This window comes from Piliocolobus tephrosceles, chromosome 8 (assembly GCF_002776525.5).
Source record: "Piliocolobus tephrosceles isolate RC106 chromosome 8, ASM277652v3, whole genome shotgun sequence".
In the NCBI taxonomy this organism is placed as follows: domain Eukaryota; kingdom Metazoa; phylum Chordata; class Mammalia; order Primates; family Cercopithecidae; genus Piliocolobus; species Piliocolobus tephrosceles.
Genome location: NC_045441.1, coordinates 57,669,880 through 57,741,968, shown reverse-complemented (window position 1 = coordinate 57,741,968; position 72,089 = coordinate 57,669,880). Strand labels below are relative to the sequence as shown.

Sequence of the window (72,089 nt, the reverse complement as noted above, 5' to 3'; positions counted from 1 at the left end):
AGCTGCTCAGGAGAAGGCTAAGCATTCTATGTGCTGAGATCAGAGAGAAATTTCTCACGTACATGTAATGCCTTCAAAAGGGTCCTCAGTGAATGCCTTTGGATGGACCACAGTGACTTTTCAGGGCTGTTTCATATGGTGTCCTCTTGCAGAGCAGGGTGCTTCAGGCCATAGTGAGCATGGGAAATCAGTTCTACAGGGAGCCAAGATGATACCCTTTGGGGACACATCTAGATGATACCCTTTGGGAACACATCTCAGCTTGTTAGCTGAGTGGGTTTTGGAGGGTCCGATGGGTGGTCAGACCTAGTATCGCTGAGCAAGCTCTGCAAACTCTTCAGCATCAGTGAGTTCAGGAAAGCATATGAATAACTGTTCTGGGCTTCAGTGCTGTGTGCTTAAAGGTGCTGAGCGAGAGGCAGAGTCAGGACTAGCTGCATGAGTTGTGAGATCCAGGGTAAAATGAAAATACAGGGTTCCTTGTTCAAAAGTTAGGAATATCAAGATGGTGACAATAGAGCATTAAACCAACCGAAGCTCCTTTCTACGAGTGGGGCCCTGTGAGACTGCACAAGTCACACCTCTGTGAAGCTGGCCCTAGACAGGAGAAATGACCTCATGAAAAGTCCAAGAACCTGGTGAGACTTCAGCCTGAAGAGAAGGCCAAGCCAAGCTTCATTCTGCTGAGCCCCAGACTGCACACAGGTAATTCCCCAAGCTCCTAAAGACAATGTCTCTCAAATCCCAAACTCGGGTGTATAAGGAATAGTACTTTCTTTCTCATAACAAGTTAATTTTTGGCTCCACGCCTCACATTACAATGCTGACAGAAAAGTAAATGGGTAAACAAACCCCCACCACCAATCACATCCTAAAACCCAGTCCCCCCTGCAGTTTTTGCATAGAAAGCTTTATTATTTGAGTTACTCAGGGTGTTTCCCCATAATGAACTCCTGTAAGAAATATTGAGGAGAACAGGGACAGTGGCATGTAGCCCCACTTGGTCTAACAGAGTGTTTTAATGAGACCTGGAGGAGGAAGGTCAGTCTCTGGGTGACAGGCAGCCGCTAGTGGGAGGATCCTGCCCCATTAGATGCTTCTCTGCCACTTCAGACCCGGGTGGGCCCATCTCCGCCTCCCAGGCTAGATGTAGCCAGGCCCCAAAGCTCAGGACGTTTACAGGAGGTCTAGAGCAGGAACCACCAAAGAATCAGAACTGTTCGTTCATTCAGTGCATGTTTATTGAATACCAGCTAGGTTAGGCACTGCTCTTGGGGCTAGGGAGACAGTCAAGAATAAAACAGACCCAAATCCCTGCTCTTGTGGAGCTTGTGTACTACTTATGGAAGACAATCTGTTTTTAAATGAGTCAACCATATCGTATCTAGGAAAATAATAAGTGCTATGTTAAAAAAATAAACGTGAAAGGAAATAGGTTATACTAGGTGTGGATATTGCTGTTACCAATAAGGGTATCAGTGACGATCTCACTGAAAATGGGCGTTTGGGCAAAATATGAAGAAGTCAGAAAGCGAACCAAGCAAATTCCTGGGGGAATGGTGTGTAGTGCACAGGCCCTGAGGTCAGAGGGCCTGGTGGGCTTGAAGCACAGCAGGAGACCGTGGGGACCTTGAGCAGAGTGGGGTTGGTACTAGGAGGTGAGGTCAGGGAGGGAGCAGTGGCTGCAGCAGGACTTGTGGAAGGATTAAGTGGCTTATTAGAGATAGAGAGGAATGAAAATTGGAGTTTAATTTTGGACATTTGATATTTGAGATGTTTATTATATATCCACATAAGTTAGGGTTAGCTTACCCATATGGAAAAAAATGTACATCAATCAGAAGTTAACTCTAATTGAATCACAGACCTGCATGGAACTAAATACAAAAGTTAAAATTATTATTAAAATTCTTGGAAGAAAACAGATGAAAGTCTTTGTGACTTGGTAGAAGGCAAGGATCTCCTATATAGAATAAATAAAAGCACGGAATTTTTGTACTAACTAGATAAATTGGACTTTATTAACATTTAAAACTCTTCCTCATTGAAAGACACCATTACAAAAACAAAGAGACAGGCCAGATGCGGTGGCTCACACCTGTAATCTTTTTCACTTTGAGAGGCTGAGGTGGTTGGATCGCCTGAGGTTGGGAGTTCAAGACCAGCTTGGCCAACATGGTGAAACTAAAAATACAGAATTAGCTGGGCATGCTGGTGCATGCCTGTAATCCCAGCTTCTCAGGAGACTGAGGTAGGAGAATTGCTCGAACTTGGATGACAGAGGTTGCAATAAGCCGAGATCGCGCCACTGCACTCAAGCCTGGGCGGCAGAGCAAGACTCTGTCTCAAAACAAAAAACAAAAAATGAAAACAAAAAAAAACAAGAAAACAGACAAACCAGAAAATGGGAGAAAATATTCACAATATAGAAAACTGTTACATCTTCATAATAAGACAAATAACCCTTTGTTTTTAAATGGGCCATCTATTTGAACAGACACTCACACAAGGATGTATAAAAATGGCCAATAAGCACATGAAAAGATGCCAATATTATTTGTCGTCAGGTATCTGTAACTTAAAACCACCATGTGATACCATTACCCATTGATTAAAATGGCTAAAATTTTAAAATTTACCAGTACCAAGTGTTGATGAGGATGTGGAGTAATTAGACATCCAACCATTGCTTGTGGAAATGGTACAGCTGCTTTGTAAAAGTTTGGTGGTTTTGTAAAAAGTTAACCATGCACCTACCTCCAGTAAGACCTGGACATTCCACTAGGTATTTATCAAAGAGAAATGAAAAGATATATCCACACAAAGACTTGTACACAAATGTTTATAGCAGATTTATTTGTAATAGCCAAAATCAGGGCGAGGGTGTGGACCCATCAACAGGTGAATAGATTAATAATTAGATATACCCACACAATGCAATACTGTTCAGCAATATGAAAGGGCAAACTTCTAATACACACAACAACATGGATCAATCTCAAAATGATGCTGAGTGGAAGAAGCCAGGCACACAAGCATACATATGGCATGACTTCATTTGTGTGAATGAAAACCAATCTACAGTGACAAAAACATCGTTGGTCCCTGGGGCTGGGAGACCCGGTGCAAAGTGACACAAAGAATCTTTTGGGGGTAATAGAGATGTTTTCTATTTTGATTGTGGTTGTGGTTTCATAGGTGTGCACAATTATCAAAATGGATTGAATGTGTGTTTACTGTATGTAAAATAATCCACAATGGAGTCAATGAGAAAAATAGCCAATTCTATAGGCCCCTTCTTGACCTCTCCCAGACAAGCTTTTACCCTTTTCACTCCAGACCTTTTGCTAATAGGCTAATGGGACCATAGACAAAGGTCTCCCTTTGGATCCGAAAAGGAGTATAGTAAACTGGACAGTGGCTCTCAAGTTGCTGGAGTTTTTTGTGTTGTTTTAAGTACATCTAGGAACATTCTACTACGAGATCTGAGAAGTTTGTATCCTAGCCTAGAACACAGCCTGAGGCAAAAGCTTGCACGCTAATAATGTCTTACTGAAATATACAATCCAAGAGAAGCAGGAGTGATAGAAAAGGAGAGATGAGTCAGGAAAAGAGGGAGAACAGAGAGCAGGGGAAGAACTGCTGAGCTTGTCACAGCTTGCAAAAAACACAGCAGGTTGCTCATTCTCACAGGACATCTCAAGAGAGGCCAGAGAAACCTACTGCATTTGAAACAGTCTGTTGTTGGGGAGGAAAGGCGAGTCACTTATCTGCTGGCTTCTTTTCATCTTCTCTCAAAATCCCCATGGGGCGTCAGCTCCCCAATACTGCTCCATGTTGTGGAAGCCGAAGCCTCTGTCAGTGGGCTGTGCACATAGGCACTCCTTGGTCTGTGGTGGCCGAGTCTGTGGCCAGGGCTTTGGCACAGTGGGAGGAGTATGAGCTTTCACTGAGACCACTTAGGCTCAGAGGGAAGGTCACTAGGGTCAGCAGGTCTGGGAGGATGCCGGACTGGTCTGGTAGAGTTGGGTGCCTGCAGTCTGGGCACAGAAAGCTCCCTATATCTGGTATCTGGAGTTTCCAAAAAGGGTGATGGAACCAGAGGGACACTGTTGTGGTGGCGTTTCCAGACCCAGTGAGACTGACAAGAGTAGGTGCACTAATTGGAAACAACTTTACCCTCTTTTGAGTGTTACCAATTCTACTGGGTTGAATAGTGGCCCCCCAAAATTCATCTTCACCCAGAAGCCTGTGAATGGGACCTTATTTGGAAATATGCCCTTTGCAGAGGTAATCAAGTCAAAATGAGGTCAAACTGGATTAGGGTGGCCCCTAAATTCAATGACTGGCGGTGTTTTGGCCAGGCACGGTGGCTCACACCTGTAATCCAGCACTTTGGGAGTCTGAGGTGGGCAGATCACCTGAGCTCAGGAGTTCAAGACCAGGCTGGCCAACATAGTGAAACCCCCTCTCTACTAAAAATACAAAAATTAGCTGGGTGAGATGGTATATACTTGTAGTCCCAGCTACTTGAGAGGCTGAGGCACGAGAATCACTTGAACCCGGGAGGTGGAGAGAAATTTGGACAGTGAGACACAGACACCCAGGGGAGAAGGCCATGCAAAGCCAGAGGCAGAGATTGCAGGGGTACATATATAAGCCAAGGAACACTGCAGATTTCCAGGAGCCACCAGAAGCTAGAAGAGGCAAGGAATAATTCTTCACTAGGGCCTTCAGAAGGAGTATGGCCCCGCCAGTACCTTGATTTCAGACTTCAAGTCTCCTTGAACTAGGAGAGAATAAATTCCTGTTGTTTTAAGTCACCAATTTGTGGTACTTTGTTATAGCAGCCCTAGAAAAACAACACATCTCCCACTACCATTAGTGTCACATCCCCAGTGTGCTGGCTTACATCATCAGACAGAAGCCGGAGGACATCCCACAGGCTTCAGCCTGCAGACCCTAGGAGGAGGTGTAAAAAACTAAGGATGGATCATGTTTACTTTGGGGATTCTTGCTACCCGAGGAAAGAGGTCTAAGGCGAAGCAGAGCTAGGTAGAAATGATCTTCCTTCCTAAGGGTTCTGGATCTGGGCTAGAGAGGAGAGCAAAGGAGAGACAGTGGAGAGATGGAACCCTGGATGCCAGGGGGGCCCCTGTCCGAAGTCAAAGACTCAAGGGGAGTCCTTGACTTAGGAACGCCTCAACACCTTACCAGAAACCTGCAGCTCAGAGAATGCACTCTGTAAGAAATCAGGAAACGCTGGGATGTGTGGATTACTGGACTCTGAGCAAATGACTAAAATCGAGCATTGCACCCTGGCCAGAGAATGTGGACACCCAGTAGGGCCAGGAATGTACAGACTCAGAGCATCAGAGTGACTGCACACCACCAGGTGGCTTAGCAGAGAGGGAGAGGGAGAAAACAGCCCACCTCACTCCCCCACCTCGCCTCCACCCACACTCCTACCCTGAGAGCTTTGCCAGGCCAAGAGGCTGCTTCAGGAGTGGACAGAGAAGATTGCCTGGGGTGAAGATTATTCAAGAGTAATTTGGATAATGGAAGTGTTCAGGCCGGGTGCAGTGTTACATGCCTGTAATCCTAGCACTTTGGGATGCCAAGGCAGGTGGATCACGTGAAGACAGGAGTTTGAGACCAGCCTGGCCAACATGGTGAAACCCCATCTCTACTAAAAATACAAAAATTAACTGGGAGTGGTGGTGCACCCCTGTAGTCCCAGCTACTCAGGAGGCTGAGGCAGAAGAATCACTTGAATCTGGGAGACAGGTTGCAGTGAGCCAAGATCTTGCCACTGCACTCCAACCTGGGTAATAAGAGTGAAACTCCATCTCAAAAGAAATGTTCGGGGAAACCTTGGATGTGCCCAGGAAGTGCACTTCTTAAAGGGTGCTTTCCCTTGAAGAGGGAAGCATAAATTCTGCTCGCGTCAGGCAAATATGTGGGGAATATTTTCTTCCTGTGAACATGAGTGCAAAGCTAGAAAAGATTCCCACACTTGCCCACTGGGCCCATCCTGCCCACTTCTGAGAACACAAGCTATTTCCAGAGCTCAGTAATACTACAAAGATGTTGTCAACAAGTAAACCAGAAACTCTAAACCTCTCAGCAACTTGTCAAAAGCATCAGCCAACACTGAACACTGCCCCCCGCCCCGCTGCCACCCCCCATCCTGCAGAGGGCAGCTGGGAACAGTCAGGGACAGGGAGGACCAGGAGAGCCCCTAACTGTGTTGCGTTATAGGCTCCGAGCTTAGGGCCCATGGCTTTGTCAAGGGTCTTCAAAAATATTAATATTAGAACCCTGGAAAAGTATAGAGAGGCTCCAAATACAGAGAGACAACTGGGTAGAGGCAATTAATAAATGTTTGGGGAATATATTCCAACTTCATCACTGTTATATTTAGTATTTACAAAAATTTCCTTCCATTTGAGGTGAGTGGTAGGTGGGATGGAAGGAGCCCTAACTGGGGGTGGGGGTAGACATCTCCAGAGGCCCAGGTCCTTCCCAGGAAGAGTGGCCAATCGATCTAACTGATGGACAATGGACCTGTGCACAGAGTCCTACAGGGACCCTCACTAGGCAGTGATAGGAGGTGATACTGGCTCAGGAACCATGCCCTGTGGCACTGTGGGCATTGAGTGCTAACTGGAGAGGGAAGAAACGGCAGTGCTAAGCATAGCTGTTTTTTCTGGTCCAGGATGGCCCCAAGTGAAAGAGATATTGCTGATATATTTAGCCAAAAACATTGTTCACTAAAACTACCTATTCAGAAATTACTCAGACAGGCATTCCCTCTGATTTAGAGTCCATTAATTATTTTGTCTTCTGGAATGAGCCATCCAGCCTAGGGCAGTGTTATGACTGAATTGTGCCTCCCCAGAATTCACATATTGAAGTCCTGCCCTGCAGTGCCGCAGAATGTGACTGGGTTTGAAGATAAGATCTTTAAAGAAGTGATTAAGGTGAAATGAGGGCATATGGGTGGGCCCTAACCCAGGTGTCCTTATAAGAAGAGACTAGGACACAGGCGTGTGTGTACATAGCAAAAAGGCGGCCATCTGAAAGCTAACAAAAGAAGTCTCAGAACAAACAAACCCGCCAACACCTTGATCTCAGACATCAGCCTCCAGAACTGTGAGAAGAAAATTTCTGTGATTCAGGGTTCCCAGTCTGTGCTACTTTGTTATGGCAGCCCTAGCAAACTAGTACAGGCACCATCCTGGTGGCAAGAGATCACTTCGTTGGGAGCATCAGACATGCCTCAGGCAGGATCAGAAGTTGCACAGAGGCTTAGAGCTTGGAAGTAAATGAGTTTTAGTTTTCAGCTTCCCTGCTCAGGTCTACTAGCGGAAATGAAAACATCTAGGATCACTCCTTAGGGCTCCCAAGGACCCTCTCCTGGAGGGATTTAACAGAACAGAACCCAGGAGAGAAGAGGCAAGGGACAGCCAGGGGTCATATTATTCCACACTCGTGGAGCTCAGGAACAGTGCTACCTATGGCACTTCCTATTGGTTGATATTTGAGAAGAAGCCCAGGCAAAATGGATGCAGCTAGGAAGCCTTGCTCAGTGTGCAGCTAAATTGAGGACACATTCCAATATGCTTATTGGCCAGTGGCCAAGGCCCCTCAGCCAGACCCCAGATGCCAAAAAAGGAGACCATGACCCAGGTAGTGTGCCCAGAGCAACAGCTGGGCAATTGTGTCTGGCTGTGAAATTCCAGTCCCAGGTCAGCACTGGCCAACAGGCTGCTGCACTTAGATGTTATAGCCGGGGAGGAACCTAGTCAGAGTACTGTTACTTGGTGAGGGAAGCAGGAGCCAGAGCCTGAGTTGCTCTGAGAACATGTCCCCACAGCCTCTTACCAGTGGGGGAACTGGAGAATTGGTGGAATCCAGCCAGCCTCCAGACAGCAACAGCCTCATCAGAGTGCTGACAGTGTTCCGAGTGTACCCCCACCCACTCACCCCTAACCTCTGCAAAGAGAAGGTTTGGGACAGTTAGTGGGTAGAGAGCCCAGTGACCCCCAGTTTTGGCTAGGAGTGGATCCCCTTCCCATAGAGTATCAGGGGCAACCAACCTCCTCCCCAGAATCCTCAGAGGGCTGACTTCAAGAGGAAGGCAGCAGGGCTGGGTCAGTGATGAGGCTAATGTTGTCATGGAAGGAGAGGGAAGTTTTCTGAGCAGAGAGGACTCCACTGTGCAAAGTATAGGAGCCAGGGACAGCTTCTCACAATGTGTATCAGGAAACCATCTCATTGCAACTGACCTACGACTGGCTCAGTGCATTCCAGGAGACCACCTCTCACGTGGCCCAGCAGGACCACCAGCTCTAATCTCACTAAACATGGGGCAGGGGCAGCCCCACCCTTTAAGAGTGGGGAGCTTGTGGCTAAAAGGAACTGTCTGTCCCTTTGCCCATTTTGTCCCTCCACCTCCTCCCCTGTCTGCTGGTGGAATGAGCATATCTTTCAGGATAATAATCTATAGGAGGTAACCAGTATTAGAAAGAGAGAGTTTTGTTGATGTTGAAGCTACTCCAGTCTGAAGAATGGAAATATCTGCGTGGTCACCAGTCTTGGACACAAGGGCACAGCATGAAGCCGGCACGGGATGAGACAGAGAATGGGGGTTAGAGGAGGACCGAAGGGAAGGAATTACAAGCGCAGACTCTCTATGGATTTGTCTCTTCTGGACAGTTCATATAAAGGGAGTCATACAGTGTGGGTCAAGATATGTGTCTAGCTTCTTTCATCCAGGGTAATGTGTCCTTTTTGTTTTTTGTTTTTTTGTGGTTTTTTTGTGGTTTTTTTGTTTGTTTGTTTTTTTGAGATGGAGGCTCGCTTTATCACTCAGGTTAATCTTGGCTTACTGCAACCTCCACCTCCCAGGTTCAAGTGATTCTTCTGCCTCAGCCTCCCAAGTAGCTGGGGCTACAGGTGCCCACCACAACACTCAGCTAATTTTTGTATTTTTGGTAGAGATGGAGTTTCTACTAAAAACCCATGTTGGCCAGGCTAGTCTCGAACTCCTGACCTCAGGTGATCCACCCACCTTGGCCTCCCAAAGTGTTGGGATTACAGATGTGAGCCACCACGTCTGGTGGCCTCACCCAGGGTAATGTTTTCAAGGTCCACCCATGCTGTAGCCTGTGTAAGCTCTTCATTCCTTTCTATGACTGGAAAATAGTCCATGGTGTAGATATGCCACATTTTGTTTATCTGTTCATCTGTTGATAGACATTTGGGTTATTTCTACCTTTTGGCTATTGTGTATAGTGCTGCTATGAACATTCATGTACAAGATTTTGTTTAAACTCCTGTTTTCAATTTATGGGGGTATAGGAGTGGAACTGCTGGGGCATGTGGTAATTTTATGTTTCACTTCTTTTTTTCTTTTTTTTTTTTTGAGACAGAATCTTGCTGTGTCACCCATTCTAGAGTGCAGTGGCACAATCCTGGCTCAGGGCAACCTCTGCCTCCCAGGTTCAAGCAATTCTCCTACCTCAGCCCCCTGAGTAGCTGGGATTACAGGCATGCACCACCATGCCCAGCTAATTTTTGTATTTTTGGTAGAGATGAGATTTTGCCACATCGGCCAGGCTGGTCTCAAACTCCTGACCTCAGGTGATCCGCCCACCTCGGCCTCACAAAGCGCTGGGATTACAAGCATGAGCCACCACACCTAGCCATGTTTCACTTCTTTAGGAACCACCAAACTGTTTTCTACGGCAGCGGCACCATTTTACATTCCTGCCAGCAATATATGAGGCTTCCAATTTCTCTACATCCTCGGCAACACTTGTTATTTTCCATTTTAAAAAATTGTAGCCATCCTAGTGGCATGGAGTGGTATCTCAGTATCTCATGGTGGTTTTCATTTACATTTCCCGATGAATAGTGACGTTAAGCACCTTTTGTGTGCTCTTTGGCCATTTGTATATCTTCTTTAGAAACACGTATTCCAGTCACAGGTAACGTTTGAAGAGAGCATTTTGATTATATACCCTCAGACTAAAGACAAAAAAGAACTGTAGCAGATATTAAACTCTATTAGCAAGTTGGTTTTTCATACAGGGTTGAAAATTCTAAAACTACTTTCTTTATATTCCAGGGTTAAGCAAACAAATGTTTTGTTGTTGTTGTTGTTGTTGTTGTTGTTGTTGTTGTTGTTTTTGAGATAGTGTCTCACTCTGTTGCCCAGGCTAGAGTACAGTGTTGCGATATCAGCTCACTGCAACCTCTGCATCCTGGGTTCAAGCAATTCTCATGCCTCAGCCTTGCAAGTAGCTGGGACTACAGACACATGCCACCATGCCCAGCTAATTTTTGTATTTTTAGTAGAGGGCTTTGCCATGTTGGCCAGGCTGGTCTCGAACTCCTGGCCTCAAGCAATCCTCCTGACTCGGCCTCCCAAAGTGCTGGCATTACAGGCATGAGCCACTGCACCCAGCCACAAGCAAGTATTATATTGAGGATAATGAGAGTCACGTTTCTCACTTTTGAACAGTGGATTTACAAGGATGAAAAGGGGTAAGATTTGAATGAGTCCTGTGATATTAGATTGGAATTGAAGGTATTGGTGTGAATGCAAAGTTTTTAATATAGAGAGAAAAATAGAATTACATGTGGTGCAGATACACAGAGACACACACAAAGGACCTACAAGCAACGACACCCAGTAGCCATTAGTACACCTAGCACCAAGATCACAATTTCTAAATATCACACTGCACTGAGAATTAGGGCTCTTTGGGGAAATATTTGACTCCTTGGCTGGGCCAGGGAAAATATAAGATAAGCCTGGATCATGACAAAAAAGTAAGGGCTCAGTAAATCTTGGGGCCATTTCAAAAGAATGCAGGAGCTAGCTCAAAGAGACCCCACTGGCCAAATATAGAACAATTAAAATAAATAATTACAGTAATAAATTTTAACTCATCAAATAAAATAAGAATCTTATCAGTCTAAAGAACAACAAAGTTGGAGGACTAACACTATCTGATTTGAAGTTGTATTATAGGCAGGGCCCAGTGGCTCATGTCTGTAATCCCAGCATTTTGGGAGTCTGAGGCAGGAGGATCAATTGTGGCTAGGAGTTTCAGAACAGCCAGGGCAACATAGCAAGACCCCATCTCTACAAAAAATATAATAAAATAAATTTTAAAATAAAGATGTATTATAAACCTACAGTAATCAAGACAGTGTAGTGTTGGCAAAAAGACAAATAGATCAATGGAACAGAATAGACTCCAGAAATAGATCTATACGTTTATGGACAACTGATTTTTATTTTTATTTTTTATTTTTGGAGACAGGGTATGGCTCTGTTGCCCAGGCTAGAGTGCAGTGGTGCAATCTTGGCTCATTCAACCTTCACCTCCTGGGTTCAAGCCAACCTCAGCCTCCCAAGTAGCTGGGACTACAGACTCATATCACCAAACCCAGCTAATTTTTGTATTTTTGCTAGAGACAGGGTTTCTCCCTGTTGCCCAGGTTGGTCTCAAACTCCTGAGCTCAAGTGATCTGCCTACCTCAGCCTCCCAAAGTGCTGGGATTACAGGTGTGAGCCACCATGCCTGGCCTGACAACTGATTTTTTTACTAAGGTGTGAAGACAGTTTAGTGAAGAAAGGATGGTCTTTCCAATAAATTGTGCTAGAACAACTGGGTATTTATATGTATAAACTGAACTTTCAGCTATACCTCACATTATATATAAAATGAACTCAAAATCAATTATTTTTTAAACAGCTCTGTTGAGGTATAAGGGACAATAAGCCACACACATTTAAAGTGTACAGGTTATATCCACACCTATGAAGAATGGCGTTGTCACTCAGATAAGGAAGACTGCAAGTACCAGTCAAGTTTCAGTTGCAGAGAACAGAGTCCAATCGAGCTACGCTAAGCAGTAGGAGACACTTTTGAGTATAAAATGAATTACAAGATCATTAAGAGGGCCAACAATATAGCTGCTAGACTCAGTATCCAGGAACAACTCTTGGAGACACATCACAAAGCTTGTCGCCAAGGGAACTGCTGTTCCTGCCACAATCAGCAAGCTGCCTCTGCTAAATTGGGAAGCCACCGCTCCCTCCACCAGCCTCAGAGTTGTCCGCTTCTGGTGGGGTCTTCACTAACAAAACAGACGCGTATGTCTTGCCTCTCCTCCTCAGTAAATCAGTTCCAAATTCAAGTCTCACGTCTGATTGTCAAAAGCTAAATGACAGGCCAGGCGTGGTGGCTCACACCTGTAATCCCAGCACTTTGGGAGGCTAAGGCAGGTGGATCACCAGGGGTCAGGAGTTCGAGACCGGCCTGGCCAACATGGTGAAACCCCCATCTCTACTAAAAATACAAAAATTAGCCGGGCATGGTGGTGGGCGCCTGTAATCCCAGCTAGTCGGGAGACTGAGGCAGGAGAATCACTTGAACCCAGGAGGCAGAGGTTGCAGTGAGCCGAGATTGTGCCAGTGCACTCCAGCCTGGGCCACAAAAGAGAAAAAAAAAAAAAAAAAAAGAAAGAAAGAAAAAGGAAAAAGAAAAAACGCTAAATGACATCTGGAACCCTGGCAACAAGGAAGTCTGGAAAATGTGTTTTTTTAGCTTTCTGGCCTCTGCAATATTGAAAGGCTTTTTTTTTTTTTTTTGGAGACGGAGTCTGACTCTGTTGCCCAGGGCGGTGGTACAATCTTGGCTCACTGCAACCTCCACCTGCCAGGTTCAAGCGATTCTCCTGCTTCAGCCTCCCAAATAGTTGGGATTACAGGCACCATCAGGCTTGGATAATTTTTGTATTTTTAGTAGAGACGGGGTTTCACTGTGTTGGCCAGGCTGGTCTTGAACTCCTGACCTCAGGTGATCTGCCCACCTCAGCCTCCAAAAGTGCTGGGATTACAGGCATGAGCCACCACGCTCAGCCATGGAAAGCACTCTTAGAGGGTGGTTGGGATAGATGTTGAGAGAGTCAGTCCACAATATCCGTCATGCTGCGGATGGAGTCAGTTTGGGAAAGAATATCTGGAGTTCAGTTTTGAACACTATAAATGTAAGGTGTCATTTCGATATATGACTAGAGCTGAGCAGTCAGCAGGGAAGTAAAATGCAGTGTAATGTAGTAGTAAGAGCACAGATTCTGAAACCAGTCTGCTTGGTTTCATATCATAGCTACATCATTTATTAGCTGTGTGACATTGAGCAAGTATCTTAACCTCCCTGTGCCTGTTTTACCAGCTGTAAAATGACAGTAATAATGTTATTTAATAACCATTTATTTCAGTATCTTCTCGAGTAGTGTTGTTATGAGAAATTAAATGAGTTAATGTTTGTAAAGTGTTTAAAACAGTGCCTGGAACAAAATAATCAATGTATATGTGTTTGCTATGATAATAATAATAATACTAATAATAATTTTAATTAATAATGGTTTGTTTATTATTATTTTAATTAATAACCTAGCAAATACATATACACAATACACAAATGCACTGCTTATTTTATTGTTGTTACTATTATCTATATATCTGAAGTTTAGGAAGAAAGAGTAGGCTGGAGATAAATATTTTCGGGGTCACCAGCACGCAGCAGGCTTTTAAAGCCATGATACTGGATGAGCTCACCTAAGGAGTACATGTAGCTAGAGCAGAGAAGAGATTGGAACACTGTGACATCCAGAGGTCAAGGAGATTGAGCAGGAGGGACAAGGAGAAGTGGGTTCCAGAATCCAGGAAAAAGGATTACAAGGATGAGGGTGACCAGCAGTGCCTGATGGTGCTTTTAGTTGAAACAAGATGAAGCCTGAGAATGGACCATCAGATTTGACACCATAAGAAGGTCATGGTGACGAGCTGTCCAATGGGAAGGTGGGAAAGAAACCCTGACTGCAATGGTTTCAAAAGGGGATCGGGGAGAGGGCATGGAGGCAGCAAGCATGGCCATTCTTTTGAGGAGCTGCACTGCAAAGAGAAGCAGAGAGCTGGGAGAGTAGCTGACCAGCAAGAAAATGGAAACCTCAGTCCTACAACCACCAGGAACTGAATTCTGCTAACAAACATATATGCTTGGAACAAGACCCTGGGATCTAGAATGAACACAGACTAGCTGGCACCTTAATCACAGCCTGTGTGATGCTGAACAGAGGACCCAGTTAAGCTGTGCTCAGACTTCTAACCCATGGAGATTGTGAGATAATGAATTTGTGCATTTCCAAGCCACTAAATTTATGATAATCTGTTATGTAGCCCTGGGTAACTAATACAATGACTAAGCATGATGCAATATTAAGGAATTATTGTTAATATGTAACTGTTGTAAGTTGGAGTTATGGAAAACGCTCTTTTTTTAGTGATGCATGTGAAAGTACTAAGGAAGTATCTGTGATTTGTTTAAAAATAAAGGTAAAGAAGGCTGGGCGTGGTGGCTCACATCTGTAATCCCAGCACTTTGGGAGGCAGGCAGATGACTTGAGGTCAGGAGTTTGAGACCAGGTTGGCCAACATGGTGAAACCCCATCTCTACTAAAAATACAAAAAAAATTAGCTGGGTGTGGTGGCGCAGGCCTGTAGTTCCAACTACTCAGGAGGCTGAGGCATGAGAATCACTTGAACCTGGGAGACAGAGGCTGCAGTGAGCCAAGATGGTACCACTGCACTCTAAACTGGACGACAGAGCGAGACTCCATCTCAAAATGAATAAATAATGATAAAGAAATAAGTAGGGTCAAGTGCGGTGGCTCACGCCTTTAATCTCAGCACTTTGGGAGACCGAGGTGGGTGGATCACCTGAGGTCAGGAGTTCAAGGCCAGCCTGGCCAACATGGCAAAACCCCGTCTCTGTTAAAAATACAAAAATTAGCTAGGTGTGGTGGTGCACGCCTGTAATCCCAGCTACTTGGGAAGCTGAGGCAGGAGAATCGCTTGAACTGGTAGGCAGAGGTTGCAGTGAGGCAAGATCACGCCATTGCATTCCAGCCTGGGTGACAGAGCAAGACTCTGTCAAAAAAAAAAAAAGAAAGAAAAAAAAAGAGAGAGAGAGATAAATAAAGAAAATGTGAAGAAATATGGTAAAATGTTAATAATTATTAATCCAGGTGATGGATATACAGGAATCATTGTACTGTTTTATGTCTGAAATTTTCATAATAAAATGTAAATATATACATAATGATGTGTGTGTGTGTGGGTGTGTGTGTTAGAGAAAAAGTGAGGGCCTAGTCTTAAGGCCCCTTTTTCCTCCTCCTCCTCCTTCTTTATGTTGTTTCCTGATTGCCTTTTTAATTTACCTCTCTTACAGGGCTGTCCCCTTTTGGCCTGCTGTCTTTCTGAAGATTGTACCTCTGAGAGCATATTTTCATAATCCCCTCCTCATAGAAGTTGCATTGAGCCTTTAATCTCTAGCACTGTGTGTCATGGAATCTGGTGTGAGCTGACCCAGAAGGACAGCCACCTCCTCTCAGTAGGTCTGGGTGAGCCCCTGGGGGCTGAAGTGTCATTGTACAATGGCCCTTATTCACAGCAGGGCTGCCTTTCAGGGGGCCTGGTGTGCTCTCCTGGTGCCAACCCCAGCTGTCTTTCTCACCATTCTGAGCTCTCCTCTGCCACCTTGGCCCAGGCCTTAATTCTTTCTCAGAAATCCAATTCCTTCGGCAGAAGCCACGTGTTCCGCTCAGGCCCCATCTGACAGCTGTGGCCCCTGGCCCAACCCCACAGACGTTCAGTGTTCCCTTTCACAGGCCCTGGTGTGTTCCTGCCAGAAAAGTCCACTTCCTTTACGATTCTCTTTTTCATGGTGTCACTTTTTTTGGCCTTGTGCATCATGCCAATTCCTTGCACACTTGATGAAAGGATTCGGGGCAGAGGACTTGAATCAATGGGGTCTTTTTATTTTTGAACATCAGTAAACAGCACAAATCAATTCAATGAGTTCAGCCCCCTCAGTTATTTTCGTGCTTACTGCGGTCTATGCCCAGCATTAAATCCCACTGAAAATGCCTCTTATCATTGCCAGCTAATGAAGAATGTCGCTCTTTTTTCTGGGTTTGAACACACTCCAAAACATTGGCCTGAAAGATCAGTTTAGCACTGGAAAGCCCTAAATGTAAAATCTTTAACTTTCCCTCTTAAACAGTTCATTGACATTATTCTAATCATCTTCTTTCCTCTGCGTTTTATTGTACTCACTGGCAATACTTTGATCTGTTTGGTAGTGCAAAATGCAGTCATTTATTTTCAAGACTTAGGAAGATATGCCAAAATCTTTCCCACTGATTAAGTTACAAATTATATAATTAGAGATTAAAAGGCACAGTTAACCTGTTGACTTGTCATAGTTGTACCTCCATCAAAGTGGCCCCTTCTCACCTTTTTTGGTCATTCTCAATATCCAGGCCCAGAAAGGACAGTTCACAGCATGTTTAGTGGCACTAGCAAAGAACATAGACTGGCTGGGTGTGATGATCACCCAGTGATCACACCCGTGATCCCAGAAGTTTGGGAGTCTGAAGTGGGAGGATCACTTAAGCCCAGGACTTCGAGGCCAGCCTGGACAAAAAAATTTTAAATAGTGAGACCCTGTCTCTACAAAAAGTGAGCTATGATTAATATACCACTGACCATTTTTAGTCAGAAATGTGGAGGGGCATGTTCTTGAATGCATATATATATATATATTTATATATATATATATATATTTTTTTTTTTTTTTTTTTTAAGAGATAGAGTCTTGCTCTGTTGCCTTGGCTGGAGTGCAGTGGCGCAATCATGGCTCACTGTTGCCTCTGTCTACCTCCTGGGCTCATGTAATGCTCCCACACTGGCCTCCCAAGTAGATGCAACTATAGGCGCACACCACCATGTCCAACTAATTTTTAAATTTTCTGTAAAGATTAGGTTTCCCCGTGTTACCCAGGCTAGTCTTGAACTCCTTGGGTTCAGGCAGTCCTCACACCTCAGCCTCCCAAAGTGCTGGGATTGTAGGCATGAGCCACTGTGCCCAGTCTATACCAATTACCTGAGAAATAAAACCGCAAGAAAAAAAAAATCCTGAAAAAAGTATTCAAAACAAAATCTGTATATTGTCCCCTGTAGTACGGAGTGCCTCATTTTGTTTATTTATTTATTTATTTATATTTATTTTTGAGACAGAGTCTCACTCTGTTGCCCAGGCTGGGGCGCAGTGGACATAATCTCGGCTCACTGCAGGCTCCACCTCCCAGGTTCAAGTTATTCTCGTGCCTCAGCCTCCCAAGTAGCTGGGACTACAGACGTGAGCCATCATGCCCAGCTTAGTTTTGTATTTTTAGTAGATACGGGGTTTCACCATGTTGGCCAGGCTGGTCTCGAACTCCTGAGCTCAGGTGATCCACCCGCCTCGGCCTCCCAAAGTGCTGGGATTACAGGCGTGAGCCACCTGGTGGGCTGCCTCATATTTAACAAAACAAAACAAAACAAAAAAACTAAACTTTTGTTCCCATTTGAAATATCAAGACATGAATTAAGTGGTGCAGGCAGGTGGCTTCACCAGATACTGCTAACATCTAGTGAGGCCCTCTGCACAGTGAGAAGGTTCAACGGCGGATTGTGGAACCAGACAGCAGGGATTCAAATGCCAGATCCAGTACTTACTAGCTGTGTGATCTTCGGCAAATTACTTCTCTCTGTGCCCTAGTCTCCTCGTCTATAAAATCGGAACAATTAGAGCACCTACGCCAAGGGGCTGTCGTGAGTGTGTAGAATGCTTCAATTATTGTCCAGCATATGAAAAGCAATCATCACAGTCATCATTATGTCCTGGGTGGATGACAGTGACTTTCCCATCCAGCCTTCACAACGTTGCCAGAATGGTCTTCCTGGAAGTCTGCTACTGTCCTTCCTCACATTCCTGCTCCCTAACACAGGATCTGCCTCTCCTACTAGGAGGATGTCCCCAGGTGATAAACTACTTTCACTCAGAAGGCAGGAATGAGCAGGAAGCCCCCAGGTCACAACAGGAAACTGAGCTGCTTTTTCAAGATGTTCTTCAATTTTTTTTTTTTTTTTTTTTGGTTATTAACCTAGGTGAGGAGAGTTGAGTTCATTTCACTCCTCAGTTCAAGGCACATGTTTGTCATTAGTCAGCGTAAGTCCCTTCCCTTGCTTTATATTTTATTTATTCTCTTTTATCCACTTTCCTTACTCCCACATCCACCTACCCCACCATTCTGTTTCCAAGTATTTGTTTAAAGGGAGTGTTGTGGTGGTGAATGCCTGGCTTCAAGTTACACAGCTGATGAATGGAGTGTTCCCCACACAGTCTTAAGATCCATGCTGCCATGAGGACTTCTCGTCTTCTGACATCTGCCTGCGACTACCTGGTGTGCGTCCTTATATTTCACTCTCCCTTTCCCAGGTGACAGACACCCAGGTTGCCTCCATTCATCCTCTGTAATGAACCAGGGAAAAGAAGGATTTCTTGGAAGATGGTACCAGGAAATCTTGCTACTATGTGGATAAAAATACAGCTGGATCCCCACCTAACACTCCATATAAAGTGAACTCTAGGTCAGGTCGATTAAAGATCAAAATATAGGGCATAGAGATTCACACCTGTAATCCCAGCACTTTGAGAGGCCGAGGCAGGTGGATCACCTGAGCTCAGGAGTTCGAGACCAGCCTGGCCAATATAGTGAAACCCCATCTCTACTAAAAATACAAAAATTAACTGGGCGAGGTGGCATACACCTGTAGTCCCAGCTTCTTGGGAGGCTGAGGCACCAGAATCACTTGAACCTGGGAGGCGGAGTTTGCAGTGAGCCGAGATCATGCCACAACACTCCCACCTGGGTGACAGAATGAGACTCCATCTTAAAAAAAAAAGAAAGACCAAAATATAAAGCAATGAGATTACTAGAAGGAAATGTAGGTGAATGAATATCTCAGTGATTTAGGGAAAGAACCTCTCAGGCAAAACTTCAGATACATACAATTCCTTGAACATTTCTTCCATTCAGATTGGTTTTCCAGTTCTCTCTCACCTCTTGGTCAGCCCTTGGTCAGAATCTTCTCAACGGCCGAGAGATTATCTTTTGTTTAAGGATAAAAGTGGAAGAAAATCAAAACCTTGAAGCCTGCATTTTCTCTACCTTCAGTATTGTGTCTTTTTTTTTTCTTCTTCTTCTAGGTTTCTCCTTTGCCCAGAACAGAGGTCAGCAAACTATGGCCGTGAGGCAAATCCAGCCCACCACATATTTTCCTACAGCCTACTAAGAAAGGTTTTTACATCTTAATTGGTTAAATAAGAGAAAGCAAAATAAGAATAATATTTCGTGGCACATTAACATTATGTGAAATACAACTCTCACTGTTCATGTGTTTGATTGGAACACAGACTGTGGATGGCTGCTTTCTCACAACTGCACAGTTAAGTAGTTATGACAGAGACCATATGGCCCACAAAGCCAAAAATATGTACTACCTGGCCCTTTGCAGAAAAAAAAATGCCAACCCCTGAACTCTTGTGTGCCCCTTGAGGATGGAAATCATATCCAATATTTGTCTTATTTCCCTGACTGCTCAGCACAGGTCCTGGCAGGTAATTGGTGCTATTTCCACCACTGTGGACTACTTTTGGTTTCACGTAACAGAATACCCTACCGACAGGATTTTGGTTTTCATATAACAAGAACTCTAAAGAGAAAACTGGCACTGCTTCAAACTCAGTGGCGTTGGATCAGGGCCTTGAGTCAACGCCTCTTCCCCCTGCCCACATGGTTTCAGGATGGCCACAGCACCCATCTCCTTGGATCATTTCCTCATACAACCTTGTTGAAAGACAGAACATGCACAGCAACATGTGCAAATAACTTGACCTAGTAAACAAGTCAAGGAGGAAAATAATCCTTGGAGCCCCAAAGTAGACTTCCTCTCATGGCATTAGCCAGGAGTGGATCACATGTTCCCTCACACTAGGGTCTGGACCCCTTCCCTTGAGAACTAGAGGTTTCCACCCAAAACTCCAGCAGCATCAGGGAATGAGGAATCAAGAAATGTCTTTGGGGTCAGCAAAGAAAAGTATCTGCCCCAAGCCTGATTAATAGGGAGGCTGATTTCTGACTTTTGAAAGACAACCCAGAAATTAGAACTATTTTTTATGCGCAGAACCAAATTTAATTCCAACCTTTCCTGAGATGGGTAACTCGTTTTAAAATAAGATAATTTCTTGGTGGGGCGCAGTGGCTCATGTCTGTCATGCCAGCACTTTGGGAGGCCGAGGTGGGCTGATCACTTGAGGTCAGGAGTTCGAGACCAACCTGGCAAACATGGCAAAACCATGTCTCCATTAAAAATACAAAAGTTAGTGTGGGATTACAGTTGTGTGTCACCACACCTGTAATCCCAGCTACTCGGGGAACTGAGGCAGGAGAATCATTTGAACCCATAAGGCGGAGGTTGCAGTGAGATTGCACCACTGCTCTCCAGTGTGGGCAATAGAAAAAGATAATTTCTTCAAGTTGTTTCACATGGTTTTGAAACCATAGAAGCACAAAAGTTAGCTGAGTAGCTTTTATAAGTTCTGGGTGGCCTTTTCTAATCAAATTCAATGTTCCACAGTCAGGACTCTTCTGCTGCTGAACAGTCACATGGTGTAAGGCTGTAAGTTGAAGAGTGTCCCATAGGCCTTGTGCAGTAAAAGCTCTGCTCTTCATCATAATGGTCGACTCATCAGGACCATCAGAGTCATCTCTTGCAGTAGTTAAGCAATCAAACTTACAGTTTGAGCTATAGTAATGGCATATAACCAAAGTACACAATCAGTGTCGAAAAGGAAGACAGGGATGTGAACACACAGGTTCCCAGGAGACGCGGAGCCAGAGCTCAGCATGGGATCCCAGCCCTGGTGAGTCAGAGCCCAGGAGCATGCCCTGGCAGGTAGCCCGTTTGATTCTCCCAGCTCACAGGTTGCATGCTTTGCCTGTGACCCTCTGCCTACAAGACTCAGCGGATGAGCAAATGAAGGCCCAATCAAACAAGAACTAACAAGAAATGCAACATAACTTTTAAAATTGGATGTCTAAAAATGCATCCCAGCACTTTGGGAGGCTGAGGTAAGTTGATCACTTGAGACCAGGAGATCGAGACCAGCCTGGCCAAAATGGTGAAACTCCATCGCTACTGAAAATACAAAAATTAGCCAGGCATGGTGGTGGGCGCCTGTAATCCCAGCTACTCAGGAGATTGAGGCAGGAGAATCGCTTGAACCTGGGAGGCAGAGGTTACTGTGAGCCGAGATCGTGCCACTGCATTCCAGCCTGGGTGACAAAGCTGTCAGGAGAAAGAGAGAGAGAAAGAGAAAGAAATAAAAAGTGCCAACTTTACAGAGAGTTCTGAGATGATGGTTTTTTACACCTTTTTAAAATTTCCTCGCTCTGCTTGTTCCTACCAGCGTTTCTCAACTTTTTTTCAGTCTGTGACTTTGGTGGAATCTGTCTCCCCACTCTCCCAGTCCTGCTCTGGCCATCCCATCTGACCCAGGTATGAACACAGAGTCCATCCACACAGTCCTCCCCGAGAGGAACTTGGAGGAAGTAGGGGCAATGGTAAGAAATTACAGACATCTGTGGGGCGAATAAAATACTGTTCGCATAAAATACTGATTGCAATTGCTTTGACCAATCAAGTGCGTAGTCCTGACTTTGTAGATGTTTCCTAATGTCAGAAGACTGCGAAGAATTGCTCAAAAGAGCAACAAAAAACATCTAAACTTTAAAACATCAACTACAGCTATGAACCAGCGTCTGTCTATATGTCCAGAAATTTAAATATAACCAAGAGGGTGCTCTCTGCATCAGTCAAATATTGCACTTTTTGTGACCTCTTGTTACCTGCTGCCCAACACACACACTCACTCACTCAAAAATCTTAATAGAATTTCCATTTTGTGGAGAATGGGTGGAAAGGAAGGGAGTCAAGAGAGCTGTGGCAGCTTCCTCCCATAGCCCTTTCCACCCTATCTGCAGGTTCCTGGATAGAATGACATGGGAATCCCTGATGCTCGGCCCTAAATCTAACTCTGCTCAGAGGTTTGGCTCTGGAATGTCATCCTGTTTCGTTTTATACAGCTGTGCACACTCTTTACTGCATTGTATTTCTTTTGCCTCTATTTCCATATTTAGCGTTTACTTAGAGGTTCTGAGCAAAACTTCCATTTCATTTGCAGTCATTCCATTGTAAAGAATTAATGAAATTAATATTTAGCTATAAATATTTGAGCTTTTGAATTCACATGATTAATAAAAGGGAAGTAAATAAATGTGCAAGAAAGTTATTGTCCAGGCCCAGTGAACTAAGAAAACTCTGAAGGTAGAGGGCAAGATGGGAAACTTCTGGAATGTGGCCTCTTATAAAAAAGGATCTGCTATAACAAGAAACAGTGTGTTGTTATATATATATATTTTTTTAAGAGTGTGTTTTTATATAGGAGAGCTAAGGTATATCTCATTATATTTATGTAAATATTCTCTATGAGAGCATGTTCTAAACATTTTTCAGAATTTCCCCATATAGACTAAAATCAGAGAACCTTGCTGCTTTTTATGTGCGTGAAACTTTAATTTGTTTTATAAATTTCTTGTGAGAATAGGAATAGCCTGTCTTACTGACATAAGGTCTCCAAGCCGCAATCAATTCATAAGAATGTTTCAGAGCCTGCTCTATGCCTGGCCCTGTGGTAAGTCTGTAGATATTTCTGTTTAATTTAATGAATGGAAAGTGATTGGAAGATGTGATGCACTGCAAAGGAAGTAATATCAGGTATGTGGTATTCTTGTCCAAAACACATAACCTGAATCTACATCACACAACTCCAAAATGAGGGGCACTCTATTAAAAACCAGCCTATGTTCTTCAAAAATATTAATGTCATGAAAGACAAAGTTAGGAATGTTCCAAATTAAAGGAGACGAAAGAGACATGACAACAATATATAAAGCATGATCTTTGATTGGATCCCGAATTAGAGGGGGAATTGCTATAAAGCATGTTATTGGGATAATTGGCAAAATTTGGGGATTAGATAGTAGTATTGTATTAATGTTAAATTTCATGATTTTGATAACTGCACTGTACTTACATTAAGAGAATGTCATTGATCTCTGGAAATAGCAGCTGAAGAAAATAAGAGTAAAGGAGTATGATGTCTGCAACTTATAGTTCATTATAAAACTAATAAGTAAATATGCTTACATACACACATATATGTAAATTAGATATTGTGCATATGTGGCAAAATTTTAACATTGGTAAATCTGGGTAAAGGATACATGATAGTTCTTGTACTATTCTTTTTTTTTTTTTTTTTTTTTTGAGATGGAGTTTCACTGTTTCACCCAGGCTGGAGTGCAGCAGTGAACTTCGGCCTCCCAGGTTCAAGCGATTCTCCTACCCCAGCCTCCTGAGTAGCTGGGATTACAGGCACCCACCACCACACCAACTAATTTTTGTATTTTTAGTAGAGACAGGGTTTCACCATGTTGGTCAGACTGGTCTCAAACTACTGACCTTGTGATCCTCCCGCCTCAACCTCCCAAAGTGCTGGGATTACAGGCATGAGCCACCACGCCTGGCCCTCTTGTATTATTTTTGTAACTCTTCTGTATGTTGGAAATTATTTCAAAATGAAATTAAATTTTATAAAATTGTTGGTACATACCCTACACTTGTCCTGAAATTAGTTGCCTTGCAAGATTTTACTCTTGGCTAACACTTAAACATCATCTTGAGCAAGGCACTGATGACTAGGTTGAGATCAAAAAGTTTTACAAGCAAGTTTTGCAAGATTTATTTCTACTTTGAAAAGAAAGCTGGAGACGGACAGTCGGGTGTGGGGAGTGGTCATTAAATCAATTATGTGTGATGGGAACTCGGCCTCTACATTTCCACTTCTTTATTGCCACTCCTGGGAAATTGGTCAGAGAAAAAAATACAAGATGCACATGCAAATATCTTCCCTGTGATACTCACTTCCCATAAAAATCAGGCACAGCCCTGTCCCCTGGCCCACTGGAGCGTGCCACCCTCAGAGCTGGGAGGCCTCAGCACTTTCCTGGGCCAGGGTTTCCACACCTTTCCCTGCTGAGAGAGGCCCAAGCTGTGGCCCCTCCAGAAGCCTTTTGTGTCCCTCCAGAACTGCGCCGTCCAATACAGTAGCTGCTGGCGCATGTGGCTGCGAGCTCCTGCGATGAGCTGGTCTGAACTGTCATGTGCTGTCAGTGCAAAACTCACACTGGGTTTCAGAGACTTTCCGCAAAAAAAAAAAAAGATCTCAATAATTTCATATAGTGATTACATACTGAAACTACAATGTTTTAAATATATTGAATTGAATAAAGTACATTATTTAAATAATTTCAACTGCTGCTTTTTACTTTTTATTTAATGTGGCTACCTGGAAATTTAATATCATTCACATTTCTCTTTCACTATGAAATAGTAAAAAAAAATAAAAAATAAATAAAAAAAAATCATATACGTGGTTCACATTATGTTTGTATTGAGCAGCCCTCCCCAGGGAAGGAAGATGAAACTGCACAGCCCCTTCCTCACGCCCTGGCTGCACACCCTGTCATGCTCTGAGAGCATCTCCCCCTGCTTCTCCAGCTGGCTGCTGCCTCCTGCAGCACTACAGGCTCCACAAAGCCAAAAGCCTTGTTCTCCTTGGTCCCTCAGTTTCCAGCATTGTGCCTGCCGTAGCTGATCAAGGGTGTTGCTGAGTTAATCAATGTTCATTCCTTTATTATTATTGAAGTAAAATTTATGTAACATTAATATTATATTAATATTAATGTTATATAAATGTGTATGTATATATAAATTTATACATATATAGTACATTTTTTTTTCATTGCTTTTCTAGAGACAAGTTTTCACTATGTTGCCCAGGCTGGAGTGTGGTGGGTATTCACATGGCTCACTGCAGCCTCCAACTCCTGGCTTCCAGCAACTGCCCCCATCTCAGCCTCCCAAGTAGCTGGAACCACAGGTGTGTGCCACCATGCCCAGCTATTATTAACCATTTTAAAGTAAACAATTCAGTGGCATCTTGTACATTCACAATGTTGTGACGCCACCACCTCTATCTAGTTCCTAAACATTTTTATTATTCCAGAATGAAATTCCATACGCATTAAGCAATTACTCTCCATTCCTTCCTTTCCACAGCCCCTGGCAATCACCAATCTGCTTTCCGTCTCTATGGATTTGCCTATTCTAGACATGTCATATAAATGGAATCACAGAATATGTGGCCTTTTGTGCCTGATTTCGTTCACTCGGCATCATGTTTTTGAATTTCACCCATGTTATAGCATGTATTACTACCTCATTCCTTTTTGAAAATGTTCCTTCTTCTAATCATATTGTTCTCACCCACTTGGAGTGCTCTCTGCCTAGCCTCTTTTGTGCTTAGCCAATTTAACTCTTCATTTAAGAACTAGGCCGGGCATGGTGGCTCACAGCTGTAATCCCAGGGCTTTGGGAGGCTGAGGCAGGAAGATTGCTTGAGGCTAGGAGTTTGAGACCAGCTTGGGCAAGATAGTGAGGCCTCATCTCTACAAAAAAGAAAAAATTAGCAAGGCATGTTGGCCCACACCTGTAGTCCCAGCTGCTCGCGAGGCTTGAGCCCAGGAGCTGGAGGCTGCAGTGAGCCATGATCATGCCACTGCACTCCAACTGGGCAACAGAGCGAGACCTTGTCTCTCACAGAGCGAGACCTTGTCTCTAAAGCAAAAACAAAATAAACCATATATGTATATATGGTTTTATAGTAACTAAGTCAAGTTGTACTTCTTCCATAAAGACCTCTCTGTATCCTCTATCTCTCTGTACTCCTGTAGTTCTGTCTTTATGACTTAGTTTTACTGCCACGTGATGTTTAGGATTTATTTTTAAATACTCCAGTAGATAATGTTACTGCAGAAGGTGGACAAAACAAGATTGGCCATATATTGATGATCACTGAAGTAGGTGAGGAGTACATGGAAGTTCATTATGTTAGTCTATTTTTATGTATGTTTGGAAATTCCTATAATAAAAAATTTAAATAATGTCTCATACTGTGCCAACCTTGAGGGTTGATGTCTTATCTTCACAATGAGTGCCTATGCTCCTAAGATTGTTGTTCATGACTTGTAGATGATGGCTACTGTAGAAAAGAGGACCTACATCGGTGCTTGCTGAATTAAACTCTATCTTAGGTGCCAAAAATTCCATTGAGAACAGCTGGATTTAGGTATCAGAATAAAGATACAAGGTGCTATTCTAGCTTTTGTTTCCTGGCCATTATTCTACAGTCAACCTCCTTTTGATTTCTGCTCTAGCTTCTTCTCTCATGGGCTTATGATTAAGCTTCAGTGAATGCCTGCAGTGCCCCTGCTCCAGTGTACTGAGGCATTTCTGGATAGCCCATAGTTATCATAAAACGAAGAACCATCTGGGTATGGTGGTGCATGCATTTAATGCCAGCTATGAGAGAGGCTGTAGCAGAGGATCGCTTGAGCCCAGGACTCCCAGGAGTTCAAGGCCAGGCTGGGCAGGGTAGCAATATCCTATCTCTAAGTTAATTGATTGATTAACTGGAAGCCAAGTTTGCATTCAGATTTCTATGTTGGCCCCTCCCTTTTTTCTCACTCCATAGATCCCATTCTGCTTCTCCCACTATGTCTCCCTGTTCTGTGGGCACTAAAGGTAGAAAAGAAAAGAGCACATTCGCCATTGTTTTCACATCTGCACAATGAGTGTTCATGTCTTACTCTCCTACAGTGTAATTCAGAGAAAGTGGTCTAAAAACAATAGTAGGATGAAATATTGTGATCATCCACATTTTTCTTTTCCTTTTCCTTTTTCTTTTTCTTTTTTCTTTTTTTTTTTTTTTTTTTTTGAGATGGAGTCTCACTTTGTTTCCCAGGCTGGAGTTCAGTGGCTCAATCTCGGCTCACTGTAACCTCTGCCTCCCAGCTTCAAGCAATTCTCCTGCCTCAGCCTCCAGAGTAGCTGGGATTACAGGTGCCTGCCGTCACACTCGGCTACTTTTTGTATTTTTAATAGAGATAGGGTTTCACCGTGTTGGCCAAGCTGGTCTCAAACTCCTGACCTCAGATGATCTGCTCACCTTGGCCTCCCAGAGTGCTGGGATTACAGGAGTGAGCCACTGCGCCCGGCCATCGTCCACATTTTTCTATACCTATTGCTCTTTGTCATTTCAAATGGAGCCAGTAATTCCATGAGAAGAGTCCTTTTTTAAAAAAAATGTTTGCAGCCAGCACTCCAAGAAGAAAGCCCCTTTGCCTGCATCCAGTGTCAAATTCCTGCAGGTGAAAAAACAGGCTAAAAACACAGTAGCCATTGTCACTGCAAAGGTGACTGAAAAGGATGCACTAACCTTTGTCTTTGTGGGTTTTTTTTCTTTTTTTTGAGACAGGGTCCCAATTTGTCACCCAGGCTGGAGTGCAGTGGTTCTATCACGGCTCACTGCAGCCCCGACCTCTGGGCTCCATTGATTCTCCCCCCTCAGCCTCCCGAGTAGCTGGTGCTATAGGCATCCACTACTATGCCTGGCTAATTTTTTTTATTTTTTGTAGAGATGGGGTCTCACTATGTTACCCAAACTGGTTTTGAACTCCTGAACTTAAGCAATCCTCCTGCCTCTACCTCCCAAAGTGCTGGAATTACAGGGATGAGCCACTGCATCTGGCCTGTGATTAACTTTCTTTTCTTTTTCCAAAAAGCTAGGGAAACACATTTTGGTGGGAGAGTAATTTCAAAGCTTAGTAAACCTGGAAACAAGGGATTTTAATTACCCATTCATGCAGAGAATACCCACACAGGAGAGACTGAAGAACTATACACAAAACAGAAGTCTCTGAGTCATTGGCTAATGCTTAAATCTGAAAACCATGACTCTGATTATGACATGTTAAAACGCCCACATTGGGACAGGGCAGTCACATGCACTGTCTCTTTCTTTGAACTGATTCCTCTACCTGTAGTTTGTTCTTGCCTTTCTGTTCTGCCAAATATCAAAGCTTTGTTTCAACAAGTCTGTAACCTGCGAGAGGTACTTTCTATCACTGCTTCCATCACATGCTTTCTTCAAAAATAGAATTTGTTGAGCTGGCGCAATGGTGTGCACCTGAAATCCCAGCGACTTGAGAAGCTGAAGAGGGGGAATTGTTTGAGCTCAGGAGTTCGAGTCCAGCCTGGGCAACATAGTGATACCTCATCTCTATAAAAATAAAAATAAATTGTTTTTACCATGTCATCTGCTGTATAACTGTGCTAGACAGAATAATGGCCCCCAAAGATTTCCACATCCTAACCCCCAGGACCTGTAAATATATTATATGGCAAGGAGCAGATGAAGATTGCTAATCAGCTGGACTTAAGGCAAGGAGATGATTTCAGATTATCTAGGTGGGCCCAGTATAATCACGAGGGTCCTTGTGAGTGGGAGAGGGAGATGTGGGAATCAGTGCCAGAGGGCTAGAATGCTGGAGACAGAGGGGCCAATGAGCCAGGAAATGTGGGTAGCCCCTAGAAGCTGGAAAGGCAAGGAAATCAATTCTGCCCTAGAGCCGCCCTGCCAACACTGTGATGTTAGTCCAGTGAGGCCATTTCACTCTTCAGCTTCCAGAAATGTAAGATCATAAATTTGTGTTGTTTTTAGACTCCAAGTTTCTGACCATTTGTTGGGAGAAAAGGATCTTAACTAATTTTTATAATCTTGTTTAGAAACACCAGTTTGAATTGAGCAATTCCTAAAATTAAAGATGTTAATTCCTTTTTTTTTTTCTTTCCCTGAAAAACTAAGGAAAAACATTTTAGTAGGAGAGTAATTTCAGAGCTTAGTAAACCTGGAGACAGTTCAAACACCAGTTTAAACTGAGCAGTTCCTAAAATTAAAGATGTGAATTCCTTGGCAGCCTGCCGGGATTCCTGGGTGTGGCTACTGCCTGCCATTTCGAATGTCTCCTTTCTGGTGGCTGCCTCAGTCCTCACAGCCCAAGTATCGCTCCTCAAGTCGGGACTGTGGCCACCAGGAGGAGTGTCAGAAGCCAAGAGAAGACAATTTGGGGCATTCCTCAAAAGTTGACTATTTGCTTTCCTCAACATCATTTCCAAACAGAATAATTGTATCTGTAATTCCAGATAATTGAGATGTTTCCCTTTTCATTTCTCAATTGCTTTAAGGCCAGTTGATTAGCAACCTTCATCCTCCTGAGCCATATAATGTATTTACCAGACCTGGCAATCAGGATCTGAAGGGAACGATTTTTCTTTCTTTTCTTTCTTTCTTTTTCTTTCTTTTCTTTTTTTTTTTTTTTTTTTTAAGAGATGAGGTCTCACTCTGTTGCCCAGACTGGACTCAAATTCCTGGGCTTAAGCAATCTTCCCGCTTCAGCCTCTCAAATCACTGGGACTTCAGGTACACATCACTACACCAGCTCAAAAAATGATTTCAACAAAATATTTCAAACTTTCTTTACAGTATAATTTTATCTTTCCAAAGCAAACAAACAAGCTTGAGAATATTCTTTACCCGAAATGGCCCTGTTTCTGAGTCCTACACAGAGTTAACTACTTTATATATTGTCAACCATAGATTATCAGGAGACAGATTATCCAACTTGTAGTTCTTTGGAGTCAAGATCATTCTCTTGTTCTCTTATTCACCTCTGTCCAGCTGCCTACATTTTGACTCTTGTCCTATCTGTGCCCCTTCTGCTTGATTGTGCAGGGAAGGAAAAAAGACATAAAAGTTGATTTGATCATTGTGTCTCCCTAAACAAAATGAAGGTTTTGTTACAGAAGAGTTTAAAACTTCCAATTTATTTAGAGATGGAGTGGCTAATCTGGCCAGAAATATGAGCCAGAACTGTGTCTGCAACAAAGGACAATAATACCTTTGAAAATGTTAATAGTAGCTTTTCCTTAAATTGAAAAGGTTTTTTTTTTTTTAATTGTAGAAGTTATGTGTTTGTCATAAAAAGCAAATAGTGCTGTAGGCAGCTGAGGTGGGAAGATCACTTGAGGACAGGAGTTCAAGACCAGCCTGGGCAGCATAGTGAGACTTTGTCTCTACAAAAAATAAAAAGCAAATAAAAAATTAGCAGGGTGTGGTGGCGTATGCCTGTAGTCCTACCTACTTGGAAGACTGAGGTGGGAGAATCACTTCAGTCTAGGAGTTCGAGGCTACAATGAGCTATAATCATGCCACTGCACTCTAGCCTGGGTAACAGAGTGAGAGCCTATCTCTTAAAAAAAAGAAAAATGTTTTTAAGCAATTTAAAAAGCAAATAACTGTCTACATTATTCACTTTACATTACATGAAACTAATAAGTATTTGCATTATTCCTTTATTCATCTATATTTGAAAATTGTTTTGTTTCAATTATGAATAATGTGTTCCCTTTGTTGTTTTCCCCTTCATATTTGCTGCAAAGGCTGTAAAAGGTACTCTACAGAGTTGTGTGCCACCTTAGGGATGGAAGTCAGCCACTCCTGCTGTATGGATTTTAGTTTCATAGGCTATTTCCATTCCTCCTTGACACACTGAACCATAAATCAATACCCCAAGTTTTGCCCTCACCTGTACTGAAAATGGCCATGTGAATGTGAGTTTGAGAAAGGTCACATATGGTAAAGTTTTCATGTTGCCACATTTTCTGCATATTCTGTAACCAGGAATGATATGACTGTATAAATTTATGTTACAGACACACTTGTTTGTACATTTAATGCCTGCTTTCTATAACACAAAAAAATACACAGAACATTTTATGCAATTGGCCCTGAGTAATGCAACACATAAATGCTTTGAAAGCAGTTACCAAACATTATGCAGGTTATTACAAAAGTTATATGGAATTGCACAGATATTCTAAATGTGCTTTTGAGTAAATTTCTCAGCTACCAGAGGCCTGGGCAGCTGTTTCCAGCACATCCTGGCACAACATTCATGTTATCATCCACTTATGTATTCCACAATTTCAAATGATTGATGATACACCTCCTCCATCTTTGCTTCCTCTTGGAGGAAAAAAATATACAAACAATCACGAGCACAGGAGGAGGTGGACAACTACATCATAGGAAAGGATGCATAACTGTGAACTCTAAACATGAGCTGGGTGCCTCATGCAGTATAGGAACCAAGTAAGTTGATAATCAGTGAGGCTGGAGGATTGAAATTTTATTTGGTAAAGAATATTGAGCCAGATGCGGTGGCTCACGCCTGTAATCACAGCACTTTGGGAGGCTGAATTGGGCAGATCACGAGGTCAGGAGTTTAAGACCATTCTAGCCAACACAGTGAAACCTGCCTCTACTAAAAATACAAAAAATTAGCCGGGCATGGTGGGGGGCACCTGTAATCCCAGCTACTCGGGAGGCTGAGGCAGGAAAATGGCTTGAACCTGGGAGGTGGAAGTTGCAGTGAGCTGATATCATGCCATTGCACTCCAGCCTGGGTGACAGTGTGAGACAAAAAAAAAAAAAAAAAAAAAAAAAAAAGAATATTGAAATAGAATCTATAGGAAAAAACTCTCCTTGAATCTAGTAAATGTGGAATCACAAAATTGAAATAATGTGCATCTGAAAAGTGAATAAATAGATGCCAAGAAGGAGTGACTCATAAGCACATGAGTTGTAAGAGGCTGAACTTGAGAGACCAGATCAGGCAATGCCGCTTAATACCATCACATGATCCTCCCCGAGGCCCTGTATTTAATTAAAATAGAGAGGGAGGCACCACAGATGCCAGAAGAACACTGTTGCTTTTGGTGGATGGGCCCAGAGGAATTCAGAGTTAAACCTTGAGTGCCTGCGTCCGTGAGAATTCAGCATGGAATGTCTCTACTATTTCCTGGGATTTCTGCTCCTGGCTGCAAGATTGCCACTTGATGCTGCCAAACGTGAGTAACCCTCAATTTCTATGTTTAACCCATTCTCTGGCCATTGGCTGAAATGATGGCTAATAATATCCTCTGAACTAGAGGGTGGACTGAAGTTCTTCAGGAAGCATTCATCTCTGTCTCACTCATCTTGTGCAAATTGTTGGGAAGGCTGAAACTACAGCAAAATGCCTCCAGCTCCATTCTTTGCTTTCAGCTCATGGAAAGTAAAAACCATGCAGCCCTTCTCTTGTGAAGCTTTTTTTCCACTGCAGTTGTAACCCATTCTTGCCAGACAGTGGTTGGTGGAGGGTTGGACAGCCTCCGGTCACAGAACAAAGCAACTCCATTAACTAAACTGTGTCCAGCTTCCATCCAAAAGGGTGGAGACCTCACATGAAACGGGGTCTCCAATCTGGAGACAAACTCACGAATCTTCCCAGCCCAGAAGCTATTGCTCCTCCTGCGGGGCTTCCTCACAGACCTGCAGGAGCTTGCTGGGAGAGGAGCTGAAACCCGGGCTCTCTACTCTGGTCACGCAGGAGGCCAGGGCATTTTTAACAATACTGATACCCACGCAATGAAACCGGAATCTTTGGGAGTGGGGTCAGAGGATCCTTGTTTTAAAAGTTCCTAGTGGGATCTGCCTATGCAGCCACGGTCCAGACCACTGAGTCAGTGTGCAGATTCGCGAGAGGAAGAGAGCTGAGTCGCTGTGACCCTGGGCCTGGGATTGCGGGGACGGGACGGGTGGGAAGAGGCCAGACGCTCAGCGGCTTCTGCTCGGAGCCGCAGAGGCCTGAGACGTGGGCCGCACTCCGGCCCACAAGACCCCGCGGCCGCGCCGTAACCGTCGGTCTCCCGACTGCGACTGCAACCCGGGAAAACGCCTGCGTTTTTGGAAAGTAAGCCTCATCACAAGGAGCTGATCCGGTGTCTGTGTGTAACACGTGCCGGGCCCGCAGTGCGCTGCGCGTCCTCCTAGCAGCCCGCGGAGCCCGGCGCTGTGATGGTCCCGCTTCCCACACGAGGACGCGGGCCACAGAGTGGGCAAGGAACTCGCCCCAAGCCACACAGCGGGTAAGCTGAGGAGACAGCCTTCCACCCTGACCTCTGTCCTTCCTGCCCGGGTTTGGGGTTGGACAGGCTCGGGCTTCCCGCCAGCCTAGGGGCTGGGTCTCCAGTGGTTTTGCTCCGTTTCCTCATTTCCTTCCAAACGAGGAGTTTTCGTTTCCTCATTTGCAAAACTGGGTAATTGGGTTCTTGTGAGATCAGCTGCTTGGCGTGGGAGAGAGACATGCATGGTGGGGATTGTTACTAAGGAGGCAGACCTGCACCCACACTTAGGATACCTCCCAGGACAGGCTGCTTTAAAGACGAAGGAACACGGAATAGACGAATAGACCCGATGGGGGACACCTGCCCTTATTCCAGCCTCTTTCAAGTCCACTTCGCTCTGCTCAATAAAACAGATTAGCAGGAGGCTGAATCCGCACTGTTAGCTCCAGAGGAGTCCTCAACCTCTTAAGGCAGTGTAACAAAACTCAGCCATTCGCCGGGTTCACCTTGCTCTGGACTAAATATTCTGCCCAGAAAAAATAAGGGCAGGCAGAATGTAGCAGTGTATCAAGCACTAAAGATTTCCTGCCGTTTTCCATTCGTAGCCCTGAAGGAAGGAGAAGGTGTGGACAAGGTAGCTGGCGGCAGCCCAGCCACCACCTCTCTGCTGGTGGACACAGCAAGGAGGCCAAAGTGTGGAGGGAGAGTCAGCTGCAGCACTGGGTGTGACCTCAAATTTACCTTCACATTTTTGTATTTGTTGTAGAAATGGGATCTTACTATGTTGCCCAGGCTGGTCTCAAACTCCTGGGCTCAATCCTGCCTTGGCCTCCCAGAATGCTAGGACTACAGGCGTGAACCACCTCATCCGAATGGGTTTATTTAATTTTTTATATTTTTGTAGACACAGGGTTTTGCCATGTTGCCCAAGCTGGTCTGGAACTCCTGGGCTCAGACAATCGCCCACCCTCAGCCTTCCAAAGTGTTGGGATTACAGGCATGAGCCATTGCATCTGGCCTTTATTTTTAAATTCAACTTTTTAGTGTGAGGTATTTATAGATTCACATACTGTTGTAAGAAATAATACAGAGAGATCCCAATGCACCCTTTACCCAGTTTGCCCCAGTGGTACCATCATGCGAAACACGGCATCACAGCCCAGATATTGACATTGATACAGTCAAAACACAGCAGAGCTCCATCATCAAAGTATTCTCATGCCCTTGTATAGCCAAATCCACTTCCCTCCTTCCAACCCTCACCCAGTTCCTGACAACCACTAATCTAGTTTCCATTTTTATCACTTTGTCATTTTCAAAATTCTATACAAATGGAATTATCCAGTATGTAAACTTTTGAGATTTGCTTTTTTTTAAACCCAACATAATTTCCTGGAACTTTATTGATTTATTGAAGTAGCTGCATCAAGAGTTTGTTCCTCTTTGTCACAGAGTAGTATTCCATGGTATGGATGTACCACAGTTTGCTTAACCATTCACCCATTAAAGGACATCTGGGTTATTTCAGTTTGGGCTATTATGAGTAAAGCTGCTATAAACATTCATGTGCAGATCTCTGTGTGAATATCAGTTTCGTTTCTCTGGGATGCATGCCAAAGGGTACAATTTCTTGGTTATATGATAGTTGCATGTTTAATTTTGCAAGAAACTAACAGTGGTTGTACCATTTTACATTTCCACTAGCAATGTGTGAGCGATCTAGTTTCTCTACATCCTTGTAAGCATTTGATGTTGTCACTGCTTTTTAGTTAAGTCTTACTGATAGGGATATAGTGATATTTCACTACTGGTAATGATGTTGAATATCTTCTTGTGTGTTTATTTGCCACAAGATGAATGAAATGGTGAAATATCATTTCATTAATTTTTACCGATTTTTCTAATTGAATCCCGTGGTTTTCTTATAGTCAGTTTCAAAAATTCTTTATATATTCTAAATACTAGTCCTTTATTGGAAGTGTGGTTTGCAAATAATTTCTCCCAGTCTGTAGCTTGCCTTGTCATCCTCTTTCATGTCATGTTTCAGAGAGCAAAGGTTTTTTATTTTAATGAGTTCCAATTTCCTTTTATGGGTTGTGTTGTGTCAAGTCTAAGAATTCTTGCCTAGTCCTAGATCCTGAAGATTTCACCTAGGCTTTTTGCTATTTTACAGCACCATAGGTTGAAAAGGCTATCTTCCCTCCATTGGATTGTTTTTGCATCTTTGTCTAAAATCCAGTCGGGCACTGTAGTGCTTGCCTGTGGTCCTAGCTAATCGGAAGGCTGGGGCAGGTAGATCACTTGAGCCCAGGAGTTTGAGTCCAGCCTCAGCAACATAGTGAGACCCCCATCTCTTAAAAAAAAAAAAAAAAAAAAAATGAGGAGCGCATGCTTGTGTGGATCTATTTCTGGATTCTCTCTTCCATTCCATTGACCTATGTGCGTATCCCTTGTAACTCTCCTTTTAAGTTTGTACTTTTCCTTGACTTCTGACATTTAAAATCAGAAGAGAAATCTGTGTTTTGATTATGTTCCTGGAAACAATAACTTTCTTTCAAGATCTGAGGAAGAGGAAGACTCTCTGGAACAGTGGAAAGAACTTGTCCTGGGAATCGAAAGATGTGAATCTTGATTTCTACTAAAGATGACCCTAGGTGAATCATATAATTTCCCTAGGCCTGAATTTCTTCATATATAAAATGAAGGGATTTGAACTAAATAATCTTAGTTCTTTTCATATGACTCAAGTGAATTTCCAAGTACAAATATTTATTGATAAACACAAATGTCCTCCCCTCACTTATTATCTATTTCCAAATAGGAGCAATCTCATAGAATCACAGGACATTTGGCTTTTGTCATATTTGAAGGCCCAGATAATACACATGGCCTGAGGTCACACAGTCTGTTTAATAACAGAACCAAGGCTAGAAAACAGGTTCCATGACTCCTACTTCACTGCTCTTTCCCATTCTCTCTGCCTCCCGGAGAAGAAGGGAACATGTTGCTCCCTTCTCCTACCAGAGAAGAGGAACAGAAGAAATAGGTCAGAGACATGCATCCAATATGGCTTCTCTGAGTACCCACTAAATACCACATCTCATGGAGGATCTCTCCCAGGATTTAAGAGAAGAACAAGACAGAGTTTCTGTCCTCCGAGAGTCTATAGCTAGGCCAAGACATAGAACCATAGAAATTAATGGGAGAAAAGTGTAAGACCATTGGCTGAGGAATACAGACAGTTGAGCTTTGGGCTGTAACAAAATAGGCTAAGACATTTATTATCTTGGTCAGTCCCGAGGTAAGCAGGACTAGAGCAACGGCTCAACAGTTTCATTGAGGGCTCCATTTCTTTTTATCTTTCCACTCTGACACCCTTAATGTGTTGACTGTTTCCTCAGATGTGTGTCCTCATAGTTAAATATGACTGTCATAGCTCTGGCCATCACATTATTACACTACCATCTCCAAAATCAATTCTGAGGAGGAAAAACTGAGTTTGTTCTCACATATCTCTTATTATAAAGAAGGAAAACCTTTCTTAGAAGTTCCCAAAAGACTGCTTCTCAGCTCTCATTGGCCGGTATCAAATCATCTATCTGCTCCTGCCCAAATTGTAAGGAAAGCTAGGAAGTGATACTCTGGAATTTTGAACTGTTAGAGTAGAAACTCTGCCAGCAAGGGGAAAAAAGGAGGAGTGGTGCAGGCAGGAAATAGCTTCTTGGAGGCAACCAACCAGTCTGCTACAATTCTCAAAAGAGAGAGACCATGTGACCATCAGACTGGTCAGGCAAAGCAAAAAGACAGACACTAACTCAAGATTAGAAATAATTTTAAAAGAACTGTAATATTACAAGCCTAGAGCAACCACTCAGAACAAAATAAGTGAAAGAGGTATCACTAACAAGCTAGTTGTAGAGATAAAATGGAATCCAAATATAACTCCAAAGAGTATAGGAAAAGAAGGAAAAAAAGAAGAAGTGGAACAAATAGAAAACAAATAACAAGATGGTATACTTAAATTTCATCATATTGATCATTACATTAAATGTGAATTATCTAAACACTCCAACTAAAAGGCAGAGATTGTCAGACTGGATTTTTAAACATCCAATTACATGCTTTCTATGAGAACCTTACTTCAAATATAAAAATGCACAAAGGCTTAAAATGTAAGGATGAGTAGAAACATATATCAATCTAAACATTTTTTAAAGTAAAAGAATGGAAAAAGATATACCAAACACTAAGCATTCATATCAAAGTATTCTTTAGAACCAGGGATAAAGAGCATAAATTCCTATTGAGAAAAGGGTCAGTTCATCAAGAAGCTGTAACAATTCTAAATGTATCGTATGCACCTGACAACAAAGCTTCAAAATTCTTACAGCAAAAACTGGAAGAAGAAACAGGCAATTGGAAAAAACCACAATTATAGTTGGAGATTCCAAGATTTCTCTCTCAGTAACTGAAATAACAAGTAGAGAAAATCAGTAGGAACACAGAAAACTCAAAAAACACTATCCACTAGCTTGACATAAATGACATTTAAAAAGAAAACACTCTACCTAACAAATGTGGACTACACAAAGTATATGGAACATTCACCAAGACCATGAAAAAGCTGCTTATCAGTAAATTTCCTGGTACTAGTACGGGTTGCTTGGAATCTTGAAGGCATTCTTGAGCCTGGCATTCCTTTAGCCAAGTGAGTAGTTCAGAATGGGAAAAAAAAATCCAAAACTCTGAAGATTTTTGGCATCAGTGTTTTCCTAATGGTATTGTATCAAATTTAAATATTCAGAGGATGTGTATTGAGAAGCCAAGTGATGGCTAAAAAATATTGACTTTGAAAATTTTTCTTTGACTCATTTAAAGTTCATAAAGACATAGGGTCTGAATGCTTGTAATCAAGATATTTCCAGTAGACTTCCTTTAAAAAACAAAGCACCCTCTGTTTACTTGATGCGCTAAATATATTATGTATGTGCTTTTCAACAGTAAGAAATAAAAAGTTTCTGTAAGGTAATTACTAAATGAAGAATGGAATTTGTTTTTCGAATATTGATACAGGATTTCATGATGTGCTGGGCAATGAAAGACCTCCTGCTTACATGAGGGAGCACAACCAGTTAAATGGCTGGTCTTCTGATGAAAATGACTGGAATGAAAAACTCTACCCAGTGTGGAAGAGGGGAGACATGAGGTGGAAAAACTCCTGGAAGGGTAAGTCAAAAGATTCAACCCAAACACCTGCAATTTCCTACTTCAGTAAGTCTCGCAGATGGTAAAGCCTTTTAGATCACACGGCTTACGTCATTTCCACGAATGACAGTGCTCTCATTACCAAGTGGGGGGCACCTGGACTTGGCAGTATTTTCTTTAGTCCAACACTATCACTTCCTAAGCCACAAATAATCTCCTTAGAAATTTCCACATTGGTAGCTCTTGGAATACTTTTGAAGAGTGAGCAGATTTAGCTTTAAACCTGTTTAACCAACCTGGGAATGGTCATCTTCAGAAACCCAGTCACCCCAAAGCCATTTTTACTGTCTCAAAGGTGTGGCTTATCAGAAACTGAAAATCTTTCTTTTTAGATAAAAGAATGCGTCCTTCAGTCATTGGTTTTGAGATTTAAAAATACAAACGTTTAAAACTTGTCTCCTTAACCCAACTGAGCTGATTTGTTTTATTATCGTAGGTAAATGTTCTTGCTGTGATTAGAGAATTCTTAATTGGTCTGATTTATTTTTTAATTTATCTTCTAGAGTGTTGTACTCTGAAAGCTTAAGTGAGGAATACAAAATATAAATTTAATATATTATAAAGAGGCATGTGGGTCCTCTGGTCCTTATTAATAAAGTTACCTCTAAATGTTTATGAATGAAAGGAGAAAGATGCTGGGTCATTGAGCCCCACTTTTTTTTGTCCTAGGAGGCCGTGTGCAGGCAGTCCTGACAAGTGACTCACCAGCCCTCGTGGGCTCAAATATAACATTTGTGGTGAATCTGGTATTCCCTAGATGCCAAAAGGAAGATGCCAATGGCAACATAGTCTATGAGAAGAACTGCAGAAATGGTAAGAACACAGTATTCTAAACTACTGGAGACCCGTTTTCTAAACCTTAGTGGTCACAGGTGCTCCTGTAAGTGCCAGATGTTGCTCTCGTCCCTTGCCACTGCACTCCATGAGCTGGATAACAGAGACGGTGAGTGTGTGGTCCTACCCAGAGCCTTCATCAACATCAATGTCAGCCAGCTCTCCCCTGCTTGGAGCCCACTTCAAAAGCCACATCGCCACCCCCTGCTTTTCCTTAGTGTCCAGTTGATTGGACAGAGAATACCTCGTTGAGTCTCAGATTTTGCTTTTATTACTTGGAACTCTTGGCTATTCAAAGAATAGCCAACTTGACAGATGTTTGCTGATCAGTCTAATTTCGGCTGACAAGGATTTCTTAAGCAAATGCTGTGTAGCTGGCACAAATGCTAAAATGTGTATATTTTGGTTTTGCTTTGCTCTTAGTGAAAGAAATAAGCTCCCTGTCCATGTTAAAGAGGACCAAAGGCGCAAATACATCAAGGGAAATTATCTTATCAGAATGGTACATGCTCAAAAAACAGAGCTAATCGCCGGGCGCTGTGGCTCACGCCTGTAATTCCAGCACTTTGAGAGGCCGAGGCAGGTGGATCACCTGAGGTCAGGAGTTCAAGACTATTCTGGCCAACATGTGAAACCCCATCTCTACTAAAAATATAAAAATTAGCCAGGCATGGTGGCAGGCGCCTGTAGTCCCAGCTACTCGGGAGGCTGAAGCAGAAAAATTGCTTAACTCTGGGAGGCGAAGGTTGCAGTGAGCTGAGATTGCGCCACTGCACTCCAGCCTGAGTGACAGAGCAAGACTCCGTCTCAAAAAACAAAACAAAACAAAATAAAACGGAGCTAATTATTGAGATTCTTCAGTCAGTAACAAGGCTATTTAATAATGAATTTATGATTTTATTATTTAGAACTTTTATTAAGCTGTCAATATATTCATTTTATTAATTTTTTATCTTCCTGTGGGGAAAACATTCAATTCTGTATGGAAAATATTTTATATTTAACATGAATTAAGCATTTAATATTTCATAACTTTTTTTCTCTTCTTTTTTTGAAACACCTTTTTTTTTTTTTTTTTTTTTGAGATGGAGTTTCACTCTGTCACCCAGGCTGGAGTGCAATGGTGCAATCTCGGTTCACTGCAACCTTTGCCTCCCGGGTTCAAATGATTCTCCTGCCTCAGCCTCCCAAGTAGCTAGGATTACAGGCACCCAATACCATGTTCAGCTAATTTTTGTATTTTTTGTAGATACGGGGTTTCACCATGTTGGCCAGGCTGGTCTCGAACATTTGACTTTGTCATCCACCTGCCTCGGTCTCCCAAAGTGCTGGGATTACAGGCGTGAGCCACCGCACCCAGCCAGCGTTTGTCTTTCTATGCCTGGCTTATTTCACTTGACATCATGACCTCCAGTTCCATCCATGTTGCTGAAAATGATGGAATTTAATTCTTTTTATGACTAATATTCCATTGTGTATATATATCACATTTTCTTTATCCATTTATCTATTGATGGATACTTCATTTGGTTCCATATCTTGACTATTGTGAATAGTGCTGCAACATAGGAGTACGTACATCTCTTTGATAGATTGATTTCCTTTCTTTTGGATATATTCCCAGCTGCCTCATATGGTAGCTCTATTTTTAGTTTTTTGAGGAACCTCCATACTGTTTTCCATAGTGGTTGTACTAATTTACATTCCCACCAGCAATGATATACTGTTAGTGATTTGTATTACCTTTTCTGAGAAATGTCTATTCAGAGCTTTCACCCATTTTTTGATTAATTTTTTATTGATACATGATAATCATACACATTTCTGGGATACATGTAATATTTTGATACATGCATACAATTTATGGTGATCAAATCAGGGTGATTGGGATATCCATCACCTCAAACATTTATCATTTCTTTGTGTTGAGAACATTCCAAATCTTTCTCTTTATTTATTTATTTTTTGAGATGGAGTTTCACTCTGTTACCCAGGCTGGAGTGCAGTGGCGCAATCTCAGCTCACTGCAACCTCCGCCTCCCGGGTTCAAGCAACTCTCCTGCCTCAGCGTCCTGAGTAGCTGGGATTATAGGCGCGCGCAACATGCCTGGCTAATTTTTGTATTTTTAGTGGAGACGGGGTTTCACATGTTGGCCAGGCTGGTCTCGAACTCCTGACCTCAACTGATCCGCCCACCTCGTCCTCTCAAAATGCTGGGATTATAGGTGTGAGCCACTGCACCCAGCCCAAATCTTTCTTCTAGCTGTTTTGAAACATACAACAAATTGTTGTTAACTATAGTCACCTAGATTCAACAATTTTAGCACTTTGTCATATCTGCTTCTCTCCATGTATCTATAGCCATATGTAGATATAAGGATAGCTATATATATCTATCTACATCTAGAGAGAGAAAGAAGGATTTTAAAAATCATTTAAAGCATCAAAAATAGCCAAATATAATATGCAAACCTTGATTGGGGTGATAATGGTGTCAGGGCTATGTAGGAAAATGTTCTTATTCTTACACATATGTGCTGGAGTCTTTACGAATAAACAGTCATGATGTCAAGTGTGTCTGGAAAAAAAACTACAGATAGAGTGTGTCAAAATAAAAAGATAAACTCTCAGTTTGATTTGAATAGGATTATGATTTGAAAACCCAATAGGAAGAAAAATACATTAAATGATATCTCTACATCGGACTTTCTTGAATAATTGCTTTGTATAAAACTTTCATTGAAATATAACAAATTCAGAAAAGTGCACAAGTCATAAGCATACTATTGGATGAATTCTACATATTAAGTGTTTAGTTGTCTAACTACTTTTAAACTAGTTATGAAAAATATATGAAAAAACGTTTAATTCAGTGATGCATGCACATTGGGTTTTCTGAACCCAGATAACACTCATAGCTGGTTTCTTTCTCTGTTTAGAGGCTGGTTTATCTGCCGATCCATATGTTTACAACTGGACAGCGTGGTCAGAGGACAGTGATGGGGAAAATGGCACTGGCCAAAGCCATCATAACGTCTTCCCCGATGGGAAACCTTTTCCTCACCACCCCGGATGGAGAAGATGGAATTTCGTCTACGTCTTCCACACACTTGGTTGGCTTTTACAAACCCCTAAGCCCCTTCTTTACCTTTTCTTAAAATTTCAACCTTCTCTTTTCTTACTCTATAATTGGGAATGATAACACAGAGAGTTAATAGCGGTCACCCTGCTAACTTTCCTTAGCATGGGTGAACGGTGAGAGAGAAAAATGAAATCCTGGTTAACCTTGCCAATCTCCAGGACACTGAAGAGTTAAAAAGAGAGAAAAACTAAAATATTAAGCTCTTTTTCAAAAAAACAAAACCACTTTTTTTTTTCTACCTAAAACCATAACAAGAAAAAATACACTTATTTATTCGAATGGCACATGGAGGCTGGGCATATGGTTTACACCTGTAATCCCAGCACCTTGGAAGGCCGAGGCGGGTGGATCACCTGAGGTCAGGAGTTCAAGACCAGCCTGGCCAACATGGTGAAGCCCCGTCCCTACTAAAAATACAAAAATTAGCCAGGTGTAGTGGTGTGCACCTGTAATCCCAGCTACTCAGGAGGTTGAGGCAGGAGAATCACTTGAACCCAGGAGGTGGAGGTTGCAGTGAGAGGAGATTGAGCCATTGCACTCCAGCCCGGGCGACATCAAAAAAAAAAAAAAAAAAACAGAATGGCACATGGATGAGCATTCATTGATTTCTTCTTCTGTTTTTTTATGTTCTCTAGAGAATTTTTAAGATTTAAAGAAGCATGTGCTATTTATTTGTAGGAAATCCTCAGAAAAGATACAAATAAAAAATAAAATTACCTGTAATTAACACCAGAGATTATCATTGTTAATTATTATGGTGTTTTCTTTGCTAGTATTTATTAAGTTCATTATTAAGATCACATACACATTTTTGTTTACTATCATGAGCATTTAATGATATGATTTTTAAAATTTTTATAAATTGTTTTAATGGCTGCACAATATTTCATTGTGTAGAAATAAAATAACTACTGTTCTGCTTTGACCTAGCCCATTCTGTCTTTTTTTAAATTACAAATGGTATTCATTTTGCTTTATTATTGGGGAAATGATTACTTTTAGAAGAAGCAAACTTAGCTTATTATTAATTAGGCTGCTAAATTCTTAGTTTAAAATGTCACTAGGTGCCACCTGGCACTGCATATTTGAAAACTGCTACCAATTGAGCAGCCTCCAGATTTCTAAATGTTTCATCTTTCATCACAGATTAGAGAGCACTCCTCTTCCTTCAATTAACTTATTTACAAATCAGGACAAAATATTAACAATACATACCCATTGAGCAGAGTAAAGCTGTGTCAAATATTATGCTCATCTATATAAACCAGTTGCCTTAAAACTGACTTATTTTTCACTGCCATTATGACCCCATTAGCCAACTCACCAAACATTTCTTTGACTTGTCCCTCTCATGACAGAATTCTGACAGTTTGCATGGAGTCACTTATGTTTACTAACACTCCCAGACTCTTTAGCCTAGTAAACATTCCAATAACTTACCAGATCAACTGTCTGTCTTTAAAATCAACCTTCAGCCTAGAACTTGCTCTGTTGGTCTAACAAGACTGCCTTGAATTTCTGTCCTCCACTGAGGTCTCAGAGTTAACTGATATTCTCCCTCAGCTAAGTATGGTCTCACCTCTCAGAGCTGAAACTAACATTTGCTTCATGAATAACGCCTGAGAGACACCCCTTCCCCTTATAACTTCTGAGGGAACTACCCCTGCACCTCAAAGTGAAGGAGGATTCCAAATCACACATCCCTTGAGAGACCAGTATGTTTTTCTCACACGTTCGACGGTGTGATAAATAGGGTCTTGAAACAACCCGGTCTCGAAAGCATTCAATCTAAGATACCCAGTCAGTGACAGGTCTAAACCAGGCCCCCTGGCAGGATTAGAAAAGTTCTTGATTTGGGAATTATAGTAAGAGGAGTTACAGAGTTTTAAAATTTGTTTAAATGTCCTTGAGCCCTGAAGGAGAGGAATTACTTCCACCTGTTAGCTAGCAGCAGGGAGGGTTGGAGAAAGAAAAGGAATGACTCAGGGGTGTTCTAGAAAAGTGCCTGTGGAACCGCTCTATTCTGTTTTATGTCTGCCATCCTCTATTTCATCACTTACTGGATTTTTTTTTTTTTTTTTTTTTTTTTTTGAGACAGAGTTTCACTCTGTCGCCAGGCTGGAGTGCAGTGGCATGATGTTGGCTCACTGCAATCTCCGCCTCCGGGTTCAAGCAATTCGGCTGCCTCAGCCTCCCAAGTAGCTTGGATTATAGGCTCGTACCACCACACCTGGCTAACTTTTTTGTATTTTAGTAGAGACAGGGTTTCACCATGTTGGCCAGGATGGGCTCCATCTCCTGACCTCAGGTGATCCACCTGCCTCAGCCTCCGAAAGTGCTGAGATTACAGGCATAAGCCACCGTACCCAGCTACTTGCTGTATTTTTATATACAAATACTATTAGGAGATGGAGGATTCCAGTCCCCTTTTAAAAATCCGCTAAATAATATAGCGGAAATAGTAACAAAAATAAGGTAGGTTATTGGATAAATAATTTTTTAACTCTTCTGGACACCTCATCATCATATTAAATGTATTTTCTGTGGGGAAAACATGTATTTCAAGTGCCAAATACTTAACACGAAAAGCATTTATTTGTAAACTAAGGGCTAACTGTATTATGCCACTAAACAGCTTTTTTTATTTTAACCAACTATATACAATTACATGTGTATAACTGTGGGTTTGTTTCATAAGATTTTACATTAAAATGAGCACCATCTCCCTTTCTGAAGCAGCACCATAGGCCCATCCTATTTTCCCTCCTCAGAGCAATCTATAAATGGTTGTAGCTAGTCTTTAAGGAACAGCTTTCTATAGTGATGATTTAATGCAGCCAATAACTAAAAATTTCCATCCTCCCAAAGGTCAGTATTTCCAGAAATTGGGACGATGTTCAGTGAGAGTTTCTGTGAACACAGCCAATGTGACACTTGGGCCTCAACTCATGGAAGTGACTGTCTATAGAAGACATGGACGGGCATATGTTCCCATCGCACAAGTGAAAGATGTGTACGTGGTAACAGGTGAGTGGTGTGAACTCTGAGGATGAGGCACTTCATTCTGTTGACGTCAATGAGTTCAAAAAGAGTTAAGGCCAAGTGTTCGGGGTTAGGTTACGATTCATCTTGGCCCCTATCTAAGCTTGTATATTTAATTAGTTGTCGTTCATCTGTTTTCCAGAATAGCGTAGGAAACCCCAGAAAACTTGCATGTGAAAAGGAAAATAATGCTAGGTTATCCCTCATTTTAATATTTTAACCTAAAAGCATCGTTGAAGTCCTCCACTTATAATCAAGCAGTCATGCATTCTTTCTTTCTTTGGGGGATGTATATTTTAGATCAGATTCCTGTATTTGTGACTATGTCCCAGAAGAATGATCGAAATTCATCTGATGAAACCTTCCTCAAAGATCTCCCCATTACGTTTGATGTCCTGATTCATGATCCTAGCCACTTCCTCAATTATTCTACCATTAACTACAAGTGGAGCTTCGGGGATAATACTGGCCTGTTTGTTTCCATCAATCACACTGTGAATCACACGTATGTGCTCAATGGAACCTTCAGCCTTAATCTCACTGTGAAAGCTGCAGCACCAGGACCTTGTCCGCCACCACCACCACCACCACCAACCAGACCTCCAAAACCCACCCCTTCTTTAGGTAAGGTTTCGCAGTGATCTTTGAGGGGGGCTCCTTAACAAAATATTCATGTAGGTCATATTATTAAATCCCTCCTTAAGGGGATATTGTAAGGACTCTGCAGTAATTCCATTTTGTACTTGTTGATTTTTTAAAGCAAATTTATCACCATTTTACATCTATAGAACACAGAAGAAGGGAGAATGTATTTAAAGTCACTTTGCAAATAGAATTCAGTGACTTGTAGAAAGCTCTTTGACCTTCCTCATTTGCACTGGCCCCTGCTATGTGTACACACTCTGCCCTCTTCTAACCTGTCACATTTTTGTTTATCTGCCATTTTTTATGGCTATGAGAAGGCACACTGGCACCTTATAAATGATCAGGCCATTTCTATGTTCCTTCCTCTCCCCAGCTAATTTCTTTCCCTACCCTGCCCACACCCACCCAGTGTCCATGAAAACACAGCTGTACTTGAAAGCAATTTCCAAATGGTCCAAGAAAGAATGCAGCTTGAGAGTATTTCTGGGTTAGCCAGCTGCAGTGACTCCTGACATTAAAATTGTGCTGCATCGTATGTTTATTGAGGCACTATTCACAATAGCAAACACTTGGAATGGACCCAAATGTCCATCAATAATAGACTGGATTAAGAAAATGTGGCACATATACACCATGGAATACTATGCAGCCATAAAAAAGGATGAGTTCATGTCCTTTGTAGGGACGTGGATGAAACTGGAAACCATCATTCTGAGCAAACTGTCACAAGGACAGAAAACCAAACTCCACATGTTCTCACTCACAGGGGAGAATTGAACAATGAGAACACTTGGACACAGAGCAAGGAACATCACATACCAGGGCCTGTGGGGGGTAAGGGGAGGGGGGCAGGATGGCATTAAGAGATATACCTAATGTAAATGACGAGTTAATGGGTGCAGCACACCAACATGGCACATGTATACATATGTAACAAACCTGCATGTTATGCACATATACCCTAGAGCTTAAAGTATATAAAAAAAGATTAAAATAACTAAATAAAAATAAAACTGTGCTGCATATAAGACATGAGTAATTCAATACCACCCTGTATTAAAAGTCTGGGGACATTCAAGAAGTCCTTAAGAGTCCACTTTGGGTAGCACTGGCTTCCATCTGATTCGCCACGCTACCCCATGCCATCACCACCCTTTCCCCAGTGGGCCAGTTGCACTCAGCACCCCAGGATCCCGGGGATAGCAATAGGCTGACATTCTCTTACTGGTCGCAAGAGGGCGTCATGGACCAAGCCCACGACGGTCCATCATGACGTCTGGGGCTTCTTCTCTTGTTTTTACAAAATCTTGTTTGTTATAAATTATAAAGTTTTACAATAAGATGTTAGTAATAAAATGAGAGCTTGTTAAATCAAGCATATCTAAGTCAAGACAACACAAGTTATCACTGATTTTGATTATCTCAAAAATGTTTTAAATTACAAAATTTATGCATGTTCCTTAGTAGAATTAAAACAATATAGATGTCTAGAGTAAAAAGCAAAAGTCCCCACTCATACTCTCCTCCCAAGAGTTAAACCCTGTTAATAATTGGGAGGATTTCTTTCCAGATCTTTGTCTATGCATTTATAAACATATAATATATATACACATAAGGTTTGTTGTTTTGGTTGTGTAAACGGGTTCATTTACACAAGAGGGCTATTCATACTGTTTTACAATTTGCTTTTTTTCTAATTTAACAAACATTATAGACATCTTTCCATTGTTAATACATGTAAATCTATCTCACTTTATCCAGTGGCTGCATGGTGTTCCATTGAATGTATCTACTATCATTTATCTCACCATTCTCTTTTTTTTTTTTTTTTTTTTTTTTTTTTGAGACAGGGTCTTGCTCTAACACCCAGGCTGGAGTGCAGTGGCACAATCTCAGCTTACTGCAACCTCAGCCTCCTGGACTCAAGTGATCCTCCTGCCTCAGCCTCCCGAGTGGCTGGGACTACAGGCATGCACAACCATGCCCAGCTAATTTTTTTGTTTTTTAGTAGAGATGGGGTTTTGCCATGTTGCTCAGGCTGGTCTCCAATTCCTGAGCACGGGTGATCCACCCACCCCAGCCTTCCAAACTGCTGGGATTATAGGCGTGAGGCACCATGCCTAGCCCACCATCCTTTTATTGATGGATGATTAGATTATTCCTAATTCCAACTACAACTATAACCGTATTGAACAACTTTAAACATATAGCTTCATTCGGCCAGGTAAGGTGGCTCAAGCCTGTAATCCCAGCACTTTGGGAGGCCGAGGCGGGCGGATCACGAGGTCAGGAGATCAAGACCATCCTGGCTAACACGGTGAAACCCCGTCTCTACTAAAAAATACAAAAAACTAGCCGGGTGAGGCGGCGGGCACCTGTAGTCCCAGCTACTCGGGAGGCTGAGGCAGGAGAATGGCGTAAACCTGGGAGGCAGGGCTTGCAGTGAGTTGAGATCAGGCCACTGCACTCTAGCCTGGGCGACAGAGCGAGACTCCATCTCAAATAAAACAACAACAACAACAAAAAGAAACCATATAGCTTTATTCTAGTAATCCTTTAGGAGAAGCAATTTCTTTATCTACAAGTATTAATGATCTTCTTTACAAAAAAGAGGACCAGGTATAAAATTCAAAATAAATTACAGATGCCTTTAATATTTAAGTTCCACAATGGTAAAAGACTTAATGTTAGGTTGTTTAATGGTAGTCTACTTTGAATTTCATTTTTATTAAACTAGCTTGTTTTTCTTATAAACTATTTATATCATAGCATATGTTAAAAATATATTTGAAGCCAATGAAAAGTTATTTAAAATTTCTGTTATAATTTATCCCTAGGTGAGACCATAAGATATAAACTAGCAGGCCAGGCATGGTGGCTCACATCTGTAATCCCAGCACTTTGGGAGGCTGAGACAGGTGGATCACCTGAGGTCAGGAGTTCAAGACCAGCCTGGTCAACATGGTGAAACCCCATCTCCACTGAAAATATAAAAATTAGCTGAGCGTGGTGGAGAGTGTTTGTAATCCCAGCTACTTGGGAGGCTGAGGCAGAAGAATTGCTTGAACCTGGGAGGTGGAGGTTGCAGTGAGTCGAGATCGCACCATTGCACTCCAGCCTGGGCGACAAGAGAGAAACTCTGTCTCAAAAAAAATAAATAAAATAGAATAAACTAGTAACCCCTACAAGTTAGTTAAGTTTTATTGCAAAGGAAAGCTGCCTGGCTTTATCTAAAGATGTTAGATCAATCATAATCAACCCCAAAATGCCTTAAACTAGCATCTCTCTTAGGGAGAGCGAGAAGGGACGTTTCTAAAAGGTCTCTTCCAGGGAGCATTTCCAGCTATACAGGCCATATTAAAGGGCTTGGATGACTATTATATTATTGTTTGGCCAAAAAAATATGTTCTCTCTGCTTTGGTAAGTGGCTTCATAATAATGCACAGCCAAAAATAGAAATGAAATGCAAATGCAGGAGTGAGGCAGAAGCAAGTCGAAGAGGTGACTCAGGTAGGTGGGTTTAAATCCGACGGCAGATGTGTCTGTGCTATTTTTAAGTCACAGAATTCTCTTTCCTCAGCTAACAGTGCTATTATTCGTTTTTCAGACTTGTGAAGAAATCTGAAAAAATAAAAAAACCTTTTGTAACACCGATGCTAATTACTGTAACACTCTCTCTTTATATAAAATAACATCATATCATAGAGAACTTTCCCAGAGAATCAAGAGCTCTCACACCATTCTCTGGGCAACAGGGACATAAATACTGAATTAAGGATGAAGCTGACCTTCTTTCTCATCTGTCTTTTAAGGTGTGCGTTTCTCTCCATTAGCCCTTGAATCATACCTTGACTTTATAGACACAATGTTTGCAAAGCTCCATGTGCTTTTTTATTTTTTTTGAGACGGAGTCTTGCTCTGTTGCCCAGGCTGGAGTGCAGTGGTGCAATCTCGGCTCACTGCAACCTCTGCCTTCTGGGTTCAAGCAATTCTCCTGCTTCAGCCTCCCCAGTAGGCAGGACTACAGGCATGCGAACCACCATGCCCAGCTAATATTTCTTTATTTTTAATGGAGACTAGGTTCCACCATGTTGCCCAGGTTGGTCTTGAACTCCTGGCCTCAAGTGATCCGCCTACCTCAGCCCCCTAAAGTGCTGGGATTACAGGTGTGAGCCACCATGCCCGGCCTCCATATGCATTTTAAAAGCATTCTATCTAAGGTAGAATCATTGACTTTTATTATTTGGTCATTTTTTAAGAAAGTAAGTTTTATTTCATTTTTAGCACTAAAGTAGATGCAGAGCAAGAGAAGTTTCATTTTAAAATATGGCAGGGTCATGATTCCATGCTCTAACTTGACAACTAAATTCTGCCTGTCAAGAACTTCAAAATAAGAAATTGTATGGTTTTCTGGAGAAGAGCTACTGAACTTGAATGCCCTGCACAAACAATCCTATTGCTATAGAGTAGATCATTTGAATCTCAGGACAGACAGAATGAGTGTTTTGTCATTTCCAGAGGACCAATGTGAAACTCAAGGGACATTCCCAAGAGGCTGCCACAGCCCTTCCTGCTGGTAAACCACTGCATTCAGTCTAACACAGTGTCCAGGCCTTTCTGGGCTTTACCTGAGCAGCATTTCTCAAAGTGTGTGCCATGGAGCATTCATTTCTGGACCTGTTCTGAGAACTGCTCTGAGAAACCTGCTCTGGGCACAGGAAAATCACAGGGATGTTTACCCGCTGACGGTTCTGAGATGCCCTGGGGAAATCTCCCAGCCGGCTTCACTCACATGTCACTCAGTTAGAAATGCAGCTCTTATGAGGCTTTGATGTCCTTCCCCAAGACTGAGTCTGCTTCACTTATCTTTTGAAATTAAAAAGAAGATTATATTTTCAGTATCGTTATTTTCTTTCTAGACTTTTTTTTTTTTTTTTTTTTTTTGAGATGGAGTCTCACTCTGTTGCCCAGGCTGGAGTGCAGTGGCATAATCTTGGCTCACTGCAAGTTCCGCCTCCCGTGTTCACGCCATTCTGCCTCAGCCTCCCGAGTAGCTGGGACTACAGGCGCCCACCACCATGCCCGGCTAATTTTTTTGTATTTTTAGTAGAAACGGGGTTTCACCGCATTAGCCAGGATGGTCTCGATCTCCTGACCTTTTGGTCCACCCACCTCGGCCTCCCAAAGTGCTGAGATTATAGGTGTGAGCCACCGCGCCCGGCCTCTTTCTAGACTTTTTATCTTGCTGAAGGAGCAGCGAGGTCTTAATTAGAGCCTGTTAAATTGTAATTAATAGGGCATTAGATTCTTTGCTCTAATTATATTCAAGGCTTATTTTTCAAAAATGTCTTGTATTCCCTCCTTTCCTTCCTCACATCTCTGCTCATCACAGTAAGACTTTTAGAATTTAGCTTTGGAGCTGTGAGACATCCAAACAGGGAAAGAATGATCTTTTCCCATATTACTGGAAGAAAGAAACTGTGATTTATTAAGTACTCCCTCTGCAGCAGTGATGAGCAGCAGATTTTATATACTTTATCTCATTTAAGTTTCATAGTTCAGCCCCCAGAGGACAGCAAGTATTGTTCTTATTTTACAGATGAGCGAATAGAGACAAAAGCAGATTAAATGATGTGCCTGTGGTCTCAAACAGCTAAAAATAAGGGGAACTGGAATTTGAGCCCAGAATACCTGCTTCCAAAATTAAAATATAACTTCATCTATTATGGCCAGGTTTATTTCTTCATGACCATTGTATCACACATTTTAATACAGTTTCACCCTTTAATTTGCTTCTTGTGTTCACACAAAATGTGAGATTATGCTTCCTTACATACTTTAGCAATTATAATACCTTATAGCTCTAACATCTGTGTAAATTGACACATTTAGTTGAAATTTCTATAGCAATTTCATAGTATAGCATTCCTGATATTTTTCTAAAAAGCAAATGGCAAATGTTTAGATTTTTTATTATATCATGTGTATCTTTTACTTTCGTAGCAACTACTCTAAAATCTTGTTATTCAAACACCTCAGGACCTGCTGGTGACAACCCCCTGGAGCTGAGTAAGATTCCTGATGAAAACTGCCAGATTAACAGATATGGTCACTTTCAAGCCACCATCACAATTGTAGGTAAGGCTGAAGATGAAGACCGGTGAGGAGGGATGCTAGACTCCACCTAGGGTCACCCGCTCTCTTTGCTAACTCTGAAGGGGTGGAGGTAGGTGGTAAGGGCATCCCTCTGCTTGTCTAAGATGACACCACAAATGCAAGAGCAAAGACCTTACTCATTTCCAAATTCCCACCTGCCTCCGTGGACTTCCTTCCACATCCTGGTGGAAACAAGCCTACGGTGAAGGCCACATGCTAATGAGCCTGTCCTGGGCCTGTATTCCACCTCTGCAGCCCAGCCATCTGAATGGGGTATATAGGGTAAAGGAAGGCTAGCATCAAGTTCCCACAACTTCCACTGTCTTCCCCTAGTTAATTTTCACAAAGTCACACTTGTATGTGAAAAGGGGAAAGAGCAGGCCACCACACATGACTGTGCATTTGGGCACAGCCCTAAGGCATACAACAGAGAAGACTGAGGGGAATGGAAGCCCAACCTGTGCTCACCAATTCTGGGAGTGAAGATGGAGGTGGAAGCCCAAGCAGTATTCCTTGAGTCCAAGCCGCTTGAGAAGCTGGCCAAGGCCTGAGCCTGGGGCTGCATCTACCCAGGATTACCTTTTCCTGAAACACCTTCCAAGATGGAGTGCTACTTTCTGATGCACACACAGGCTCTAGAAACAAAAATCTAGGTTGGACTGAAAGTTCAGTTTGACTTTGAAAATGCTGCATGGATATGTATCCTAAGCTACGGGGATAGATTGCCAGATCTGATATGTTTCTGTATGGCAAGAAGACTGTCTTCCTTTTTTAATTTTTTTCACTTTCTGATGTATTAAGAGCTGTACCTTAGTCCATTTAAGCTTCTATAACAGAATTCCATAGACTGGGTGGCTTATAAACCAACAGCAGGAATTTATTTCTCATAGTCCTAGAGGCTGAGAAGTCCAAGTTCAAGGTACCAGCACATTCGATGTCTGGTGAGGGCCCACTTCCTGGTTCGTAGATGGCAGATGGCAGTCTTCTTGCTGTGTCCTCATGTGGTGGAAGAGGCAAAAGGGTTCTCTGGCGTCACTTTCATAAGGATATTAATCCCACACATGAAGGCTTCACCCTCATGACCTAACCACCTCCCAAAGGCCCCAGCTCCTAATGCTGTCACCTTGGGGGTTTCAACACATGAATTTCCAGGGGACACAAACATTCAATCTATACCAGAATGATTGTTTGGCTTTGTCTGATTTCTGTTGTATTTTGATGTGTTTTTCTCTGGGGGTTATTTTGTTAGAGGGAATCTTAGAAGTTAACATCATCCAGATGACAGACGTCCTGATGCTGGTGCCAGGGCCTGACAGCTCCCTAATAGACTTTGTTGTGACCTGCCAAGGGAGGTGAGTATATTATCTCTGACAGAGGCATGGGTCAAGTGAGGACCTCAAGTCTGAACAAAGGCATTGACCACCAGTTACCTCTTTTAAGTTGATTTGAATTCCTATTTACTGGTAACCTTAGACAGGAAGGACCCTAGGAGGTGCTATCAAGCACACACGTGTTTTGCTACAGTTGAGCAATTGAGAAACCTTTAACAATTAAGCTGAATAATAATTATGATAACTGTTTGAACACTTAACTGAATTCTTAACACCTTATACCTGTTCTCATATTGAATCCTCACAACAATCCTATGAGCCTCCCCATTTTACAGATGAGGCAACTGAGGCCCCCAGTGGTCACAAAACTTGCTTACCAATGGAATGCTGGTAGCCAACAGAGGGCAGCTCACAGGAGAGCTCTTAAGCTTCCAGGAAGCTGCCTATGCTAATATTAATAGCAACGCCTGATAATCCTCTCTCTTTAGAATTTACAAAGCTCTTTCCAATGCATTATATAATTTGGTTTCCTATGATTTGGTCATGACTACATGTAATAAAGTAAATATAAATGAATGAATATATAAATACTATATTGACTAAATATACATTAACAAATCATTTGCATATAATATATAAATTACTTGATTAAAATATATGTGTGTGTAAATACATAAATTAATCAGGAGAATGAGGTGGTATGAAGATGTGGCCTTATTTGGTAGAAAAGAAGAGCTAAGAAGCTCTCCACCTTGGGGAGAGGACCAGAATGAGGGTAAGGGCGGCAGAAAATAGAGTGAAAGCCGACCCAGGGAGTGAAGCTGCTGCGAGAGGCCCGGCTGGTGAGAAGAGGGACCATCCCCATCCCAGACCCCGGCCGATGAGCCCAGCATCACAGCCTGGTCTCTCCATCCAAGAAGGCTGCCATGAGATAGTGGTCAGGACAGCAATGGCAGGTAGCCTAGCATCAAGGACAGATGAGTCAAACCTCTTCTGTTCAAGTCCCAGCACCACCCCTGGCTGCTTATATGACCTGGACTCATTAATCTCTCTCCCTGAGATGGTTTGTCATCTGTTAAACTGGGGTAATGTTACTTTCTTCAAAAAGCTATTGAGAGAGGCTGGGCGCGGTGGCTCACGCCTGTAATTTCAGCACTTTGGGAGGCCGAGGCGGTGGATCACCTGAGGTCAGGAGTTCGAGACCAGTCTGGCCAACATGGTGAAACTCCGTCTCTACTAAAAATACAAAAATTAGCCAGGAGTGGTGGTAGGTGCCTGTAACCCCAGCTACTCGGGAGGCTGAAGCAGGAGAATCTCTTGAACCTGGGAGACGGAGGTTGCAGTGAGCTGAGATCATACCATTGCACTCCAGCCTGGGCAACAAGAGCAAAACTCTGTCTCAAAAAAAAAAAAAAAAAAAAAAAGCTATTGAGAGGAATAAGCAAGATCATGTCATATATCTAAAACTCACTCAGAGCAAAGGTCTCTGAGGAAAGATAAATAAATAAATAAAACTCAGTGCCCAGCACATAATAAGTCCTGCAAAAACAACTGCTGCTGTTGCTGTTATACTTCTATGGGAACCTAGGCAGGGCCAACTATGGCATTTAATAATATGTCTGCCTAACACCCAAGCTACCTGCATCTTCAAACATTCTAGGGATTTAGAAGGAATGTAAAAGGAGTGAGCTGGGCTTCATGTGGTTTTCATCAGCCCCTTCCCCTGGGGAGATCATTTTTTTCTCCTCCACCCCAGGGCCTCACTTTCCTGAGGATGCAGAGAAAGGCATAGCTCAGCACACAGGCTTGCTTAAGAGCAAATCATAAGACTAACAATTTGGCATCTTATAGTTTGAGTAACAATGAGGTGGAATTCCATTTCATAGAAATGTAATGACTTTCCCTTTGTAAAATGGATCTGACCTTCGTCTCTCCCCCTCTCTGTGCCCTGTGCGCCCTCGCCCACCTCCCCTGTCGCAGCATTCCCACGGAGGTCTGTACCATCATTTCCGACCCCACCTGCGAGATCACCCAGAACGCAGTCTGCAGCCCTGTGGATGTGGATGAGATGTGTCTGCTGACTGTCAGACGAGCCTTCAATGGGTCTGGGACATACTGTATGAACCTCACCCTGGGGGATGATACAAGCCTGGCTCTCATGAGCACCCTGATTTCTGTTCCTGACAGAGGTGAGGTTTGTTTTATGGCCATATGAGCATTTCATACTGCAGGTAAAGTGTGTATCCCATACTAAAGCTATTTAGGCCTTTGTTGTCAATGTTTAATTTTATTTCAGTATAAAATTCATTGAACTCTTATTAATAAGGATCTGAGGACTGGCATTACAATCCAACAGCAAATCTACTTAGGGAAGTGATGAGACATCCGGTGAAATAGTGGTCAAAGAAAAGCCTTTCACAGCTGATGAAGAAAAATCAGCTGTGATCATGGACCAGTAACAATGGGATATGATCACTGCACACTTGAATAGATTTGTATTTCAAGGAGAAAGTGTAAAGGCCAATATCAAAAAATAGCAATGTTCTCCAGTGAAGCAACAACAAAGGAGAGGCTGATATCACATTTTCATGAAAATCCACCTGAGCAAAGATATGAAGCCTGGAAGAGAAATGAGACACAAGCTGTTCTCCTCAGTCCCTTCTAACTTACTATGCATCCTCTCTTTCCCTTCCCAAACTCCACTGAGCATTACGGGACACAGTAACAAACCAGCTTATTATTCCTCACATCTTCACCAGATAAACTACTCTTTTCCCTCTGAATGCTTGGAAAGGTACAATGTTAACAAAGAAGACAAAGGAATTTCATTTAGAAATTTGCATTTACTGGTGGCATCCAACTTCCCCCAACCTCCAAATTAGGGCTCTACCCTAATGGCCCTCACTAACTGTCACAGATAATCAACTTTGTTGTAAGATATTACTTGTGGCTTAGAAGTGCTATGTGGTAGGATGAAAGGGAAAGATTAAGTTGTATAGATATTACAGCAGCAGTCCCCAACCTTTCTGACACCAGGGACCTGTTTTGTGGAAGACAGTTTTTCTGTGGAACAGGGATGGTGGGGGATGGTTTCGGGATGAAACTGTTCCACCTCAGATCATCAGGCATTAGAGTCTCATAAGGAGCACGCAACCTAGCTGTCTCGCATGTGCAGTTCATGATAGGGTTTGCACTCCTATGAGAATATAGTGCCGCCGCTGAGCTGACAGGAGGCAGAGCTTGGGCGGTAATGCTCAGTCGTTGGCTGCTCACCTCCTGCTGTGCGGCCCAGTTGCTAACAGGCTGAGGACCCCTACAGGTACTGGCCCGCAATCTGGGAGTGGGGGACCCCTGCATTAAAGCACTTACTTCACTCCTTAATTTGAGTATTGTCAGGTACAATCTAATAGCTCATTCACTTATAACCCCTTTGAACTTGAAGCCTATTTCATAAGGTAATATGTGCTTAAACATATATTTCTGGCCACAAAAACAAACAAACAAACAAACAAACAAAAACATATGTTTCTGGTTGGGTGTGGTGGCTCACGCCTGTAATCCCAGTACTTTGGGAGGCCAAGGTGGGTAGATCACTTGAGGTCAGGAGTTCCAGACCAGCCTGGCCAACATAGTGAGACCCCATCTCTACTAAAAATACAAAAATTAGCCAGACATGGTGGCAGGCGCCTGTAGTCCCAGCTACTCGGGAGGCTGAGGTAGGAGAATCATCTGAACCCAGGAGGCAGAGGTTGCAGTGAGCTGAGATGAAGACACTGCACTCCAGCCTGGCCAACAGAGTGAGACTCCATCTCAAACAAACAACCAAACACAACAAAATTGTAAAACAAAATTTCCTCATTAATAATGCAGTTTTAATCCCATTAAAAGAAGAGCTTTAATCCCATTAAAAGAAAATAATCATACACCTAATTATTTGTGTGAGGGCTTGTTGTTGGTGATATCCAAGGTGCAGATTTAAAAGCAAAACCAACAGTGCAAGGGTGCCCTGCTTCCTGCCAGGGGGCGGATGGTGGATCAAGGCCTGGTTGGGGAGCTGGGGAGGGTGGGGACTGGAGAAGGGAACTGAAACCTCTGCATCCGAGTGGCCATGGACTTTAAAGTCACCATCAGAAGCTGCTGATGTTATTCCTCCAGTGTTGCCACAGCTCAAAGGTTGGTTAGAATTACCTTTAGAGTCTTAATTCATTCTATTAAGCTTCCTCTGCACTGGCAAACCACTGATCTCTTATGTGAATTAGATGTCTAGACATTTGCTTTCCTTTAATTCTTCTTGTAGTGAGTGATAACTTTAGGTGGGACCCGAGTCATTTTCAAAAGCCAAATAAAGAAAGCTCAGAATGCCAGGCACAGTGGAACATACCTATAGTCCCAGCTAGTCAGGAGGCTGGGGTGGGAGGATCCCTTGAGCCCAGAAGTCCAGCCTGGGCAGCACGGCAAAACCCTGTCTGAAAGAACGAGAGAGAGAGCGAGCGAAAGAGAAAATGAGAGCTCAGAAGGAAAGTTTTTAATTCAGTGGGGATTGTAGCTTAATAGCTTGGGTTTCAAAGGCAGAATTTCAGAAATAGATCATTCTTCAAAGGCAAACCTATAGACTTTTAGCTGAAGTGACTTTTATATATCGATTCAATGGATATTCATGAAGCACCTGTAATTCTTTCAACAAATATCCCTGAGCATCTACTCCATGCTCAGCACAGTTCTAGGCAGAAGACACAGTTCTAGACAGAGTAGAAACCAAGACAAAGAAGTCCATGCTTCTGTGAGCAGTGACAGCTGTTACAAGGAAAACTTTAAAGGTGGTGATTTTTTTTTTTTTTTTTTTTTTTGAAGCAGGGTCTTGCTCTGTCACCCAGGCTGGAGTGCAATAGGGCAATCACGGCTCACTGCAGCCTCGACCTCCCGGGTTCAAGCAATCCTCCCACTTCTGCCTCCTGAGTAGCTGGTACCACAGGCATGCGCCACCATGCTAGGCTAATTTTTTAATTTTTTGTAGAGATGGGGTCTCATTATGTTGCCTCTGCCTCCCAAAGTGCTGGTATTACAGGCATGAGCCAGGGGGAGGGCACTCCTGTAAGGGGGCATGGAGGTCTGAAAGAGCAAGGGGAGTATGGCCAACTTTCAGGATTTTAAGCACAGCTGGAAGGTAGGTGGTGAGAGAGGAAGCTGGAGGCACGACTGCCTGATCACGGGAGCCCTTCCCCATGGCTGGATCAGCCAAGACCTGAGCAGGTGTCTCCAGGACGTGACATCTCCCCACAGGGCCCTTACCACAGTGTTCCAGACATGCTGACTCATTCTGTAAATAGAAGATAAGCCGACCCAAAGACTATGTATTATTTAATAGAAAAGATTACTGAAAGCCCAGAGGGAGCCATGTATCTTCTGTGACAGCTCCCTTCCTCATTTATTTAATGGCATTATAAGTGTCATGTCCTCTAGGTGGAAGACATAACTAATATGCTCTTGCTTCTGTTTTAAGACCCAGCCTCCCCTTTAAGGATGGCAAATACTGCCCTGATCTCCGTTGGCTGCTTGGCCATATTTGTCACTGTGATCTCCCTCTTGGTTGTCAAGTAAGTTTTTGGTTCCTATGCTTCATATCACTATACTGTGTGGTCAAAAGTGAATATATCCTATGTAAATGGGCCATTTTTCCCTTTTTTGTTTTTAAACATTTTGTGTGGGCCAAACTGGCCTGTTAATCTTGCTGTGGTTTGTTTTTTAATCCTAAAAATGCTACCAGATCTCAGTAACTTTACAAAATTATGTCAGCTTAATTTTAACATGATAATCTCAAATTATAGTGAGCAGGCACATTTCTTGCATGAAGAAGAATAAATAAATGTACTTTCATAAGACACCAGTGTCTTGCAAACATGTTAAGTGGAATGAATCCTTTTATACCTGACATGAAAAAGATTGTAGAAAGTAATATATTTCAACTGAAGATCTTTTAAAAATAACTAACCAACAGATTGTTTTCAGAAAACACAAGGAATACAAACCAATAGAAAACAGTCCTGGGAATGTGGTCAGAAGCAAAGGTCTGAGTGTCTTTCTCAACCGTGCAAAAGCCGTGTTCTTCCCGGGAAACCAGGAAAAGGATCCGCTACTCAAAAACCAAGAATTTAAAGGAGTTTCTTAAATTTCAACCTTGTTTCTGAAGCTCACTTTTCAGTGCCATTGATGTGAGATGTGCCAGAGTGGCTATTAACCATTTTTTCCTAAAGATTATTGTAAAATAGATACTGTGGTTTGGGGAAGTTGAATTTTTTTATAGGTTAAATGTCATTTTAGAGTTGGGGAGAGGGATTATACTGCAGACAGTTTCAGCCATATTGTGAAACTGATAAAAGCAACTTAGCAAGCCTTCCTTTCATTATTTTTTATGTTTCACTTATAAAGTCTTAGGTAACTAGTAGGATAGAAAACTGTGTCCCAAGAGTAAGGAGAGAAGCTACTATCGATTAGAGCCTAACCCAGGTTAACTGCAAGGAGAGGAGGGATACTTTCAGCTTTCCATGTAACTATATGCATAAAACCGATGTAGTCCAGTTTCTAAGATCATGTTCCAAGCTAACTGAATCCCATTTCGAAGCACACTTAAGAGCTCCTGATGGAACAATAACAGGCCCAAACCTCTGGTATGATGTGCACACTTGTTAGACTCCGAAAAAATACTACTCTCATAAATGAGTGGGAGTATTTTGATGACAACTTGCTTTGCTCAGCTGAGTTGAGGAATGATATTCATTTATTCATTTATTCCATGGACATTTAGTTAGTGCTTTTTATATACCAGGCATGATGCTGAGTGACACTCTTGTGTATATTTCCAAATTTTTGTACGGTTGGTGCACATATTTGAAATCATATATTATGACTTTCCAAAGGATGAGGTCCCTGGCTTTTCATGGCAACTTGCTCAGTAAGGATTTCACCTCTGTTTGTAACTAAAACCATCTGCTGTCTGTTAGACATGACATTCTTTTTCTCTCCTTCCTGAAAAATAAAGTGTGGGAAGAGACAAGACTTTGGTATTGTAATTATTTTTCTGATTCATCATTTGCTTTTCAATTATACTTACAGTTGTTTCTTTTTTATAGATGAGGGTCTCCCTATATTGTCCAAGCTGGTCTCAGACTCCTGGCCTCAAAGGATCCTCCTGCCTCAGCATCCCAAAGCACTGGGATTACAGGAGTGAGCCACTGTACCCAGCCTCAATTTCATTTATAGTTTTTGACAAGTAAAAAGTTGTGTAACAATGTCTCATAGAGCATTGATAATCTCATAAATACTTTTTGCCTAAATACATGTATATATATAGGGCTGAGCACAGTGGCTCAAGCTTTTAATCCCAGCACTTTGGGAGGCTGAGGCAGGCAGATTGCTTAAGCTCAGCAGTTTGAGACCAGCCTAGGCAACATAATGAAACCCCGTCCCTACAAAAATTACAAAAATTAGCAGGGCCTGATGGTACATGCCTGTAGTCCCAGCTGCTCAGGAGGCTGAGGTGGAAGGATCACTTGAGCCCAGGAGGTCAAGGCTGCAGTGAGCCAAGATGGTGCCACTGCACTCCAGCCTAGGAAACAGAGTCAGAGTCTGTCTCAAAAAAAAAAAAAAAAAAAAAAAAAAAAGATCTTTATATATGTGTGTGTATGTGTATATATATATCTTTCACATATCTATATATATACACAATCACATCATATGTGAAACTTCAAATAAAAGTTTAATGTGTAAATGTATGTAATCAGATCAATCTAAAATAAGAGATTTTCTATAAGCAATTGTCCCGGACTCTTTGAGTAATCAGTATCATATTAAAAATAAAGGCAGGGGGTGGAATTCTAGGTCACAGTTTAGTAAACTTTTTCCATAAAAGGCTGGGTACTAAATCTCTTAGGCTTTATGGGCCATACAGTCTCAGTCACAACTACTCAACTCTCTCATTGTAGCATGAAAACAACCGTAGACATTACGTAAATAAAAGAGCCTGGCTGTGTTCCAGCAAAAATGTATTTACAAAAACAGGTGGTGGGCCAGATTTGGCCCATGGGACATAGTTTGCCTGTTTTACCCTAATAGAGACAAAATAGACATAGCAACCAAATGCAATTTGAGAATCTTCATTGGATCCTAGCTTGAGGAAAAAACAGCCATGAAAGATATTCGTGGGACAACTGGGGAAACTTGAGTACACACTGGATACCAGATGATATTATAGAATTGTTAATTTTCTTAAGGAATGGTAAAGGTATTGTGGGGATTAACATTTAGTCTAGGTTCTTCATTTCCTGCATGACCTAGAGGCCAAAAAAATATAGCTATTTGTTCTAAAATCGCTTCCCAAGAGTGTAAAATTTGCAGAACAAGAATTGAGATTTCTCTCCATTTCCATGATGACTGTAGGGCCATGGTTCTCAACCAGGGGTGATTTTGCCCCCTAGAGGACATTTGGCAATGTTTGGAGACATTTGTGGTGACAACTGGCCTCCGGTGGTTAGAGGCCAGTAATGTTGCCCAACATCCTACAACCTACAAGACAACCACCACAGCAAAAAATTATCTGGCCCATGGAGAGTGCGTGGATCCTGCCTGTAATCCCAGCACTTTGGGAGGCCAAGGAAGGTGGATCACCGCAGCTTAGAAGTTTGAGAACAGCCTCGTCAACATAGCAAAAACCCCATCTCTACTACAAATACAAAAATTAGCCAGGTGTGGTGGTGCGCACCGGTAATCCCAGCTACTCAGGAGGCTAAGGCATGAGAATCGCTTGAACATAGGAGGCAGAGGTTGCAGTGAGCTGAGATTGCACCACTGCATTCCAGCCTGGGAGACAGAAGGAGACTCCATCTCAAAAAAAACCAAAACAATTATCTGGCCCTGAATGTAGAACCACCCTGCTTTGGAGTGACTACCGAAGCTCTGGGCATGGACATGAAGACAGAAGACTTTATTTGAATCCAGTCCTGCCACTGAAGTCTGAGTAACTCTGGGCAAGTTGTTTGCCCCTTCCTGAGCCTCTCCTTTCTCAGTCTCCTCACCGGTAAAGTGGGTATGTATGCCTTCTTGGCTACTTCACAGGGCTGCGGCACATCCATCTGCCCGAATGAGTGGGCGTGGGAGCACCCTGTTTATGGCATCGTGGTATGTACTCCGTGTGAGGCCTGAGGACGGAAGCAGTGTGGAGAGGCTGTATCATCTTTATAATGATTAGGAGGCCAAGACATTAAGTACCTAAAGCAGAAAAGTAATTTCAAACTGCAGCAGACTCGCCTGACAAACATATTGCTGGGCCCACGCCCAGAACTTTGAATTCACTTTTCTGGGCTGAGACCCCTTAAGGCTTTCTAACAAGTTTCCAGATAATCCTGCTACTACTGGGTGGAACTAACTTTGAGAAATTCGGTCTTGAAATCTGTTCTTCCCTTCCCTTATCAACAGGGGGTAGCAGAGAGCAGCAAATAGACAGTCATTCGGCGAGGAAGCAGGTCAAAATCCTCATCAAACCTCCATCAGTTTCAATCTAACAAGTGGCAGAAGAGAGGGCTGAAATAGTGAATTATTTAGATTTATATTATCCCTATGACCCCAGCAACAAGTCATTTAACTTGTGCTGAATCACAATTTGTGAAACGGGGGAAACAACCTAAAAGATAGTGGGATGACTTGATTAATGTTTGTTGAGAGTTAGAACTTCCAAAGAAAATTGAAATGTGTAGGTAATAAATTATTCTGGGAATTTCTTATTCTTGGGACTTTTTCTAAATGTCTGCATTTTAAACACTTCTGACTCATTTATAAACATTGGTTGCCCTCATTGAATTTTCAATTGTTTAATAGTTTAGAGGGCAATACGTTCAATGCATTCATTACATCCAGAATGTATAGCAACTTCAAACCCAAGTGACGGTGTAAGGGCAGATGAGAAGACTGTCATCCAGGGGTGATGGCGACCACATTCTGGTGGGGCTTTTGGTGGGGGAAAATCCTTTAAGGTTTTTTTAAAGAATGGTTCCAAAGCTGTCGGAATAGTTACATTAAAAAATCAGAGTTCAGGGTTGGGCGCGGTAGCTCACGCCTGTAATCCCAGCACTTTGGGAGGCCGAGGCGGGCGGATCACGAGGTCAGGAGATCGAGACCATCCTGGCTAACACAGTGAAACCCCGTCTCCACTAAAAATACAAAAATTTAGCCGGACATGGTGGCGGGCACCTGTAGTCCCAGCTACTCGGGAGGCTGAGGCAGGAGAATGGCGTGAACACGGGAGGTGGAGCTTGCAGTGAGCCAAGATCGCACCTCTGCACTCCAGCCTGGGTGACAGAGCAAGACTCCATCTCAAAAAAAAAAAAAAAATACTATCGGAGTTCAGGCTGGGCGCCATGGCTCACGCCTGTAATCCCAGAACTTTAGGAGGCCAAGGCAGGTGGATCACCTGAGGTCAGGAGTTCGAGACCAGCCTGGCCAACATGGTGAAACCCTGTCTCTACTGAAAATACAAAGCTAGCCGGATGTGGTGGCAGGTGCCTGTCACCCCAGCTACTCGGGAGGCTAAGGCAGGAGAATCACTTGAACCCAGAAGGAGGTTGCAGTGAGCTTATAGTGCACCATTGCACTCCAGCCTGGGTAACAGAGTGAGGCCCTGTCTCAAAAAAAAAAAAAAAAAAAAAAAAATCAGAGTTCAGCTCCCAGGAATCACCCCTTGCAGACTGATTTCAATCATTCAACTATCATTTCCTGGGCACCAGTATGTCCCAGGCTGTGGTCTAGGAGAGGACTCAATAGTGACAGGAGAGACAAGGACTCTGTTCTCATGGAGCTGCGATTCCAGACTAATGTAACATGTCACTGCACAAGTGTCACTGCAGGGAGAGTGGTAAACTCTGACCCAGAGGCCCCCATCTTGGTCAACTCCACTGGCCTCAGCTTAATCCTCAGGGACAGTTCCTCTGCTGCTTAGAACTGAACAGCCATTCCTATTGTCCTTGAAATTCTGGAATACATTTTCTTTGGAGCTCTCCCATTGGCATTTTGGAATTTGGGTACCTTAATGGTATTTTAATATTTAACCAATTTTTATTCTATGTATAATTTTCTCACAGATGTCATGTCATCTCACTAATCAAAATGTTTCTCCAGTTTACAATGTAATTGCCATAATTAATTGCATTGTACAGGTTTATTGTTTTGTTTTATTTTGGTTTTGAGACAGGGTCTCACTCTGTCACCCAGGCTGGAGTATAGTGGTGCGATCTCAGCTCACTACAACTTCCGCCTCCTGGACTCAAGCGACTCTCCCACCTCAGCACCCCAGGGTAGCTAGGACCACAGCTGTGCACCACCACACCAGGCTAATTTTTGTATTTTTAGTAGACACAGGATTTTGCCATGTTGACCAGGCTGGTCTCGAACTCCTGAGCTTAAGTGATCCACCTGCCTCAGCCTCCCAGAGTGCTGGGATTACAGGGATGAGCCACCATGCCCAGCTAAAACGTTTATTAAAATAAATTCCTTTATAGCAAATAAAAAAAAGCCACTGACGAGAATGTGGCAGAAGGATTTTGTGGCTGTGGATATGGTTTCGAAATTTGATTTTTGGAAGTGAGTAGAGGAAGATAACTAGGACTTACATTGAGAAACCTGAGCCACAGCAAGATGTCTTAGCTGGGTGACCTGAAGCCAGTCATTCTCCCTTTTCTCCATTGCAGCCTCCTCATCTGCAAATTGGAGGCAAGGAGGCGGAGAGGGAAATTAAACTAGATGAACTCTAAAGTCTCTCCAGGTTCTAATGGAGAGGATAATATTACCCAGTTTCCTTATAGAGATGTCAGGAGGATTATATTCTAAATCAGGGGTTGGGAAATTGCAGTCTACAGGACAAAGCCAGCCCTTTGCCTATTTTTGTATGGCATATAAGCTAAATATAGTTTTCATATTTTTAATGGTTTGGGGAAAAAATCAAAAGAAGGATATTATTTTGTGACACATAAAAATGACATAAAATTCAAATTTTGGTGTCCCTAAATGAAGTTTTATTGGAACACAGCCACGTTCATTCATTACATATTGTCAGCCACTGCCTTTGCATTGCAGCAGCAGAGTAGTAGTGACAGAAACTGCATGGCCTGGAGGCCCTAAAAATGTTTCCTATCTGGCTCTTTACAGAATGAGTTTGCTCATCTGTGTTCTAAAGCATGCTGGACTCCACTTTGAACTGAACTGGGAAAATAAGAAATATTTAGAGAACTTCAATTATGCGAGATGTAATTTTCTTTTTTTAAAAGTTTCTTTAAAATTTTTTTTTAGGGGTTTCACCACATTGCCCAGGCTGGTCTTGAACTCCTGGGCTCAGGTGATCCACCCACTTTGGCATCCCAAAGTGCTGGGATTACAGGTGTGAGCCACTGCACCAGGCCAATTTTCATAATAGAGCACTTTGATCTCCTACCCTCAATTTCATGTCACATTCATTATTCTGAAGTGATGACAAATGTTGTATTATGTACCATAGTAAGCTAAGTGTACATTGCTAATGAATTGCCATAGAGGGATGTCATAAAAGACCTTTCTGAAGAAAAAAATTTCCAAGAATCCTCTCAAGAGCTTATACAAATAGGAGAATCATAACACAAGGAAGAATGGAGAATTTCATACATCCCCAAAAGCACCAACCATAAAGGAAAAGATTGATATATCTGATTATGTCATCATTTAAAAGTATACAAAGGGCCAGGCGCTGTGGCTCACACTTGTAATCCCAGCACTTTGGGAGGCCAAGGCGGGCGGATTGCCTGAGCTCAGGAGTTCGAGACCAGCCTGGCCAAAAAGGTGAAACTCTGTCTCTACTAAAATACCAAAAATTAGCCAGGTGTGGTGGTGCACACCTGTAGTCCCAGCTACTCAGTAGGCTGAGGCAGGAGAATCACTTGAGCCTGGGAGGCGGAGGTTGAGTGAGCCGAGATCGTGCCATTGCACTCCAGCTTGGGCTACAGAGTGAGACTCCATCTTAAAAAAATAATAAATAAATAAAATGAAAGTATATGAAAAAGACCACGCAAACTTCTGTTTGAAGAAAAGAACCACAGAATTCTCATACACTGCTGGTGGAAATGCAACATAGAATAACCACTTTGGAACCGTTCAGCAGTTTTTTATAAAGTTAAATATGCACATACCATAACTCTTAGATATTTAACCAAGAGAAAAAAGGTAGATGTTCATACAATGACTTGTACCCAAGTGTTCACAATAGTGTTATTTCTAATAGCCACAAACTAGAAACAATGTAAGTTTCCACCAACTGGAGAATAGATAAATTGTGGTATATCCATATACTGAAAATCAGTCATGCACTGCATGAGGACATTACATATATACAACAGTGGTCCCATAAGATTATAATGGAGCTGAAAAATTCCTATTGCCTAGTATTTACAATATTATACTTTGTATCATTTATTTTAGAGTATAGGGTGTATCATCTATTTAATAAGTAGAGTCCTTCTACTTATTAAAAATTTTAAAAAGTTAACTGTACACCAGCCTCAAGCAGGTCCTTCAGGAGGTATTTCAGCAGGAGGCATTGTTATTAAAGCAGATGACAGTCCCATGGGTGTTACTGCCACTGAAGACCACCCACTGGGACAAGATGTGGGAGTGGAAGACAGGGATGCTGATGATCCTGACCCTGCGTAGGCCTGGGCTACTGTGTGTGTTTGTGCCTTAGTTTTTAATAAAAAGTTTATTCATGTCTCTTGGCATTGTGTTTTCTTTTTGTTTTTGAAATGGAGTCTCTGTCACCCAGGCTGGAGTGCAGTGGCATGATCTTAGCTCACTGCAACCTCCACTTCCCAGGTTCAAGTGATTCTCATGCCTCAGCCTCCCAAGTAGCTGGGACTACAGGCATGGGCTACCACACTCAGCTAATCTTTGTATTTTTAGTAGAGATGAGGTTTCCCCATGTTGGCCAGGCTGATCTCGAACTCCTGACCTCAAGTGATCTGCCCACCACAGCCTCCCAAAGTGCTGGGATTATAAGCATGAGCCACCGTGCCCAGCCACTTGATGTTGCTTTAAAAAAAGCTTAAAAAGAAAAAATAAATAAAAATCGTTAAATAGAAAAAAGCTTATAGATTAAGAATATAATTTTATAATATTGTAATATTATTTTACAATACTTACAATATCGTAATAATTTTATTATTACAAAAGAGTCAAAAAGGGCCAGGTGTGGTGGCTCATGCCTATAATCCTAGCACTTTGGGAGGCCAAGATTGTTTGAGCCCAGGAGTTTGAGACAAACCTGGGCAACATGGTGAGACCACATCTCTACAAAAAATACAAAAATTAGCCAGGCGTGGTGACACGTGCCTGTAGTCCCAGCTACTTGGGAGGCTGAGGTGGGAGGATCGATTGAGCCAAGGATGAAGAAGCTGCATTGAGCTGTGTCACACCACTGCACTCCAACCTGGACAACAGAGTGAGACTCTGTCTCAAAAAAAGAAAAAATAACCTGTTAAGAACAGTTCTTTGGGAGGCCAAGGCAGGTGGATCATGAGGTCAGGATTTCAAGACCAGCCTGGCCAAGATGGTGAAACCCCATCTCTACTAAAAATACAAAAATGAGCCAGGTGTGGTGGCAGTCACCTATAATCCCAGCTACTCGGGAGGCTGAGGCAGAGAATTGCTTGAACTCGGGAGGCAGAGGTTGCAGTGAGCCGAGATGCAGCACTGCTCTCCAGCCTGGACAACAGAGCGAGACTCCATCTCAGAAAAAAAAAGAACTGTTAGGGGGCCAGCTCATGCCTATAATCCCAGCTCCCAGCACTCTGGGAGGCCGAGGTGGGTGGATCACCTGAGGTCAGGAGTTCAAAACAAGCCTGATCAACATGGTGAAATCCCATCTCTACTAAAAATACAAAAATCAGCTGGGTGTGGTTATGGACACCTGTAATCCCAGCTACTCGGGAGGCTGCGACAGGAGAATCACTTGAATCCAGGAGGTGGAGGTTTCGGTGAGCCTAGATCATGCCACTGCACTCCAGCCTGGGCAATAGAGCGAGACTCTGTCTCAAAGAAGAAAAAGAACTGTTAGGGAAGTGCAAACTACTATACAGTGAGACATCATTTCACCCCCACCAGATTGCCAAAGATGAAAAAATATCTGACAAAATCAAGTGTTGAAAGAAAGTGCAACTTTGCTGTTGGGATTTTAAATTGAAACAGTGGCTCTGGAAAACAATCTGGCATCATCTGGTGAAACTGAAGACATGCATGCCTAGGATCCAGCAATCTCACTCGTAGGTAGGTAATGCCCCAGAGAAACCCTTGCACATGTGTTCCAGGGGACACACATAAGACTCAGAGAAAATGTCCATCAACAGCAGAATGGATAAGTCAGTTGTGATATGCAATGGAATATGTTTTGTTTTGTTTTGTTGAGACAGAGTCTTGCACCCAGGCTAGAGTGCAGTGGCGCCATCTCGGCTCACTGCAAACTCCGCCTCCTGGGTTCAAGTGATTCTCCTGCCTCAGCCTCCCAAGTAGCTGGGATTACAGGCATGCACCACCACACCCACCTAATTTTTGTATTTTTAGTAGAGATGGGGTTTTACCATGTTGGCCAGGCTGGTCTCAAACTCCTGACCTCAAGTGATCTGCCTGCCTCAGCTCCCAAAGTGCTGGGATTTCAGGCACCCAGCTGATAGGCAATGGAATATGAAGTCATATTCTAATGAAAATGAATGAGATGACAGCTATAAGCACCAAGAGAGAAGACACTCACCAACATAATGTAGACAGAAAAAAGCAAGTTGCAAGAGTGCATACAATATGATACCATTTATATAAAGTTTTCAAAAGCATGGAAAGCTAAACAATATGGGGATATATACAAACATGTGTAATAAGCCCATGGATAAGAAGGCCAAAGAATTACTACGTACAATTCAACACGGTGGTTGTCTCTGGAAAGGAGGAACGGGGTGGTGTTGGGGGCAGCACTGGGTGGGACGGGGAGCTTCAACAGCATTGTTGTGTTTCATTAAGTTGACTGGTAGTTCTTCTTTATGGTTATTCTTCTTTATACTTTACCTACATGCTATATGTATTCTTCAGTAGTTTTCCAATATTACTTTTTATGTGGAATAAAAAAACCTCTAAAAACTTTTAAAATAAAGACAACTCAACAACAACAGCAACAAAGCTGGCAAAGGTTAGTGAACAGTTTACAAAAGAGGAAATCCAATGCCAATGAACGTATGAAAAGATGTTCAACACTAGTAATTAGGGAAATGCAAGTGAAGAAAACAAAGATACGTCAACAATCAGCCTTTGGTACGTTAAGATCATGTTTAGGTAAAACTTTGAAATATTTAAAACAATATCATAAATTGTTTATGCACACATGTGAAGTTAAAGAATAGAAACATGCAGGGATGGCACACATCAAATTCAGAGCAGTGGTTGGGCACAGTGGCTCACGCCTGTAATCCAAACACTTTGGGAGGCCATGGTGGGCTCATCACTGGAGCCCAAAAGTTCGAGACCAGCTTGGACAACATGCAAAACCCTCTCTCTACAAAAAATAAAAGATTAGCCGGGTGTGGTGGTGTGTGCCTGTGGCTACGGGAGGGTGAGGTGGGAGGATCATTTGAGCCTCGAGGTCAAGGCTGCAGTGAGCAGTGTTTGTACCACTGCACTCCATCCTGGGGGACAGAGCAAGACCTCATCTAAAAAATTAGAGCAGTGGTTATCTCTGATGATAGAGAGAGGCATAGCATGAGGGAGGAATGTGAGGGGCTTCAGCTGAATCTGTAACATTTTATTTCTTTTTTTTTTTTTTTTTTGAGGCTCTCACTCTGTCTTCCAGGTTGGAGTGCAGTGGTATGATCTTGGCTCACTGCAATCTCTGTCTCCTAGGTTCAAGTGATTCTCATGCCCTAGCCTTCAGAGCAGCTGGGATTACAGGTGCCCGTCACAACACCCAGCTAATTTTTGTATTTTTGGTAGAGATGGAGTTTTACCAAATTGGTCAGGCTGGCCTTGAACTCCTGACCTCAAGTGATCCTCCCACCTCGGCCTCCCAAACTGCTGGGATTAGAGGCGTGAGCCACCACGCCTGGCCTCTGTAATATTTTATTTCTGAAAGATAAAATAATTAAAATAAAAATTTGCTGGGCTGAATTTTTAATAAATTTTTAAAAGAACAAGTTAATGACTATCGTTTCATTCCTTGTGAGTCTGAACAACCTAATATGAATAAAATTTAAACAATTCCATTCAAGGCTGAGCACAGTGGCTCATGCTTGTAATCCCTGCACTTTGGGCAGCCTAGGTAGGGTGGATCACCTGAGGTCAGGAGTTCGAGACCAACCTGGCCAACATAGTGAAACCCCATCTTTACTAAAAATACAAAAATTAGCCTGGTGTGGTGGCATACACCTGTATCCCCAGCTACTCAGGAGGTTGAGGAGGAGAATCGCTTGAACCCAGAAGGCAGAGTTTGCAGTGAGCCGAGGTCGCACGACAAAGCGAGACTCTTTCTCAGAAAAAACAAAACAAAACAAAACCAAAACAAAACAAAACAAAAAAAATTCTATTCAAGACTGTCTAGAGCTTCTTGGCCTTTTCCTGTAAAATCTACCCCCCAACTTAATGACGTTATTTCTGGTTGGATTCACAATGACTGTTGGTGGCTGACTCAGAAAATTTACTTGGCCTCATCTTTCAAATGAGAAGGCTGGACTTCTGCAAACCTGGAAGCTCCTAACAACAGGTAGCCGAGAAGCATTTCGCATTCAAGGGTTCCTCGGAGTGCTACAGCAGCAAGCTTTGCTTTGGCAACAGAAGGCTGCTTCAGCAACACAAGGCTGCTTCAGCAGGTGAGCTGTGTTGCCAAGCTCCCAGCTGCTGCCTTCCTTCATTTTAATGCTGTATGAAAATAGCTGCTCACCCATTGGTCCTGGGCCCCACAGATATCAAACATGTCCTGAGGGGACACTTGGCTCAAAAGCCAGTGACATTTTGATTCCACTCCCAGCCTGAGTCTTCCCTAAGCAACTCATAAGGTTACTGAGAGGAACAACGCAAATATGTTCACCAATACCATTTCATCCCCTGAGGACTGGGTTAAAAATGCTCTTAAATCAAACTTGTCCAATCAGTGTCCCACAGGCCACATGTGACCCAGGACAGCTTTGAATGCACCCCAACACAAATTTGTAAACTTTCTTAAAACATTTGAGTTTTTTTGCGATTTTTTTTTCTAACCCATCAGCTATCATTAGTGTATTGTATGTGCGGCCCAAAACAATTCTTTTTCCAGTGTGGCCCAGGAAAGTGAAAAGATTGGACACCCCTATCTTAAATGCTGGACTCTTTTATGAGACCTTTAAGTAATAAGTCCTTGTATGTTGTGTTTTCCTTAACAAACAAAATCTCTTTTCTCGATAACATTCTTCCATAAGGCTATCAATCTAGATCTTTATTATATAGTAATGAGGCAGGAGAATAGGGAATTAGGGTAACCAAAGGTTAAGGCAGAAGCAAAAGACCAGCAGGTGCAGCCAGTTCTAGGCAAGATTAGGTAGCAGACAGGCCACATTCTCACTCCTGTGATGAGACAGAAGGTTCCACTTCAGCCTCTGAT

General features: G+C 42.6%; 1 protein-coding gene across 1 annotated transcript; it reads left to right on the top strand.

The window, feature by feature from the left end:
• Positions 1-31,598: 31,598 nt before the first annotated feature.
• GPNMB (glycoprotein nmb) lies at positions 31,599-60,469 on the top strand. Its single transcript, XM_023215980.2, has 11 exons — positions 31,599-31,963; positions 38,075-38,227; positions 38,936-39,079; positions 42,040-42,213; positions 45,111-45,269; positions 45,585-45,908; positions 51,969-52,067; positions 53,335-53,437; positions 55,397-55,605; positions 58,917-59,010; positions 59,423-60,469. The coding sequence occupies exons 1-11, from the start codon at positions 31,894-31,896 to the stop codon at positions 59,580-59,582; spliced, it is 1,689 nt and encodes a 562-aa protein (XP_023071748.1). The 5' UTR covers positions 31,599-31,893; the 3' UTR covers positions 59,583-60,469.
• The last annotated feature ends 11,620 nt before the right edge of the window (positions 60,470-72,089 follow it).

What these genes read in the sequence shown, in the direction of transcription:
- GPNMB (XM_023215980.2), top strand. Translation starts at nt 31,894, where the DNA reads ATGGAATGTCTCTACTATTTCCTGGGATTTCTGCTCCTGGCTGCAAGA. An exon ending in AAAACCCACCCCTTCTTTAG is followed by an intron (nt 45,909 to 51,968) that starts GTAAGGTTTCGC and finishes CAAACACCTCAG; the next exon opens with GACCTGCTGGTGACAACCCC. An exon ending in AGCCACCATCACAATTGTAG is followed by an intron (nt 52,068 to 53,334) that starts GTAAGGCTGAAG and finishes TTATTTTGTTAG; the next exon opens with AGGGAATCTTAGAAGTTAAC.